At 45.3% G+C, this 56,722-nt stretch overlaps 1 protein-coding gene across 3 annotated transcripts; it reads left to right on the top strand.

Moving 5' to 3' along the window:
* The first annotated feature begins 9,286 nt into the window (after nt 1-9,286).
* SLC7A8 (solute carrier family 7 member 8) lies at nt 9,287-56,369 on the top strand. Of its 3 annotated transcripts, XM_063089000.1 has the most exons (11): nt 9,287-9,437; nt 22,856-23,060; nt 23,992-24,143; nt 42,546-42,671; nt 44,324-44,477; nt 45,052-45,175; nt 46,594-46,697; nt 50,151-50,247; nt 52,024-52,173; nt 53,827-54,004; nt 54,516-56,369. In XM_063089000.1, exons 1-11 carry the CDS (start codon nt 9,287-9,289, stop codon nt 54,680-54,682), a joined length of 1,608 nt encoding a protein of 535 aa, XP_062945070.1. In that variant the 3' UTR covers nt 54,683-56,369. The 3 variants fall into 3 exon arrangements, with proteins under 3 accessions (XP_062945070.1, XP_062945069.1, XP_062945068.1); XM_063088999.1 differs by lacking the exons at nt 9,287-9,437; nt 22,856-23,060; nt 23,992-24,143 and adding an exon at nt 33,229-33,378; XM_063088998.1 differs by lacking the exons at nt 9,287-9,437; nt 22,856-23,060; nt 23,992-24,143; nt 44,324-44,477 and adding an exon at nt 33,300-33,378.
* Nucleotides 56,370-56,722: the final 353 nt, after the last annotated feature.

The following is a 56,722-nucleotide window of genomic DNA, read 5'->3' as shown; positions in this document are numbered from 1 at the left end:
AACGCCAGGCACTATGAGCGTATATAACTTGGGAAGCCTTCCCCGAGGAAGTGCAGAATGCTGTTAGAACACAGAGAAGAGAGATCGGGTTCACTTGGGCAGGTTTCCTAGAGGAACAGGTGTTTGAATGAGCCTTATACAATGTGAAAGTTTCATCCAGCAGAGGTGGAGAGGAGGGGCATTCAAGGCAGTGGAAGAGCATAAGTCATTAATATGGGAAACTATAGGATGGTCGAATGTGACTGCAGGGAGGCATGAATGGGACATCAAGAGGGATGGTAGAGAAAAGAAGATAAATGGAGGAAAAGCTGGAGAGATGGATTGAAGCCTCTATACAGGAGTTTAGATTTTATTTTCTAAGCTAGTGATTCCCCCAAACGAGAGGCAGATCCATTGAATTAGAATCTCAGAGGGAATTTTGTGGGTAAGATGATTTGCCACTGCACAAAGTTGCCATCAGAGGGTACCATAGGAGAAAGGCTACCTGAGAAATTATTGAGCACTTTCTCTGTGCCAAGTATATATTTTTAAAGTTCCTCAGGTGTTTGTGATGCTCACTCAGCCAGCCTTAGGGACCACTGCTTTATTCAGTGGGAGCCATCAAAGGCTTCTGAGCAGGATAGAAACATGATTAGCCCTGTGTTTTATAAAACATAACTCTGGGGACAGAATAAAGAGATAGAAGGTCACAGATAGGGAGATTAGTTAGTAGGCTACTGCAGTGGGAAAGGAGAGAGATGAGTAGTTCTGGGATAGGGCAGCAGCTTCGGGATGGGAAGAAGAAAACAGCTGTGAGACAATTTTCAGAGGTAGAAGCAACAGGATTTGGTAACCAATTGGATATGGGGCTAAAACGGGAAGAGGGAGGGAAAAAGACGAAGGTATCTGGCAATATCTGTCTGGCATGGGTGATTGAGTGCATGATGCCGTGGCCATGGCTGGAATAGGGAGCACAGGAGGAAGAACAACTTTGTCCAGAGAACTGAGAGGAGTTTGGTTTAGAACCGAATGACTGGAATGTCCAGGTCTCTGTGCTGAGTCCTGTATTCTTTTTATTCTAAACAGCCTTTTTGGGTGATAACATTTCCGGGTGAACATAACTTGTGTGCTAATAACTCAAATCAGAATTTTTCGCCCGATCTTTCTTTTGGGCTACAGATTCATATATACAACTATCCACCAATTGTCACCACTTATGTGCCCCATATTTATTCATTAAGCAATTTTCAATTGAGTGCCCATTTTGTCATAGGCTCTGTACTGGACTCTGGAGACAATGATGACCAAAAAGAGCCATTGTGTCTTCACTCGTGGAGTTTGCAGTCTAGTTGGGAATATAGACATTAATCATAAAATCACTCTAGTTAATGGAGACACTATATAATTAATGTATAATTACAAGTGAGTACTATAAAGCAAAGAACACATCTAGGACCAGTGACAGGGTGGGTAGAGCCTTTTCTGAGGAAGTAATATTTATGCTAGATCAGAAGGACAAATAGCAGTGAACTAGGCTGAGAGGGAAGGGAAGCTTCTAGGCAGAAAGAACATAGATAGAAGCACTTTGGGGGGTACATTTGAGGACTGGAAGGAGGCTTGAGATACAGAGTGAGCTTAGAAGCCAGCCAGAGGTTGGGCCATGTATTTTGGCATGATCACTCAGGACTTAGAGTGAAGGATGAGAGGACAAGGCTGAAGAGGGGGCAGACAGAATAGTGACAAAGAGCGGGTTTATTACAAATGAGACAATAGGAGAGTCAATGATTGGCAGTTGTAGTCAAAAAGAAATCCTTCAGCACGTGGTAAAAGGCAAACTTTACATAATGGTTAAGTGTCTAGGCTCTGGTTTGGAGAGCAAATGCTAAGCCACGTGCTCAGGTCCATAAGGAATTTTTCAGAGGTCACTAGACGACAGCAATCGAGAAAGTGACCAAGTGGTACAAAGTCTCCAGGGAAGAATTGAGATACAGTAATGGGATGGATGTCTGAAAGTGACAGGGATGGAAAGGAATGCTGTCCCTGCTGTCTGCATGGCACAGTGAAAAGAACAAATCCCCTGAGGTCCATGAAGAGTAAGAGCCAATTTATGGCTCTGCCACTGTGCATCCTGGCAAGTCACCTAAGTCTTTTCAAACCCCAGCTTCCTCATTTGCAAAATGGGAAAAACAGTGCTTACCTTGTAGGGTGTTTGGGAGGTTAAATGAGGTTAAAACAAGATTAAGTGCCTTGCTCCTTAAAGAGTCTGGCACATGGTGGTTGCTCAATAAATATTAGTCCCTTCCACCATCCAGGCCCCATTAAAACAGGACAGGGAAGCACTCCTACTGAAGAGTACTGGGAGGGTGCCGTGCTGTCAGCCGGGAGAGGACAGCTTTCATTTGAGGTGTGAGGTCCAGAGAGTGTTGGAAGAAGATACTGAGCACATGAAATTAATGTATGAAATACGGGAGAATTCATGCTAAATTGGATTACTGAACAGAAACGAGACCATAATGAAGAAAGATAATTATAAAACAATTGGGTCTAGAGCAATGACGCTAAATGATAGCAACAAAGGAGATTGGAGGCTTAGGGGTAGACAAGAGAAACACGGTTATGTGCTATGAGCAAAGCGATCACAATTCCAGGTGGCTCCTCTAATGGCCTAATTCATTTATTTTGCCTTTCATGTTGCCTAAAATCAATGCACTTAAAACTTTACATTTACCTCAAAATACTACCTTAGCTGCATCTTACAGTTTTTTTAAAGCAGTACTTTCTTTATCAATTAACTTCTAGTTATTTAATCATTTCCATTGTTATTATTTAACCAAGTTAGTTAGTTGCTTTTAAAAATTTCCAACACATGTTTTTTAACCTTATTTTTTAGTTGTTGATTTCTAATTTAATCACCTTGTGACCCAAGAATCTGTGTGATAGCTGTGTGCTTTCAAGTCTGAAATTTCGAGAGTTTCTCTGTGACTCAATAAATGGAAATGTTTGTGAATATTCCATGCATACTTGGAAATAATGCATATTTTCTAGTTTTTTAATGCAGGGTTCTTTGGAGATCTATTAGATCAAGATTGCTGACTTTGTTGTTCCGATATTTTATATCATTACTAATTTTCCAGGAGTAAAGTCCCTGAGCAAGGAGATAGGGCAGAACTCGGGGAGATATGTAGAAGCACAGACAGCACATCCATTTCCATAGGAAGGAAGGCAGAGTGTGCAGGTAAAGCTACAGGCAGATTGACAGATTTAATGGACGGAGGATTTGGAAGTTCTCTTCTGCCTATTTCTATTTTCTCCATGAAACAACAGTCAAGGATGCCAACTGGAAGTGAAGATTTGGGGGTGGTGTTGGTTTGAAGAGAGAGAAGGTAAATGGAAAATTCAATTGACTATAGCACTGTGGTAGGATTGCTGGGCAGTGTTGAGGGCCTGCTTGAGATCTGTGCTTTAGATGACATAATCCAAAGCCAAAACCTTGACTGTGGTCTTCTCCTCTTACTGCAGCCTAGCCCCTGTCCAGGAATTATTCCTCTCTTTCCCGCATTATCAGTTTTTCACTTGTTATTGGATTATTCCTATGAGCATACAAATGTGCTGTGATAGCTCCTACTAAAAAACAAAGCAAAACAAAACAAACAGAGCTTTCCTTGACTTCACATTCCTTTCCAGCTACCACCCAACTTCTCTACTCCCCTGTCTCCACTTCCTCACCTCCATTGGTGCTTGACTCTACTACACTACAGTTTTTGTTCCCATCATCCCACAGAATCCATTCTTGTCAAGGTCACCAATAGCCACCATATGGTCCAATTCAGTGATCATTTCTCAGTTTTCATCTTATTTATTTATCTATTTATTTATTTTGGCAGCTGGCCGGTACCAGTCTTCACCTTATTGATCAGACAGCAGCATCTGGCCAGATACTGAGGGCTACATCTTACTACAATTAGTTGGCACATCAACCAATCAGGAATTATTTTATTTATTATGCATTAATACATCATTCATTTGTACATTCACAAGGTATTCATTCATTCATTCAATTGTATTTATTGAGTGCCAGGCACCTTTTTATGTACTGGGGTAACAGCAGCAAACAAAGCAGGTCTCTGCCCTCAGAAAATTTATCTTCCACATCTTAAAAAATATGAGCACTTGTCTTGGGTAAATGTAATGAAAACCAGTTAGGAAGTGGAAGTTTCCATATTAAAGTACTCAGTACTGGAGTCTCCTAAACCCTTAGAAAGAAAACTAGCAACCCATTGTGGAATATACTGTAAAGCATATGTACTTCACAGGGCCTGGTTTTCCAAAACCTTGCAGTTTCAAATATTGACCTTGCAGAGGACTGGAAATTTCCCCCAGGCTATTAAGTCTCTGTTGTAAGATAAGAATTGTGGCACAGCAAGGTTGCTGGCTCAAGGACAGACTGGTTACTGATTGAAATGTAAAGATACTGGAAAATTCCTGGAGGGAGAAGGAATGTTTGCTAAGATCAAGCTTTTGTTAATTGCCTTACTGGAATGTCATCTGACTTGTTTCACTGAAAGTTACCAGCCTATATTGTTAAACTATAACCCCACCTATGTCTCTTCCTGTAACTTCCCGGTCTGGAAAATAAATGCAGGAAGAGAACCCGAATTTGGGGTTAATTTCCCGAGGAAGGGTTGCCTCTTGCTGGAGGGTCCCAGGGAAGTTAACCACTTTGGGACTTCTCACTGCTCAGAAGAGATGGGCTTTGAGTAATCCTTTGTGTCTCCATCACCCAGGGGAAGTGGGGTGATAAATCCATGGGGGGTGAAGCAACACAAAGCAACACCCCATGACAGATTGGGCCCAGCAAAGGATTCAAAGAGGTGTGGCCCACCACAGGGAGGGCATCTTTCTTCTTTCCTACTAGTGCTGGGCTGGCTCAATGGAATCTGGCCAAGTGCAGCAGACAGAGGAATAATCTGCTGGAATTTTTGTCTGTAGTGTCAGAGCAAGGATTCATTATTATCTCCAGAAGAGCATGAATTAATTAACCATCATAACAAAACAGGGTCTGCTCTATCCAGATTCTCAGGACTGCATAAACCCTAGGAGGTACAACTTCCTTTGAATTTAGAATATGTCCAAAAGGCAAACAGAGCATACACTAGAAAGGGTTTATTAACTGACTCTCCTCACTTTATCTTCCTTTCTTTCTTTCTGACCTATTTCGGCCTTTTTTATTTCCTTCCTCTTTTCTCACTAATTTTCATCTGCTTTCCATTTTTAAAGTAAATAAAGGCTCCTAGGACCACTGGCTCAGAAAGCCACCACCAATTTGACCATAGGCAGTGGTCCCTGGGACTCTGGGAAGAAAGCTGGCTTTAATTTAAAGCAGGGTTTCCTTCTGACTTTGGGCAGAAGTTTTCTTCTGACTTTCTTCTTCAAGAAGAAGGTGGGTGGGAGCCTGGGGAGAGATTTGGGTCCTATGTTAGTGACCTCAGACTTCGCGGCTCTGTTACAAAGAACAAGAATGAAGTACTGTCTATTGGACCCAGAAAAGAATCAGGAATAGAGTGGATGAGAGTTGTGCTCTATTCTTTGGTATTAACAGACACTTCTTACCTGTTTTTTCAAAAAGGGAAAATCGGAATCTGGCAGTGTTTTTGTGTGACTATCGGTAGCGTATTCCCCTGCCATATTCCTCTTCAGGCAGTAGGTGTCAGCCTCGCACAGCCTTTTTCCTTCCTAAATCCATATTCGTAAGAAAACCACGCTTTCCCCCACCCTTTCCCTAGTTAAAGGGATTAATTTCTTCCCATCTTAAGCCTGCAAAGCAACTGAAATAGTTGCTCAGCTATTGGAAAGAGAGCTGAACTAAGTACTTGAAATACTAAGTACGTCCAAGCTGAGGACGTGTGAAAGGAATGACAAATTTTGGGGTGGTGGCAGATTAAGTCTTATGGATCTCACTATTAAGTGCTGGCATTAAGGTGGGTCTCCAGAAGGCACCATTATGACATCAACTCAAGAACACATAGGTATGTCCCTGATCAAAAGTCTTATATGTTTTCCTCAGGTGAAAGAAGTTGAGGCATTGACAAGTAGCCATGGAGTCCTGGAAAAAGCACTCCACATGAGCACTGATATCCCGCTTTCCCTGGAATAGATTGTGTCTTTTCTTTGACCTCAGGTACAACACTTCTTCAAGCCTCAGCCTCCTAATCTTTAAAGTCTTTAAAATAACTGCCTTGTCTACCCAAGATATTTAATAAGGAGGGAACAAATTGGGATTGTTCATAAAATGGTTTGTAGGCTATAAAGCACTATTTAAATGTAGGGAGTAGAACAAAAATATAAAGGCAAATATAGAATAGAGAATGCACTGCTCAGAATCTAATAAACTTCCCTCAATAGTTTTTTACAGACTTTTCTCAACGTACTACGCCAAAACTTTTCTTTCTTTCCTATGTCCAGTGTTAGTCACATGGAATTTTGACACACCTAAGGGTTTATGTCACAAAAAGATCCCAACCTAAAGAGAGGCACATAATATGAATTGTTATGTCCCTTTTGAAGGAGGGGAGATTCCTTTCCTAACTTTCACATTGCACCATTAATAGACAGTATAAGCCACTTGCAAATTCCAAGTGCTAAAGAAGTAGAAATATTAATCTTCAACAACCCTTCCTTTCCACTTTGGTGTACTTAGTACCACTGTATCACAAGAATGTATTTGATCCTGTGAACCCTCCCCCACCCCCCAGCTTCGTGGTTCACATATTGAGAGGGCTAAAGCTTGCCATATTGTTATAGGTTTGCACTGGTTTTGGCATGAGACCTCGAATTCATCACATTCATGTTTTATCCCATATTAAGTCTGTATCATTTAAATTAGAATTACAAAACATTACTGAAAGAACTCACATTTGAGGAGGAGACAGATTATTTGTTTTATACCTTGATACTAAAATCTGAGCAGAAATCTTCAAATCGGATTATTTAAAAATGAACCCATCAAATTTTTCTCAATGCTTTTTAAGGTTGTCAGGAAAGACCAGAGGCAATTCAAAATTTTTTCATTTCCCTTGACTCATCCCCTCCCACAGGGTTTTGTGCTTTATATTCCCTGCTTTGTCTGTTCTTTTTGTTGAAAATCTTTTTTTTTTTTTAAAGATGACTGGTGAGGGGATCTTAACCCTTGACTTGGTGTTGTCAGCACCACGCTCTCCCAAGTGAGCCACAGGCCGGCCCTTGAAAATCTTTTATACACTATCCCCCACCTTTTTCTTTCTTTCTTTTTCTTTTTATTTATTTTTTCTTTCTTTTTTTTTTTTTTTTTTTTTTTTTGCTGAGGCTTTCAATTTGCTGTATCTTGAACTAGCAGAAGGAGTAGGAGAACTCTCAACCTTTGAAACCTCTTGATATTTGCTGAGTGATCAAGGGCAGACTAAAAAAAATACTGCTGATCAGACTTTACCCCACCTGGAAGTCTTTTGCTATAATACATCACCCAACCTCATTTTAAGGAATTGAGTATTTATTTTCTTTAAAACCTAAAATCTTTCAGAACATTTTCTAAAAAGTGAGGTCAAATTTCTGTGATGAGTGGGCAGTTTGGGCAACTTTATTTTTTAGACCCACTTTGAAATAAAATAATTTCCCATAATATATGTGATAAAATTCAAATTAACGTTATTTTAGATATATGGTGTTGTCTGCTATATTGCTTCATGCTGTTTTTTCAAAGTGCTTTGCAATTGTAAAGAGACATGACTGCACTCACAGTAAAGCAGCAGTTTCTGAGTGAAATTCTTCAGAGAAGCAGAGGCACAATATCAATATGGTAATAAGTTAGTCATCTCTTAACATCAACAAGTCTGCTTCATGATCAGCGAGGTGCTAGTAATTCCCCCCCTGTCTGCTTTTCAAATAACTTAAAGATGCAAAAAATATTAGAACTCGTGGGACCATGGTCTGAGTCATTCTTTTCATATTTCCGCCAGTCCTATGTAAGACCTGTGAACAGTGAGGCTACCCCCTCTTCCTGGTGATTTTTCCCCCTCTGTTCTCGTCGTAGCTCACAGTTACACTAAATGAATCTCTTTCTATTATCCTTAATTTCTTCCATTCCCCTCTCCCACCCTTGGATTCGCCCTACTTTCAAGAAACTTGAAGATTGTGTCCCTACAAGCTTCTATTTTATATCCTCAAATGGTCCAGACCTAAATATTTTAATACATTGGCCAGTTTATTTCTGATGGCATTAAAAGTGTCTGCACAACTGTTCCCTTATTTATAAAGCTCACAGATGCTGCATGACCTGTAACGCTATACTAGCTAATGAGCTCTCCCGGAACAGTTGACGTGGAAGGATTCTACTTCCCCTTGGTTGCACGAACGAAGATGGAGAAAGAGAGACGATTACAAACAGAAATGATTTAATCCACTTTCTCAGTGACCTTTAGGGGCTATGTGCTAATATTTAAATTGAAGAGGAGGGGAGGGCGCGACTGAGGATGGAGATCGCAGGGGCGGAGCCTCGTTCAGCAAATAAAACCCCTTGCTAAAAGGGAAGCACGTTCTTGTGTGGAGGTAACACTCTCCTGTAACCTGGAGATGGGGCAGTCTGTGCCATAGGACGGAGATCGGAAGAAGGAAAACAAGGACGAGACGACAAGCGAGACAGAAGACATCTGGGAAAAGCGGAAGCAGAAAACAGGGAAGGGAAAAGAAACCACAGCAGGTGGAAACCAGATCTAGAGCAAACCGGTCAGATCCATAGTTTGTTTTTCTGGAAAAGAAGAAAGTACTTAAGGATTGCCTTTTTTTTTTTTTTTCCCCTTCAGTTAATGAAAACTACTTTTATCCTCATTATAAAAGAAAAGACTAAGGGAAGGTGAAGGCAACCTCTGTTTTATTAAGAGAAGAGCTGAAGGGAAATCCAGACTATCTTTTTGAAGCGATTGAAATAAGCCACTGCCTGCTACACAGAACAGAACCATCCTGGTTTCTGAAGATACATCCCTTTCAGGAGAGTTCCAGCCGGAGTTGCTGGTACAGTTCTATTTTTATATTTACATATAGATGTCTCTCCCCTCCCCTTTTTAACAACACTTTCCTTGTTCGTAAGCACGAGTGACAAGAAAGTGTCAATACGGAGTAGGAGGAATATTTTCAGCTTTCTCTTTTACCTGCTTGTCTTTTTTAGTGGTCCCCATTTCGTTTTACTTTGAAAGACAATCTGTCTCAATATATTTATTTATACGCACACGCGTTTAGAAAGAGATAGCTTTTGGAGGTTGAAATCCTACTGAGAAAGATGGAAAAAGGAGCCAGGCACCGAAACACCACTGAGAAGAATCACCCAGGTGGGAGAGAGTCAGAGGCCAGCCCCGAGACTGGTTCCGGAGGGGGCGGAGTAGCCCTGAAGAAAGAGATCGGATTGGTCAGTGCTTGTGGTATCATTGTAGGTAAGTCCAATTCCTTTTCCTATCGACCCCTTCTCCCTCTCTCTGGTGGTCCTCTCCGGGACCTTAATCCCTCTAAAGCTTCCTACTCCTTAGGTAGGGGTCGTCAGTCATGTGTGCTGTAACCTACCTGCACTGGTGAAGTTTGAGAGGTATAGGAAGTGATATATGTCATACATCTCTTCCTCCAAACCAGGCTCAATACTTCTGTCCGGTGTTCACAGAATGGAGCGAATCGGGGTGACAAACCTGGCTAATGGTCAGCCCTGCCTGGGAGCTTGCTAAAAATATAGATCTCCGGGCTCTACACTTGGAGGTTCCGATTCAGTAGGTTTAAGGTGAGGCTGAAGGACCTGAATTTTTAACAAGCTTTTATGCAGCCACCCTCAGCAGGCTGTGGACTGCCTTATGAAGCATATTTAGTAGATATTTTGTTGTTTTATGTTATATGAAATTATGGGATGTGCAATAAAAATAGCAACGACAGCAATAATAATGCCTTGCCTTTTGATAGCTTTTTCCATCTTATGCAGCACTTCCACTGTGTGAAGTAGATGTGATGGGGCTGTTATTCTCATTTCACAGATGAGAAAATTATGGAAGAAAAGAGGGGACAGATTGTGCCTTTCTGTAAAAGGATAGTTTGCAGTTTCTCTAGTTGTCTTGTGGAGTCCACCTGTCTCTTAACATCCACGGAAAACGCTGTGAGGTTCTTGAAGGGAGTGGGGAGTAACTAGAATGTAGAGTTGAGGAGGAACTGATGGGTAAAATGTGTGTCCCAGTTGGGAGGCTCTGAAGTTGGGGAGCCTGGGTGGTCCCGAGCATGCCAATGCAGGCCACTCCGACCCCCTGACTACACCCTACAGGGCAGAGGGTCCCAAATACACTTCATCTCTGGACAACACATCCTCCTCTTTCCAGAGAAGCCCTGGAGATGGAAGGTGCAATGGTTCATTCCTGCCCTCACTTCAGAGGGTGAGTTTTTCTGCTGTTTTTGGTAGAGGACTTCACCTTCTTCCCAGAGAAAGGGGTGTGGAACAGTCAGGCCCAGATATGTTTCTGTGTCATCTCTCCAGAGTTCCTTTGCAAAGGCTTATTGTGTCCTGGTGCCCATGAACCAGTTTCTCTTGATGACATGTTTTATGCAGTAGCTCAGAGACATTTTGGCACCCAAGCAATAGTGACACTAGAGAACACCGTTAAAATCAAATAAAATCAGTACAATATTCAGATAATACTCTCCACCTCTGCACCTAGACTTTAGTGATCATGTTATCTCCAATCTCTTTTCAAAATGGAATCCCATTTTATCTAATTCTCTGACTCTGGGAGGTTTTCCACACATCTATAGTTATAAGAAAGATAATGTTATTAAAAAAATTGTAGTTATGATCTGAATCTCTCATTACCTATTCTCATTGCATTTTGTTTGCCTCTCCTTACTTTGTCTCAGTTACTCTAAAAAGATGAGATCAGCCAAGTACTCTGTATAGCATACGCCAATTTAAGGTCTATAAATGGCCCAGAGTCTGGTACCTCTTTCACCAGTTTGCCTGATGGAATTAATAATTTTTCTTCCTTTGTGAATGTCTGGCTCATACACAGATGTGCACACCCACATGCACACAAGCACAATCAAATCCCCTTCCTCCTGCCTCAGCCTTGCTCACCTATCCCAACATATGTGTAGGTATCCAAGGATAGAGGGTATTTTCCTATATGCTGAGGTTTTTCTCTCTCCTTTTTAATATTTTTTCTAAGACTGAGAAATGGGTGTGTTTGCATATAGTAAGTACAATTTCAGTGAGGTGAATGTTACTGTTGACTTGACCACAAACTCATGGGTGGTACTTCAATGTGAAAATAGTCCCAGAACTCCCCACAGTAGCATTACAGTAACAAGAATAACAACTCTGGGGTTCTGTGGTAAAAAGAGATTTTAAATATGTGATTTCAGAAAAATCAGGATATTTTTCCAAAGAGTAAGAATCTTTGTAGAGTTAATAGACACTACCTCCGTTCAAGCTAGAATGAGACAGAAATTTCCCCTTTAGGATGATAAGGAGGCAAAATCCTTTCTGCTTTCCCTTCTGTGTGGCTTTGAGTTGCAGATGTGCTGAGGAGCTGACCTGTTCTCTTCTAGAAAGGTTTCCAAGTGGATGATAATGACTCAAGTTTTTTCAAAACCAAATGCAAAAACGGAAATGGCGTTTTCCATGCAGAATTCAGTGATCTTGTGTTCAATGTCAACATTATGGCAGAAAGAGAATTAAAAGACAAAAAAAAAAAGACACAGAATTTCCTAAATGAATCAGGAGATGTGGTATGGGAAAGTAGCATTTGCCCCAAATCTGTCTCATACCCAACTGACTTAGAAAGGCAAGTTAAACTATACGTTTTATATAAACTTATAAAATTTCACAATCATCATGGGTGATCATAAGTAGAAATAAGAGAATGGCAGGTATTGTGGTAATATAAAGTGAACTAATAGAAAACTCATGCCCTAACATTACTTATAATCTGATTGGAAAGATGAGATTCAGATGCGTTAAACAGAGAACATGAAAATTAATGATATTGTGTAGTTGTGTAAGAACTGAAGGAGGGCAAATTTACGTGAATGGTGGGAGGCATAAGGACAGAGATTGTCACCAAGGACTAGATTAAGAAGCATCTTAAAGGATGTGGGGGAAAATGGAGTAGAGATGATTCTGGGAAATTTTATAGTTAAAAAGATAATGGCTAACCTGTTATTTCCTTGAGCAAAAATTGTGCCTTCTATATCTCTAAACCTTTATTTTGTTTTTGATTTTTTGGGTGGCTGGCTGGTATGGGGATCCGAACCCCTGACCTTGGTGTCATAAGGCTGCACTCTAACCAACTGAGCTAACCAGCCAGCTGGATACCCCTGATCTTAGTGCTTAGCAGAGTACTCAGTATGGAACAATTACTCAGTGACTGTTGAATTGAATTGGCTCTTGGACAAAAATCTGAAGACAGTAGTAATATGAAGTATTTATCTGAAGGGCTGTTGGGAATCTGGCTTGAAAATCTTTAAGCTAGAAATAATTTAATCAACCTGAACGATTAGGTTGGATTGTTATAATTTTTTCACATCACCCTTGCCCTAACCTACCCAGGCAGTTGCTCTCCAGGTACTTAGCTAAGGAAACCTATTGATGGCAGATGAACTTAGATTTCACCATGCATGTGGTGTCCCCCCCAAATCTAAAGAGGGCATGAAGGATAGCAAAATTCATATATTAATGATACCAAAACTACTGTTAATAGCTGGCATTATTAAACACAGTGTGTTTGCCAGGCACTCATCCAATTATCTGACATACGTTATCTTATTTGTCCCTCACAATAACCCCTGTGTGGTAGGCACTTATTATCTCTTCCTCCAGATAAGAAAATAGAGGCTTGGAGGGGTAAGCAACTTGCTGAAGGTAACACACCAGAAATTACTGGAGCCAGGATTCCAGCCCAGAGTTTGTCTGGATCCTGAATCAAGCTCTTAAGCATTATTCTCTGCTATTTCTGTTTTTATGTCCTATAGAGTTATTTTCCTTTAAAACCTGGGCAAAGGTCCTTATTCGTTTGTATAACAAAGCAATTAATGTTGTCTTCCCAGTGAGGAAGGTTTCCAGTGTAAGGGGGAGCTGGGCCATCAGCTGTGGTGGAAGAAGGTAATGCTCCTGGTGCAAGTGCAGGAAGACTTGGGGTGAGCACAGACCACGCTACCATTGACTCCCCACCACACACACCTTTCCTGTATGGGCCTGCATTCTTCCTAGCCACGTTAGAGGCCCCCACAGAGTTCGGGTAACTTCAGTCATGTGCTTAGGTACGTAACCAGAATCTACATCTGAAGGCAAACAAGCCAGCTGCAGAGCCTAAAAATAATGTTCATAATGGTTTGTCAGACCATTTTGGTTTTGACACAATGTATCTTCATGGGAGAACTTGGTGTATGTGCTACAGGACAATACTGGATCCAAGTCTAGCTACTATACCACTATCTCCTAAATAACATGATTTTTTAAAAATAGTATTTATAGGGACAGCCCGTGGCTCACTTGGGAGAGCATGGTGCTGACAATACCAAGTCAAGGGTTAAGATCCCCTTACCAGTCATCTTTTAAAAAATAAATAAATAAAATAAATAAAAATAAAAACAGTATTTACTTAGCTCTTACTAAATGCCAGTTCCTGTGCAATCTACTTTTTACATATATTATCTTGGTCTGCCAGTTAGCTCATTTGGTTAGAGCATGGTGCTGATAATACCAAGGTCCAGGGTTTGATCCCTGTTCCAGTCAGCTGCCAAAATAACAACAACGACAAAAACCCATATATTATCTTATTTAATCCTGACAACAATGCTATGAAAGTAGATATTATAACTACCTGCTTTGTTATTCAACTTCTCCATATTTAAAATAAAGATAGTTATAATATCTACTTTCATAACATTGTTATCAGAGTCACACAACTGATAACTGAGATGGCCTGACTCCACATCCCAAATGCTTAACCATTCGCCATTTCTAATTGGTAACCAAAAGAGGAGGGAGGAAGGTTGATTGATGTATTGTGTGGTGGGTGGGCCATGGAGGAAGACAACCCTGAGATTGGAGTCTATGTAGACCATGGGTGTCTGATACTGAAAAAGCTGCGGGAAACCTTTTTTAAAAGGATATTTGTAAACACAGAAGTGTGGCTACAGGTATAACTGTACTGAAATGGCACTAGGCTGACTTGGAAAAAATTTAAGTCCAAAAGATTTCCAAGATAGTCCATGTGGTTTATACCACTTTAGAAGATTTTATATTTTAGTATCTAATATGATGTATTAGTTTTGAATCCCCATAATGTCTGTTGGGTGTTGACCAGAGAGAGGCAATGTGAAAATTGCTTTCTGAGTTTGTACTTCAATTTAAAAAACAAAACGTGGGGGGATTAGGATTTGGTTCATTCAGGATGAAAACATGATCAAAACTCTCATTGGTCTCAAAGAAAACTCTGGGACAGAAGCCAGCTAAGAGATATTTTAAAACAAACACATCTTGGTGAGTAAGGAAAGGCTACACCCAACAGTGTAATCATTGTAACTACCATTTACTGAGCACTTAACCATGCACCAGGTACATAGTACCTGATCAGTACCTTACGAATATTCTCATTAATCCCATGCAATGAGTACTGTTATAGACATGAAAGGTTCGAATAGGTAAGTAATGGGGTGATGACAGAGCCCGATTCCCACCAAGGGCATTGAATTATGAAGCAACTGGGCTTCACCAAAATGTTCCACAGCATGGAGCACAGGGTGGCTGGGACCAGGGATGCTGTTGCATGCTTCCTACCTCCAGGAACCAGATGGTTCAAGGGGTGATTTTGTTGAAACTGCTACTGTCAGGGCTACGATATGTTCCTTCAAAGAGCAGAGTTATGCAGAATGAGTGACTAGCAGGAGACGCTTAAAGTCAGGGAAAGAAAATAGGAACCCAGCAGGTAAAAAACTGTGTCCAAAGGACCGAACCAAACAGTCCGTTTTATTTAGAGAAACAGCAATAATTAAAACACCTTGTACCCAAATCAAAATGACCTCTGAGAGAGGCCGGCACCGTATACACAACTTCTCTGAATTAAATCAGCTTATTGAAGTGGGGTAGAGGTGTAGGGCACACTGGTTGGGGCTTCTCGAGTTGCCAGGTTACCTAGGTTTTCTGATTTCCTCTGAGGGGTAATCCGGCAGCACTGCTACCTACAAAGAAATCCTCAGGAATTTCTGTTGTTGCCGCTGTTGTTTTGTTGTTGGTATTGGGGGTGGGGGATGGATTTAGAAAAGCAGGCACGAGCGAGTGATCTCAGGAGTATATTTTGAACCACAGAAAACAAGAACCATTCAGGAACCCAGGGGATGAGAAATGGTTTCCTTTGCACTTTTAACTGCCTGCTGAGCACACAGAGCAGGAAGGACCATGCCTTGTTCCGCTCCCAGAACATGCCTACATAGGAGGTCCTCGAGTCCCTTCTCCCTGGAGATCTGGAAATGGCAAACTGCAGGCTACTCCCTGGGACGGGGTGGGGGCTGCTGGTCATAGGACTCAGGATTATTCCATATTTTTAACAAACACTCATTGAGCACATTATACGCTGCACCCTATGCTGAGCACTGGTGAATTTTATCTCTAAGAAGCAAAATAATCCCTCAAGTCTATTTTAAGCTGTTTTATTTTTAGAATGAATGAAGTTTGAGCTGAAAAGCTTTATTGATCACATCTCGTCCCTCATCCTTTGTCACAGTCACAAGTCTTCCCATTGGTTGCTCCCTGCTTTAAATATCCTCTGCGCTAGCACTGACATCACCTCTGTGGAGAGGGTTTCACAATATGCCTGAAGATGTACCAGGCAACCTCACACTGAGCTGCATGTTGTAAAGGTAGATTGCTCAGCGAGAGTCCCGTTGCTGCAGAATTATTAGCATATACTTCTCATCTCTGTATATATATTTTAAAGGTGCCTGTTTGTGCACCTATGAGATGAATAAATATTTTAGCAGCTTCTTTAGAGTACAATTCTGCTTAGGGTGTTTAGTGAGCAACTGATATAGGCAGGTCAGGTTACTTTAGGGATAAGGAAATATTTGGGCCCTGCTGGTGGAAGTAGAACACTTAAAATGAATTTTTTCATGATTTATATCCATGTGTATAAAAAGGGAGGAACCATCAGTGATACAGCAGAGGGAGACTGGCTTTAGAGAAAGTCCCGGGTTTGCTAACTGCTTCCCTGTTTACAATCTTTGTAACCTTGAATAAATCAATGACAGTCTACTTGGCTGTAAAATGGAAGTTTCTTGTGGAGTATTAAAGCAAAACTCCTAGTCTATGATGTATGTTCAATAAATATTAGTTTCTTTCTCTCCTTGAGCTCATCCTCTACCATCCCCACTTCCCCTCCCACCCCCAACGTGCACACTCACTAATTCTGGTTCAGAAATTTAAATTGCACTGATGGGGTGATGGGACGAACTGACCAATTCAGCCCAAGTTTTCTCATCTTAGCACCCAGCCAATTGCTTCTCTTTTTCTCTCTGCTGATTTGAGTCTCCTTACTCACGAGCATCTGCCTCGTGCTTCCCCTCTTCCAGGAAGCTTTTTCTGAACAGCCTGCGCCAGTGGCCTTTTCCATGCCAGTATCTTGTCACGTACTGCAGTAGCACTCATGCGACTGCTGCTCTACCTGATGCTGTCAGCTCTGTGTCTGCATACATGTGCCTTCACTTCCCCACACAAGTCCTTGAGAGCAAGGATGGGATCTTACTCACTTGAATGTCCCCACAAATTTAGCCCTGCATGTGGAAAGTACTTAGGAAGAATTTGTTCAGTAGTAGCACTCAGTCAAAAATAAATCATCCATTAGAGATTACTTCACAACAACGTGAATATACTTAACACAACTGAACTCTAGACTTAAAAATGGTTAAGATTAAAAAGAAATGGTTAAGAGGATAACTTTTGTTATGTGTTTTTACCACAATAAAAATTTTTTTTAGTTTAGAAATGAATTATTCACATAAACAATACATTTTTGTGCCTGGCTTTAAAAAAAAATCGTCCAGGTTTAAATCTGAATGGGATTTTAGAGATTAACCAGATGATGATGTTGAAGCTTGAAGGTAGAACAGAGTTTCTCAACCTTGGTACCATTATACCAGATACTTCTTTGTTGGGGTGGGGCTGTCCTGTTCATTGTAGGATCTTTAGCAGCATCCCTGCCCTCTACAGACTAGGTGTCAGTAGCACTCCCACCCCAGTTGTGACAACCAAAAGCATCTCCAGATATTGCCAACTGTCCCCTGGAGGTGGGGGGTGGGGGGGTGGGGCAGGCAAATTGTCCTCCCTTGAAAACCACTGAGGAAGACAAAGACTCTCACTGTGGGTGCCTATTCTCCCAGCAGACAGGGCAATGTTGAAGGCAAGATGTGAGTCTTTAATGGGCATATTTGCAACTTCAGCCCCTCAGGCCTGCAATGCCTGTCTTTCAGCGGCTGGTGGGTGGTAGTCGGCTACATCTATTTCATTAAAATTCCATGTGTGAACAAGTGCGTCCCAATTACCTTCCAGAGCAAGCACATACAGAGTGGGCACTCAATAAATACTTTTTGAGATGCAATTACCTGCTGCCCGCCCACCTGCGGCATCTAAAAATTATACCTACACAAGCAAATGATTCAGACAACACTTCATGATCCTGGCTGTACAGTGCTGTTTTGGAGCCAAGCCTCCAAAGCCAGCCCATCGGATTTTTCTAGGGCTGGTCTCTGCCCCTGCTGCTATAAATCCTAATAAGTCCTTATATTTGTTAGCATTCCACAAATTAGAGAAGTGCCTCACATATACATGATCTCCCTTTATCCCCACAACAACCCTGTGAGGTAGGCAGGGCAGAAACAATTATTCCCATTCTGCAGATGAAGGAAGTGATTCTCAGAAAAATTCCGGTCACGCAGCTTGTGAGTGGCAAAGCAAGGACTCAGGGGCTCCTCCAACTCTGCGTCTAGTGCCTTTTCATGTTTTCAGTAAGGAATCCAGAACAGCTGGTCCTGCAGCACCTTCCGCATCTCTGTCCTGCAGTAGACAGCAACTCCAACTCCGCAGGGCATGTGTCAGAGTCTTGAGCTGTCCCCAACCCCAAGGTAGCTGCTAGTACAGTCCTGATGGGAAAGTGCATCCAGGGTAAGAGGCATGGTGTGAGGAGAAAGCCTGGCCACAGCATGCCATACCCTGCTCCCATGCTGTTCCCCAGTCCTGAAAGGCTCTGAGATCCTCCCAGCCACTTTATGAAAGAAGCACAAACCAGGTTCGCCTTAGCTTTCTCCGGACATCATGAAAATGGCCAGAACCTCCAAGCCCCAAGAGGAAGTTGAACAGACTTCAAGACTAGCATGAGTAAGTGAAGAAAGCCAAAAGCTTTTTGATCTGAGGGTCTATTGGGCATCATTACTCCACGCCCAAGGAAATTCTTTGATGGCTACAACATTCTAGTGTGGACAGGCCTGGATATGAGTTAATGCCTTAATGGGAGTCACATGGGTATTGGCCTACAGGTAGGGCAGTTAGTGATTATTCATGGCAAATGTAGATTTTCTCAGTTCCAGCCATTTTTCTAGTGAAGACTTGCCCACTGATACAGCTTGGCCCCTTTTTCATGGAATGGTTTTCTTGGCTTTTCTTTGACAGAACAAGCCAAGTTGGGCTTCATTGTCCAGGCATCCTAGAATCTATTTTTTGCTAAAGAAGATCTATATGATAAGGTGGTTATTTTATTAATTAGGGTAATTGGAAGCAAGATTAAAACCCTTATCTCGAGTACCTCAGCAATACCAGACAGGTGTGCCTGTCATTATTAAATGGCTTTATAGACAATAAGGCTAAGGGTTAAGCAATGGAGAAAAAAATCCCCAAAGTAATCAACTTTCTTCCTACATCTCAGCAAGAAAGGTTCATAGTCAAGGTAGAAAAGCACTTTCCCAATTCTCCTTTTTCAGAGCCACTTGAGGAAGGTCTCATTTGGGAAGTGTCCAAGTTTAAAAAGCCCTGCAGGTAAAATGCCTGTTGTGCGATTTCTAGAGGAGAAGCGGCATGGAGTCATGGAGGAAACCTGGGCTGAGAGCCCAAGGACTTGGCTCTCACTCAGGCCTTGCTACTTATGTAGTGTGTGACTTAGATCAAGTCTCTTCACCTCTCTGAGCCTCAGTTTCCATGAAGGTAAAATAGGAATGATAGTACCTAAGAAAGTAGTTATGAGAATTAAGTAAGGTAATGGATGTGAATGTTTTATAAATCACCATGGAAGGTGGTATTGCAGTAGAAGGAAGGAGCCAGATCTGTGTTGCAATTCTTCAATAAGTGCCTTCTGTGAACCATTCCCATTGCCTATGGAGTGGGGCATATAAGACTGACCTTGTTGTATGTGGGAAGGTCTATTATTTTCAGGGAAAAGCTTGAAGCTGTGACAGAAGATTTAGGTTCCAATCCAGTCACTACTAACTTACCCTGCGATTTAGGCAAATAACTACCTCTCTGGGTCTCAGTTTCTTCATCCATAAAACAGGGATAATAATGCCTCCCTCATTTTCCTCACTTGGAAAATGGGACTAATAGTTGACCTACTTTCTATCCCTATAAATTGGAGATGGTAATAATAGCCAATCTACTTTCCTCAGCTGTGAAATAAGTGGGTTGCTTTTTTCATTTGCCTAAAATATACACTTAAGATCCTTACAAGATTTGGAGGTTCCAAAAAAAATAAGTATAGTATATTAAATTGCTCTCAGCAAACATTATCGAGTGTCTCCTAGGTGACATTTCACGGAGGAGGGAAAGTGACACAGTTCCTGTTCTCATTGAGCTTACAGTCTAGTGGGGGAGATAAATATTAATCAAATAATCACACTAAAGGTTGTATATAGTAGACATTACTTTTGAGTAAACGTAACATAAATTTTCTTTCAGCTCCAGAACATTGCTCTGCTGTAAGTGACATTCCTCCCCCTGCAGAAGTCCCAGAGCTGCTAAGGTGGAGGAAATGTTCTCAGATTCTGGTTTTCCAGGTAGTGGCTTCCTAGAATCAGAGAAAGGCACTCCTGTCCTTCCCATTCCCTAGTGCTCACTTTAGGCAAGGATCTTTGTAATTTTAATTTGGTCAAAATTAAGATTTTTGGGGGGAGGAGAACCCAATTTTTATAAAGTGAGAACTCTTGTCCCAGTGCCAATCTCCTATGACCCTCACAATCACGCTGGCAGCTCCCTGGAAGGTCACAAAGCCTCCAAGAATAAGTGGATGTAGGAAGTGGTCAGACCCTTCAAAGGGCAGTTGGTGTTACACAGCCAATCTTCAGGTGGCTCCTGCAACCTAGAAAAGGGAGAGAGCGCACATGCTCTGGAAATGTCAGAGCAAAAGCAGAAGAGAAGGGCTTACTAATCCTGATTTACTGATTCCTGTTGCGGTGTTTGTTTTCCAAGAACCCTTAGTGGAACATTAACATTTTTCATTCCTGAGAATATCAGATCTTTTAAATAACACCCACCCACCCAGCCATTCCTTCTTGCAACAGCCATTCCTGGCTCTGAGAAATGCCTAGCTGTTCTCTGTCCTTTTTCACTACCTTAAAGACCAAAGTCAAACCTTGTTTTTCTCCATGTATTGACTGTTTTTCTAAACCCTTGAGCTGGTTTTATAACCCTAGTTCTATTGCTCTTCTCTTGGCTGGCTTTGAAATGCCCTATAGATCACTCTTTTGATAACTTCTTGCTAGGCAAGGAATTTACTATCATTTTTCAGCAACATTAGTAACCCCGTCTCTAGTGCTCTCATTCCCCAGCTCTTGGTGCCTTCCACAGAACAACAGCACATTTAGTTATGTCAGGTAAGAGTCATTTGACAGGAAAAATGTGTCCTGAGTCCCGGGATACTAATAACTGGTCTTTTAGTCTTCACCACCCCAACATTTCATGCAATGCACACATGGGAACTGGATGAGGAGAGATGAGGGCTGAAAGATGTCCTCTTGTTCCTATCATAGGAATTTACATTAACATACAAGAAAAGGAAAAGTCTTTAAGAACTGATGGCACTCAAATCTCCTTTTTCGATCTTCTCTTTGCCTGACTTTAAATTTGATGATGAGGGATTGTTTCTTCTTTTATTTTCATTTCTATGTGCAACCCTGTCCTGTTGGGATAGACTGTTAGCACCAAAAGAAAGAAGACGTGTTTGAGACAGAAATGTGCTTCCTTTTTATCTGTATCTAGCTTTGGCCCCATGCCCTCTGGCTCTGTTATTTCAGTCTCACTGGTTGTTGCTTTTATGCCCTCCTTGATCCTTTCTCCCTCTCATACTTATCTCACAATTTTTTTTCCTTTGGAAAGGGGCAGCATATTCTGTATCCCAGAGGAATAAAACATTATTGTTTTTAGGATGTGAATGTTCCCTTCTCCTCCCCTCTAACTGCAAGAGCTGTATGCATGGCCCTGGATTAAAAATTGAATTTTGGTTTAGAAGTGAAAGTTTCAGAACTGGGTTATGGCTAAGATCTGAAAGTCAGTTTTTGAAAGTTGAACATAGAACCTTACACTATCCATCTCACTGGTTCCGAACCACCAAGGAGAGATGGTAGGAATTTGGGATGTCTTCAGAAAACTGTCAAGTCTAACTGGCCTCATAATACTCCAGCTCTGCATTTTCACCTGGATCCATTTTAGTCTCTGCTTTTGTCCTCAGGCATTTAGTGGTGCAGCTGGGCGGGGTGTGAAGAAAGAGCTTTCAAAGTACCTGTCCAATGGGCCCTGATTACTATCATTAATCACAAGACATGGATAAAGGAAAACTCGGGAAGAAGCATATCAGGGACTGCCCCCACACTCCTCCTCCTCCCCAGCCCAAAACACACAACCCAGTAGCTAGCCATTCAGTACTTGTTACTGGCCTCTCAAGAGAAAGCCAGCCCTTTGCATACCGAAGCAGATGTGGATTAGCAGAAAGAGCACTGGATTAAGCATCAGGAGTCTGACTTCTAGATCCAATTTTACCCATGAGTAGCTGTGGAATTTGGAGAAAGCCACTTAACCCCTCTGTGTCTTAATCTCTTGGTTTGTAAAATAGGGAGAGAAATACCTGCCCTTCCTCCTCTTCCTGAATTCCATAAGGTTGTTCTGAGGGCCACATGCAACACTGGTGGGGAATGATCTTTGGAAGAATGTAGTGCTGAGGCTTTGCACATATTGCACTCCTACAGACCACTTTCAGACTACCAGGACTATTTTCATAGGGCTATTTCATGTTCTTCACCAAGGGTGGGGCTGTCGTGTGTGGGGTAGAAGCCAGCCTCCACAAGTGCTGTCCATTCTCACAGATCTTGAAAACCCCCAGTCATGGAGTATGACCACAGTCTGTCCAAAAGATATTGCCTTTCGGCTCATTTCTGAAGCTTTCTAAGTGGTAGATGGTCTCTGACACCTTGGGTGGACCATGTGTAGCCCAGTTAGAAGATCGTGAGACTTAGTACCGTGTGGACTTAGGCAACTCTCTTGATATCTCCGAGAATCAGTTTCCTCGTTTGTAAAGCGTGAGAAATAATATCTGAATCCGTAGGGTCATCCTGATGACTAAGTGAGACATGTGAAGTACCTGACTGAGTTCCTGGTCAACACGTGTCAGTTCTCTCTTCCTCTTCACCCTACTCCAGGGAGAATTATTGCTAGAAACACCTGCCTGAAGATCATTTACGCATCTCGAAGGCATTTTCAAATCAGATCAGAGATGAGACCACCCTGCAAATGCCAGTCCTGCCAATTGTCCCAACATTCCTATCTCCCCTCCTTACTTACTCTTGGTGCCTCGTGCAGGGAATATCATTGGCTCCGGAATCTTTGTCTCACCGAAGGGGGTGCTGGAGAACGCCGGCTCTGTGGGCCTTGCTCTCATCGTCTGGATCGTGACGGGTATCATCACAGCTGTGGGAGCCCTCTGCTATGCTGAGCTTGGGGTCACCATCCCCAAATCTGGAGGTGACTACTCCTACGTCAAGGATGTCTTCGGAGGATTGGCTGGGTAAGAGGATCTGTGGAGACATAAGTGGCCAGAGAAAGAGGAGAAAAATGGCACAGAAAGAGATCAGATCAGAGGAAGCTGAGGGTTTCTAATCTCCAGAGTGCTGAGGAGAGCTAGAGAGATGGATTTCTCTTTTGCCTGTGTGTCATGGTTGCTAGAATAGCCTGTGTCCCCTTGATGCTCCTGAGAGTGGTGGAGGAACCAGGTTTGTAGTTTTAATCTTCTGTTGATCTTAGTGGGCAAGATTCTGTGAGTGAGAGCAAACACAACTACATGACAACACTGACCCGGAGAAAGCACATCACAGAAACAAGGCCCTTTTGTCTCTTGACAAATGAGAGTGACCACCTAAGATACAGTGCACCCTCTTCTCACATTACAAGAATAATGGCCTTCCTCTAGAGTCAGGCCCCGTCTTGAATTTCCTCAGCTTCTGCAACCCTGCTATGGAAGAGCTCAACCCTCACTGATGGGCCAAAGGGCGTGGACGGCCCCGCCCCAGCAAACCCCCGCTTGATGCCTCCCCTGGCAGTGGCTTGAGTAGCCACACCCTTTGCATGTCCTGGCTATCAAAATTCTAGGGTTGCAAGTTTTATTTTTCCACCCTTAGATGCTGGGGGCCAGATTGTAGAGAAGAGATGATAAAAGGAGAGGGGTGAGAGAAGAACGTCAAGACTTGTGTTAGTGCTAGTTGAAACTTAGCTCTTCATCATTAAAGCATTTTATTGTCATTGCAGAGGCTGGGAGGCTCGTTTGGGGGTGCGGTGGGTGCTGGGTTCTTCAGCATCCCTGAAAACAAAAAATGAGACACACCCCTTTAACCCATCTCCTCTGCTGACGGCTGCCCACCATCTTGCCTGGGCTTTCCCCTGGTGACTCTGAATCCCTGCCATGCCATGCCTGGCGGCGGGGTTGTCCTCTTCCTCCTCAGGTTCCTGAGGCTGTGGATTGCTTTGCTGGTGATCTACCCCACCAACCAGGCTGTCATCGCCCTCACCTTCTCCAACTACGTGCTGCAGCCACTCTTTCCTACCTGCTTCCCCCCAGAGTCTGGCCTCCGGCTCCTGGCTGCCATCTGCTTATGTAAGTGTCATCCGGGCTTTGCTCTCAGGACAACCTCATTTGGCCTCCCTGGTGTCTCCATGTCTCTGGTTCTCCTTCCTTCACTCATTTTTTTCTTCATAACTTTTCTTTCAATTTCCTACAAATGTGTTTTGGATGAATGGATTCTGCATACAATTATCTGGCATTAAAAAAAGAAGAAATTTAAATAGCTCCTCAGAACACAGTAGGTTTCACTGGCAGGGTTCTTTACATTACACGAAGCACTTTCACCTACATTATCTGATTTGAGCTTCATGGCAAATCTATGAGGTAAGCTGGGCCAGTTGTACCATTTTCCTGGAACAGATAAGGTAACAGAGAGCCAGGCAAGTGACTTACCCAAGGAGGCAGGCCCCATGCTGGCTTTTCCAGCTGCTAGGAAGATTATTCTGGCCTCACGGCAGCAGGTCCATGTCTGCTTGTACCTCAGCTTGCCAACTCACACTTTTTAAACTCTCTTGGAGGAGAGTTTGTCCATGGTCCCTGCCCTTGATGAATTTTCTAACTGGGGGAAAAGCCAAATAGATCCTGTGGTTAGGATTCAATTGCAGTGAAAATTCAGAAAAGGGGAAAAGAACTCTGTGAACTGGAACAGCTTAGAGAGACTTTCTAGAGATGTTCTGCAGTACCATGTGTCTAGGAAATCTCAACTCTTGATTTCTGATATCAGGGATCCCAATGGATTGGGGCACTTTACATCTTTAATGAAAAACTAAATTCTAAAGTAAATACTTTTATACGTTTCAGAGGCTCCACTTCTAGCGTTAGCTCAGTTCCTGCCTTCCCACACCTTCCAACACACATGAACTTAGCTGAGGGTAGTGATCATCCTGGCCATAACCTTTCCCAAGTCCTGACACTTTCCTTCTGTCATACTTCTGGGGTGGGGGAGGGAGGGATCACTCACCCACCCCATTGCCTCTCACAGGGCAGACAGCCAGGACCAAGACTTGGTTTCCTTGGCAACTGCGCCCTCTCTGGCAGTGGTGGTCCACCCTGGGATAGACACCCACCACCCAGGCAAGCTGTAATGTGGGACTAAGACACTCATTTGGGGGCATATTCCTCGGGCTCAGTCAGTCCTGTTCAGAGATCTAGAGGTAGAGGAACATGGGCTCCAGACCAGGCTGCCTGAGCCTGCGTCCCCACTCTAGCACTTTCTTAGTACAGTAGCCAGTGCTTGGCAAAGCTACCCACCCCACCCCACTCTGAGATGGGGATTGTTATCCTGCCTGCCTCAGGGGGTCATGGTCACAAGGACTGCCTGAGAGAAGGAGCAGGTTGCCCTCTGCATCACGCTGGATGCCTAGTGCTCCAGTCAACTCAGTTAGTGAGGGTGGGCTGGGGTGTGAAGCTGCTGGGGCCACTTCATCTTTGCTTCCTAGCTGGACCCAGAGCTGGGGGGAGGGGAGAGGAAGGAGGGCCTGAGAATACAGGAAGAGTTGCTGTTTCTGCCATCAGTAGAAGGGGGGCCACATGAGTGCTGCCACTGCTGTTTCAGCATTTTGCATACACAGCTTCCTTTTTCCTGCCAGTACTACTGAAGTGTCCCAGACAAGAGCCACCCTTACCCTCCTACTAGAAATCGAGAACCCTGAGGCTATTCAGTCCTTCTCCTAGGAGAGGAGCCAGGCCACAGAGTGGAGTTCCCTGGGCAGCTGGACCCCACAGCTTCCTTTGTATTCCCCAAACCTGCCAAGGGCTTGACCCCTTGCACAGAGACCCCCAGGAGTAGTGTAACCCCATGGGCCTCCCCCCAGGCTAGAAAGGTCCAAACCCTCCCAAGAGATAAGAATGGCTCCTGCGGGGCCCAGCTCCAAAAAAACAGGCTTCACACAGTCCCCTCCACAGCCTACCCCCACTTACATGCTGCTAGCACCAAGCCAAGAGAAATTTAGAGACTCTGACTAGTGACAAAAATGACAAGATTATCCCCACTCCCCATTCCTGCCTTCAAAGATTCAATAAAACTTATCTGGCCTATCCTCTGCCTCCTAAGTAGAGCTGCAAGAAAATTATCTCCAACTTAACAGTAGTCAATCTTGTTTTCCAAAGATAGGAATTTTTCAATGTCCTGCTACTTTCACAAGCAGAAAAATCTCCTCAAACCCTTCTTATTCCCAAACTTATTCCTCCTTATTTCCTTGAGGGGAATGGGAACCAGCTCCACACCTCACCCTCTGCAGTGTTCCTCTCTTCCTGGCTGTGAAGGTCATGTGGAACCTCGATTCCTGTCCCAGCAGGATGCACACATACATGCATTAACCACACACACAGCAGCCTCTCTCCTCTGCTGTAGTTCAGACACTCCCAGCTGCTTTGAGTCTGTGTACAGAGATTCTGTTTTCTGGTTTTTGAATACTCTTTTTAAAAAAAACCCACTTCTACACGCCCCTCTAATAGTCTCTTAAGGTATCCAGTAAAACAGGAACCAGGCTGTCGGGAATGCATGGTGGATGCTCTGTTTCATTAAATGCTGATATCTTTTATTCCAGTATGCCATCCGCCCACCGCATCCTCTTAGCAGGTGTCAAGCAAGCCAGCTTCATAAAGTAGGCCCAGCATTCCTTGGAGGTAGAGCTGGGAGGAGCCCAGCCTAGCCATACTCTTGAGAGAAGCAGTAGAGAGCTTGAGTGTAGGGCATGAATGTATTTACATGGAAATTCTGCTGTCTGCTGTCTCATTTTGGCATGCTTATGAAGGCCCAATCCATTGTGCAATGAGAGGTTTTGAGGAAAGGCCACCCTCTGTGGAGAGGTCACTGCGTATATTGGAGGGTGCTGGAGGACAGGGCGCAGAGCCCCACGGAGACAGCGGTGTGGCAAAGCCCCGGCTAGAGTTTGCTGTGGGAGGGAGGAGATGAGGTCAAGTCTGGGTTCGTGGTGGGGCCGTTTTGGAAGAGATCTGATGAGAAATGAAGTTGGGACAAGCCAGATGGTGGGGGTGGAGAGGCAGAAAGAACCTGCTATAACTGGCTTGCCTGCCCAGAGCCTGGAGGGGGTGGGAGAAGAGGGAAGGAGAGAGGGAACTGCAGACTTGGATCATGCTTATGCAACTGCCACTGCCACTTTGAGTTATTCTATTATTTAGGTCAAAGCTGATTATTCACTGCTGAGTCAGCAGAATATCTCTAGAAACCAGGCGGTATAAAAAAGCAAGTATTTTACATTTTAATTAAATGAAAGCCTTTCTCCCTTCTGCAGAGCAAGCGTATTAGTGGAAGGAGGGAGTTAGGAAAGAGGGGACTGGGAGGTGTTAGAACTTGGTTTTGGTGTCTTCTTTTGTCTTTAGCTTAGGTGTTTCTCTTTTCTTTTTCTTTTTAATTATTTCATAATTAAATGATTATATTCTCCATGTAAAAAGATTCAAATAAGATATAAAGAGAGTCAACAATGAAAGCCGCCTTTATCTCCACCCCCACCCTTCCCCTGTCCAGTAACCACAGTAATAATGGATAAGCATCTTTACAGTTCTAAATAAAATGCATCTATTGATGTATATGTCTGGATAATAGACATATATATTCACAGGATATTTCTGCAGCTTGCCCTTTTATCATATAGTTACCTCTTGTGGGTATTACCTGAGTTTTTAGTTATAAACAGAGTGACCACAGTGACACAGAGAGAGCTCCAGGTGTTTGGGGACAGGGGGCATTCCTAGACTCCCATCTGTGCATCTTGCTTCTTTACTCTGGGCTTTCCTTTAGGATCTGTTTGTCCCCCTTCTCTTGGGGACTGGGTCACCTTTCATTCAGACAGCTCCTGTCCTTCCTCTTTTTGGAGGTTGGGGTCATGTCCAGCATCTGAAGTAGAATTTTTTCTTTTTATTCGAGTCCCCCTCTTCTCCCTGAATGTCTTAAAGAAGCTTCTTCTCTTTCTTTGCCCTGAGGAGAAAGAAGTACCCTGCCTGCATTTTACAAGGGAAAAAATGCCTTGTCTTGTTTTCTATCTTTCTACTGAGATTCCTAAGAGGCTAGTTTTCCAAGACTTCAGATTTCTCCTTCTCCCTTGAGCTATTTGGAAGGGAAAGGATTTTATGTATTACTTCACCTGAGTTCCTTGGTGATTTCTCTACAGAACACCTCCAACTGCCTGGTGCAGGATGCTGTGAAAGAGAAATTTGTGTGTGTTGTTTTTCAAGTCTCTTGTAAATTAGTCCCTTCACATCAGAGGGTTCAACAGTCTGTCCTAGCATTGAAATCCCTTAATATCAGTTTATTTTCCCATGAGCCTCTATATTCTCTAGCCCCAGGCTTCTGGTTCCCATACACTAAGCACATGGCCTCAGGTTCCTGGGCGGCACTGCCTTCATGCCCCTCCCTAGTTCACAAATTCCTTGGGTGTCTAATCAGCCTGTGGATATGAATTCAGACAAATAACAGACTGGCCAAGATTTGATTCCCATACATCCAGGACCCGTATTTTCTCTGTATTTCATCCTCTAACTAGCCAGCACTTAAAATCTAAATTTATTGAAACTCACATGAATTTTTACTCAATGGTCAATTTGACTAAAAATCTCATTTTTCATTTTTATGATTCATTAAGTAAGACTAAAATTATTCTGTAGGTGGATTTTCTTTGGGAAAAAAAAAGAAACCAGAAAATTCATCAGTTAATCACCATATTGAACTCCTGCACTGAGTGGAAATAAGTCATGATTTATAGAGTCTTGGAGAAGATTAAAGTCTAGTGAAGAGACTGATGTACAAATAATGACAATACAATGTGATGAAAAGAATCTGTGCAACACAGAGAAAGGTGCTTTGAAGTTGGGAGAGGAGTGCTAGGTAAGGCTCTCAGATTAAGCTAAATCTTGAAAGTAAGCAGGAAGGCAGCCAAGTAGAGACTTGCAAGACTCATCTCAGGCAACATTTGGGATCAACAGAGAAATAGCCTGTTTGAGAAAAGCAAGTACCTTTGTGTGGGTGGAACCTGGGAGAGTGACAGAAAAATGAGGCTAAACGGGTGGGCAGGAGCCAGATCTTGAAGGATCCCATGTTATCATGCAGAAAAGAACAAGTTTTATCCAAGGAACAGGGTATCACTGAAGGATTTTGAGCAGAGGAATAAGTAACATGATTAGGTTCACATTTGGGTGAAGAAAAAACTGTGAAATTTGAAGCAGGCAGACAAGCAGGCTAAGCATTTGTCCAAGCCAGAGAGGTGGTGGCCTGAACTAAAACTGAAGTAACAAGGATGGAGAGGTGATAAAAACAAGATTTAGGAGTAGAATCAGCTGGATATGTTGATCAATTGACTACCAAGGAGGAGGAATCTCTTTTGTCTACAAATAAAAATGACAGATGTTTCACAGTGTCTCCAATGTTCATGATGAGCAGAGTGTGTTCTCTCTATTTCTGCCTTCCATGTCTTCCCCAGAGCCCTGGAGGGTGCTGAGCAGGTCTCTGCTTAGAAGTCTTCTTCAGGGTGATTCACCCAGGATCCTGCTTGAAAGCCTGCTCTAGAGCAGTATGACTTAGGAAGAGACTGGGACTCTTGGGAAGCATTATATAAGTGAGAATTGCAACACTTTGTTCATTCAACAAACATTTATCAATGCCCATGACGAGCTAGATACTGTGCTTGGCACACGGGAGACAGCAGTGAACCAAAAACACCCTCGTTCTCGTTTGAAGCAGCAGCAGCAGAAAATTAAGCCTTCTCTGTTAACAAGTATTTATTAAGTATACTTGTGTGTCCTTCATTGCTACCATGGGGATACATAATCATTCGATCATTATCAAATATTTGAGTGTCTGTTCTGCTCCAGGCACTGTGCAATGTGTGGGGATACTTAGTTCCTGAACCAAGAAACTCAGTCAAAGTTGTAAGTTCCCCAAGAGGACAACACCTAGGGAGCTAGCTGTCAGAGAAATGTGCACAGGGACTGGGGTTGAAGAAAATCTTGGAGAAAGAGACATGTAAGTTGAGGCTGGAAAACCAGTTGGAAATAGGCAGGCAGTATCCAGCATGGAGAGGAGGGTGGAGTGGGACAGGGTAAGGAGGATGTTCCAGCAAGAGGGATTAACATGTGTCGAGGTCTGGGGACAGGAAAGAGCATCGCCCTTTGGAGGGACTACAAGTAATTCAGTGTAACCCCAGCATAGACTAGGAAGTAGGAGGTGTAGATAGAAACAGGCACCCCCATCATGAAGAGTCTTATGCTAAAGAGATTGGGTTTTACCCTAGGAGCAATGGGAAGGCATTGAAGGGTTTCAAACAGAGGAGTGACATTATCATATTCGTATTTTAGGAGAACCATGCTGTAAAGGATGGATTGGCTAGGGGAGTAAGATCAAAGCGAGGAAGACTGATTACAAAGCAGTTACAGGAATAAAGGTTAGAGATGACAATGATGTGAATCAGGGATGGGACAGTGGGAGTGGAGAGAAGTAGATGTATTTGGCATTTAGGAGGTAGAATTGGCAGGATTTGGTGATTAAGGGTGAAGGAGTCAAGAATGGCACATTCCTGTTGGGGAAATGGGTAAAATCAAGAACAACACTGGACCGTATTTTAATGTCTTCTCATTAAAATATGGTGTGGTTCACACTGGTTGAGTTGGCCCCTCTGTCTTTGCCACCCTTCCCATTTACTCTCTAATACTTAAGATTTGTCGCTGGGACTGAGGAAGATGTCCCCTGTGCTTTTGGACTCCTTATCTGTAATGGCAGAGTAAATGTCCATTCTTTAGTGCCATTTCACCTCCATCTCTATAAGGCCCCTGGAGTATTCCTTGTGCCTGTAGTCCTGGGAATGAAAGTAGCTCCATTATCTTCATTTTACATTTCTGTAACACTGACTCAGTCTTGAGCTCCAATAAGAACAACTATTGGTACAGTGCTTTAGAGTTTATATAACACAGTAAACAATTATATATATCACAGAGAATTCAAGAGTTTTACAGAGGTCTTCTTCCCTAGAGATCCACTGGTATTGGACACTTCTGTTTATTGGTTTAATTCTTGTCTGTTCTCAGACCAGGTTCTTTCCCCGCACTGGTTACCTGAGAAGTCAGAGTCTTCTTTTTAGTTTCAATATGTTTCAATTCCTGGTCCAGATCACCTGCTCTTTCCTGAGTTCCTATAGTGTCTCTTCTGGTCTCCAGCTTTTACTCTCGGACTGAAGTTCTGCTCTTCAAAGGGTATGCCTACATAGCCCACACCCTGGAAATTGGGGAATGAGGGGCCTGTTTCTGGAAATGTGCCCACCCCTGCTTGGGAGAATAATGAATGAGATTGAGGTTCCCTGAAACAGGAAGTTTTTTGGAGTTCAGTTTCCACAAAGTATGGAAACAACTTGATTACTTTCTCAAACTGGCATAGAAGCTTCAGTTCCCCTCTGGCTTTTTGTGGCCAACTCTCAAGGATCCCTTCGTTTTTCCCACAGTAGCCAGCATCTGTGGCTTATAAAGTCACCCATTAATCATGTCTGGTGAACTTTTAAGGGTTAACATAACTCCCCAAATGTACATCACATACCCAAGATAAAATCAGAAGACTTATGGGAATAAGGCCTAGTGGTATTGGGAGCTTTGGGGGAGAGAAGAAAGGGCAAGATTTGTTTTGAGAGTTTACCAAGTTTGCGTATTAGCTGCCCATCAAATTGGGTGCACAGCCTTCCAGTCCAAGAACTAACCAGTCCTTCTAGGACCCACGGCTCTCAACCAAGACCGAATATGATGGAGAGTTAGGCTAGCCCTCCTGAGTGCGGAGAAGACCCAGCAGAACCTACCTCATCAACCTCACTGTGTCTGGGGGGCATCAGCCCTTAGAATTGGGGCATGAGATAGGAATTTTTCAGGCCCAGGCTGGAAAAGTAATGATTAGGAGTAAAATGGGGCACCCCCCCCCCCAAGGTGGCATGGCATGACACCGCTGGCTCTCTGGGTGTCTTCCTTTTTTCTCTTCTCCCCCACCACACCCAGCTCAGGAGTCATGTTTAGCTAATGCTGAAGAAAGAACTACTCAGCTCTTAGAAAATGCTGAGCTGGGTGTTTGGGCTTCTTGGCTGAACTAAGTACTGGATGGTGATTCAGCAGAAACTCCAGGTCCAGCAGCTGGCACGGGAGGGAACAGGATAAGAAGGAAGAGGAAGAGGGGAGGGGGTAGGACAGCGTGGGCAGGAGCTTAGCTGAAAATGTCCAGGAAAAGCTGTGGGACTTGGGACCTCTAGGAGCATTCCTAGTTTCTCTGCACCACTTGTCCTCTGCTTGTTTGTTCTGGGAGGAGAGAAGCCCTTCCAAAAGGCTCAGAGCACCTCCTCTCCTTTAGAGGGGGTTCTGAGATTCTAAAACGCTGTCAGTGCTTGTTAGTGCTTCGAGATGAAAGGGGCTGGAGAAGGGAAACTGTTGCTAAAGAGTGGTAGGCAAGATCGGTTTCAAAACCAAATTCCCCATCAGGTACTCTGTAGAACCTGGGATCTAAATATAGTTTATGAGGAAGGGCTGCTTTGTTTTGGTTTTTTTTTTTTTTTTTTTGGTTGCTGTTTTGTTCAGATGTTTCTATTTATTTTTAACCAAAGTTATGTACCCATATAACTTCATCAGTCAAATTATATTACACATACAATCATACAAACCTTTGTTTTAGGTAGGCAGGGTACCTAAAGACTTTATAACGGGGTTCCTTACCCTGTGCAAAACTGGCCCTGGGAGTAGCAAGGAAGGATTTAGGAGGGGTCTAGGGAGCTGACTCTGTCTCCCTACTCCTACTCTCCTACTCATTTCTCCCCGGGCCTCTCTGAGGTCTTTGGGGAGGAGGACAGCTCAGTCTGGCCTGTGTGGGCAGAACTGGGACCTTATCAGAGGCTCAGGCTGTGTGTGTTAGAACTCAAACAGGGCTGGTGTTTTCTTTGCATATCAGTGTCTTTTGGCAGCCGGCACTGATTACCGCCTAGATCCGGAAAGGGCTGAGGTTAGATAGGCCAAGCTGAAGCAGCTTTTCCACAATCAGAAAAACGTGCCCAGTTCCTTCCACGAGCAGGGGGAGGCGGCCAAGGAGCCCTGCCCAGCCTATCACAGAGCCGAGCGTTGCCACACACCCCCTGAGGCTGGGCCTGGAGGCTCCTCTGTGGACACCCGAGGGCTGCCCTGAGGGGCATCTCCTGGCCCCTCTTGCTCCAGCTCCAGAGGGGAGGGAGTCAGGGGGGGCCAGCCAGCGGAGCGAGCGCGGTGACCGAAGGCAGAGAAGTGCACTCGCCAGCAGAAGGTGAGAGGAAGAAACCAGCCTTCTGGCAGGTCCCGTGACCCAGGTGAAATTTATGGCTGCTTCAGAGGGCTGGGAGCTCCGTCTAGGAAAGGTGCTTATTTTGAAGTTCTGGAGAGGAACAGGGCGTTCTGATTCTACAAAGTGGCGTCACTGCTTCCTTTTTCAGCAGCTGTCTGCTGAGTACATTCCATCGTTTTTTCTGTCCTGGCCTTCTCTCTCTATTCTGCTGCAAGCTCTTTTCTCTCTCCTTTGTTTTGCCCCTCCCCTTACCTCCTCCCTCTCCCCCCACCCCCGCCCACACACACCCACCCCTGTTGTTTCTTATGTTCACTCTCTTCTTCACCATCTGTCTTTATGAACTTTGGCAAGTCTGGACATTTTTTCCCCCTTTCTGCTGCCTGTTTTCACTTATCTGAAAAGATGAGGAGAGGCTGGTTCTGGAAATGTTAAAGGAAAATAAGCTTTCGCAAGCCTGCAGCCCACTCCTGAGAAAGGTGCGAGCCAGGGAGACTGAGAAGTGGAGTTTCCAGAATTAGGAGGGAATATGTGACGGGCGGGCGACACTGATAAGGGCACTGGTGGAAGGGGACACAAGGCAGAGAAACAAGTTGCCCTGTGGGAAATGATTTTCCAAGCCCTGGGGGCGACGGACACAACTCTCTTGGGTTCTGAGCAGTAGCTCTCTGGTCTTCCCCTTTTCCCATATCAGCCTCTTACTTCCTGTCGCCCAGAAAGCAACCTGGGTTGGGGCCAGGCCAGTATCTTCAGGTGACAGACTTGGAGTCCCAAATGGCACTGGCAGCAGTGACTATGGGTACCACTGATAACAGCAGGGGAGAGAGAGGATGTGGGAGTGGGCAAAGGGAAAGAGGAGTGATGTGTATATGATGAAGGAAGGCTGCTAGTGGCAGAACAAACGAGTGGGAATGAGGGGGACATCCCAGCCTTGTTTGCCACTGATTAGTTGGGGTCTTACTTCACTCACCTATAAAATAAGGCTCTGGGTCTCTGAGGTCCTTCCTGGCTCTGGCTCTGATTGCCCATGAGGCTAGAAATGTGCCTCTGGGGAGGAGGGCGCAGGCCTGTAATATCTACCTCTAGGGCCAAGAGTTGACTACAAGGAGAGCCCCAACTGGTTTACTCTTCTTAGCACTGTTCTTATAGCAACCAATCCAGCTCCTTGTCCAGATGGCCCCATCCCAGTGTTCACCCCGTCAGGCTAGAACAGTGTGGTTCATGGAGGGGCAGCTGACTTGGCAGAAGGAGTGAGATTGGTTGGGGGATCCATGCAGGGAAGTGTTCCTTGGCTCTCTCAGGAAGGCACAAAATGACCCTTTGCCAGCTCAGAAGCAAAGAAGCAAGAAGCCAGACTCCTGTATCCACAAGCAAGGGAGCACTTGACAACAGGCATCCATAGGTCTCTGGGGATAACCTGTACCTTGTGAGCTTTCTTAGGACAAGGAGAAGTGGCCACAATATGCATCCTCCCCCGCAATTTTGTCTGGCGTCACAGGCACTTGCCTCCCCTGTTTCATGGGGCTGTCCCGTGATGTAGAAAACCCTGGTATTTACTCCCTAGAGCAGCACAATGTCTCTTATGGGCACCCTCCCTAATATTTTCTGCATAGATTTATCCATCTGTCTGTCCTCCATTCAGTAAGCTTTAGCACCTACTGTGTGCCGGGCAGTGTTACAGTATCTCAGTGCCACACTGGCCGGCAGGGCATTGTTTATGGCGGTGTGTGCACTGCTGGCTACGGGAAGCACAGGGCAGTGTCATTCTCTACTGGGCCTGGGGCTCAGAGGCAGCGGTTGCGGCGCTCCTTGGCTTTCTGCAGGGCATTCCTTCCTTGCAACCAGAGGCACTTGATTCACAAAGTATAGTTTTCTCCACTTGTGGAAACTGGGACACAGGGACATGCTTGACCATCTGGGCTCCTGGTCCAGTGCCTTAGCCTTATGGTCCCTCCTCTCACTCCATCCTCATGCCTGTGACCCCATGTTTCCAGACAGCTTGGTTTTAAGGACCCTAGAGTAGGTCATGTGCAGAGGTGCATCCTCCTGAGAAAAAGATGAAACAGACTAGAAATTGAGAAGGGTCCAGGGGTACAGGAGGAAGAAACAAAGGAGAAGCAATGCAGCAGTGCATGATATAGCCTGATATATGATAAGGCCTCTCTGAATCCTCCAAGCCATCCCTTTTCCCAGCCACTCTGCTTTGCCTCTGATTGTCAGCATGATCCTGAGCAAATCACATCTTTTTGAGTTCCAGTTTCTATGAATAATAAAAACCACTTAATGTTTTACACAGGAATACACAGGTTACAGAATATCCTCAGAGGAATAAAATGAACCATACATTTTACAGAGAGGAAAGGGAATCTCAAAGAGATTAGTTGACTTGTCCAGGTTCCTTGAGAGTAAGTGACAAAGCTGGGAAGGGGTCATGACCATTGGGTCCTTCGGGTTCTAAAGTTCTGTGATTCTTAGAGTCAGAGGTGCCAGGTCCCTCTGAGGGAATCATCTCTGCCTCCTTCCCTCCAGGATATTAACCAGCCCACTCCGCATTCTTACCACTTCACTCCTTACACAGGCTAATCCAAGCTCTGCTTGCTCGTTTTGCCCTTGAAAAAGACACTGGAAACCCACAAGGTCCTTCATTCACCAGCTGTCACTAGGTGGAGCTGAGGGGAAGAGTGATAAGGTCACAGCCCTGGCTCTGTGATGGTTACAGGGACTTAAAACCAGCCCCACAACTCCTTAATCAATCCTTAAAACTTGCTAAATGAAGATTTGTTTATTTGTTTATGCTAATGATTCACTGACATTCTATTTCAAAATGCACTAGAGAGGGCCGGCCCCATGGCTCACTCGGGAGAGTGCGGTGCTGATAACGCCAAGGCCCCCGGGTTCGGATCCCATATACGGATGGCCGGTTTGCTCACTGGGTGAGCGTGGTGCTGACCACACCAAGTCAAGGGTTAAGATCCCCTTACCGGTCATCTTTTTAAAAAAAAAAAAAAAAAATGCACTAGAGAGATTAATTTTTAAATTGCCTCCTTTACCTATAGTCTATAATATATAAATTTAAGGTAAAAATTCCCCCAAAATATTGTTCCCATTTCTTCCCTTCCAAAATTTGTAATCCCTTAACATCATGTGCCTCACCACCTTCTGAGTTGGGTTAGGTTGACTCAGCCTAGAAAAATCACAGAGCAAGCTCTGTGTTTGTCCCCTACAAGATGGTACACAGTGTGGCCACTCTGTACCCTCCAACTTGAGGAATGAACCCAAACTCAGGACTCTTGAGATCATCTCTTGGCTTTCCATCTTGACTTCTATTTTGGCCTTTGATTGTAACCTCTGGTCAGTAAAATAAGATGACTAGCAAAACTATGGAGACAAAGAACAAGGGAATCATGACTGTGAACATCCTGGCACTCCACTTGCCTAGCGAAAAGTTTGTAATTCTTGGGCCTGTGTTTGTATGTATATCTGGTTTGTGTATGTGGGCCTGAAATTGTATGGACTATGGAGGAGACTGGAGGAAAACCTGGGATTAGATGGAGGAATATTGTGTCTTTGGCCCAGAATTTCTCTCAAAGAGGGAGAGAGAATAAACCCTGCTAGAGTAATTATAGGGCAAGCCTGTTTGCTACTGTACTGAATTACCAAAGAGAGGAAGAGGAGGTAGTTACACTCCAGCTGAATGATCCCAGGTAGAGTTGGGAAGCTGGAAGAGTTGGGATGTTGTCGTGTGGTGTGGAAATTTGCCAGCTAGGTTAGCACAATGGTGACCTTGTCTCACTACCAACTTCTGAAGACCCCCACCGTTTCCTGCACTGGGTGTCCTGCAAGGCTTATGGACGGACACTCCTCTAGGGTCCTGGTGTGTATTGCCTGCTTGCTCTTTAACACCTTTTCTCTTTAAGGATCTGCCCTGTTTTCTGGTCTTCCCTCATGATGTCTGTCCTGTATTAGTTTCCTATTGTTACTGTGACAAATTACCACAAAGCTAGTGGCTTAAAACTACACAAACTTCTTATCTTACAGTTCTGGAGGACAAAAGTCCTAAACTCAGGTGTTAGCAAGGCTGCATTCCTTCTGGAGGCTCTGGGAGAATTATTTCTTTGTCTTTTCTAGCTTTTACAGACCTCCTGCGTTCTTTGGCTCATGGCCCCTTTTTCCATCTTCAAAGCCAGCAGCATAGCAGCATCTTCAAATCTTTCTCTCTTTCTGACTTCTGGTTTCACCGTCATGTCTCCTTTTGTAACTCTGACCCTCTTGTTTCCCTCTTGTCAGCATCATGCTGTAACCAACTGAGCTAACCAGCCAGCCCTCTTGTAAGGACTCCTGTGATTACACTGGGCCTGCTAGGATAATCCAGGATAATCTCCCATCTCAAGATCCTTAACTTAATCACATCTGCAAAGTTCCTTTTGCCATATAAGATAACACATTCACAAGTCTCAGAGATTAGAATGTTGACTTCTTTGGGATGGCCATTACACTGCCTTTCACATGCCCCATGAGATCTGCTGTCATTGTCATGGGGAGGAGGTTAAGAAGAGGCTTCTGTGATTCCTAAGGATCAAAGTCTGAGGCTCAGGCTGAAGAAGGGCTGAGGGTGCCTTCTCTGCAGGGAGCAGGAGCTTGACCCCCACCCCACCCCCACCAGGGGACCACCAAGTTCCAAGTCGGTGACAGGGACCTGCATCTCTCTGCCAGTCCCACAGCTTTCCCACAGGCAAGAAATGTTGCAGCCATCTCTTCTACTTGGTAGTTGAGAGGCCCTGGGCTCTGGACAGGGTACTAGATTGCTTCTGCCTCATTCTGTGCATCTCTCCTGTCATTTTGATGTCAAGTTTTTTGAACTGGACAGATTAAGTAACCAACCCCTGACTTCAGCATCTTCTTGAAGTCTCATCTTCGTAATAATCTTTTCATCTGATTTTTTTACCCAGGAAATGAGAGAGAAAGAGAGGAGAAAATGCCAAGAAATACAGACAAGCCTGGGATTCTATAGGACCTTTAGGAAAGTGGCATCCTCTCCCACAGCTAGATTACAATTGTCCAGAACCAGAGTCTTATTCCTTTTTATTTTGTTCAGCTGGACAAAATTATAAAATTCTCCATGTTGCTAGAGTTTCCTCCTCCTATAGGACACATCTCTGATTCCCCTGGGCTGAGTTAGGGCTCCTCGTGTACACCCAGTAACTTCCATGGATAGCTCTGCCATCACCATGCTATTTTACCATCATCTCTCAGCTCACCTATCCCCTCTATACCCCATCAACTTCCTGAGGGCAGGGATTTGTGTCTTATTTATAACTTCTCCCCATACCGAAGTGCGTAGCACATGTAGACCCTGTGTGGATGGATGGATGAATGGATGGATGGGTGGGGGGATGAAAACCCTCAGGCTTCAAGCTGTGGTGCCTCTGGCCCCCATCTACATGTGGCTTCCCTGAGGACACTGTATCTCAGACGTGCAGAATCCAGGGTCTAGCTTAGAAGAGAGAGGACATAGTCAGCAGCTGCAGAAAAGGGTGCTGGGGAGCAGATGGGCAGTGGCAGGACTCCCGAGCAGGGCAGAGGCTTGGCAAGCGCCCATCATGTTGCCTTCACTTGTTGACCTTTCCTCTCTGGATGGAGGCTCAGATGTCAGCCTGCTGTGAGAGAAGCTGTCCTGTGGTACCAGGAGACTGAAAGTGCCCTCTTTCCCTCAGTCACATGTTGCAATCACCCAACTACAGGAGTGAAGGGTCAGACCTGGGCCCTGCAGCCACTGTTCCAAGGAGAGCAGATGCCACCGGCAGCCACCTATCCCCACCTTGTTCTCAGAATTTCTCCTCTTATTTCTCAGAGATTACCGTGAAGGCAAGAGGTTAAATATTAATAGAGGGCTGGGTCCTTGAGAAGTTGTGGAGATAAGGTCAGGCAGGATAGAAGATACCTACAGTGAGGTTATTTGACAAAGTCTCTCTTTCCTTCAAACATCCCTAATCCCCGCCCCCCAGGAATACCATGGAGCTGACAGTTTGAAGGACTCTTTCTGTCTTAACAAGGTCTGTCCTGTAAAGAGATGATTTAACGTTTTCTATCCCAGCACACAGGAAGATGGCCACCTTCCCCCTCCTGGTTGGGGGAGGAGGAATTTCTCTGAGTTGTCCTACTCTGCCCTTGTTTTCCTCAAGCAGTTTCCTGTCACATCCCACACTGCCCTCTCCTCCCCTTGGTGGAGGATGATTATCTCTTCGGAGATCAAGATCCAGTTCCTAACTCTATAATCTTTACCTTTCCCAGGGCCACATGTGTTTTGTTTTCTAATCTTCCTTCTGTTCATGTCAGTCTGCTTTATCCTTTAGTCTTTATTGCTTATGTCTGACTGAATTGCTGGGTACAGGGGCCCAGCCTTGTACCAGCAAGTCTCAGGGATCTGGGGAGAAGCTGAGATTTCAGACCAGGTTGTTTAGAGTGATTGGAGTTGGATTGTCACCAGGCACATGATCCTGAAATCTTTATTGAGTTGAGTAAGATAAACCAAAAGTGTATTTATCAGGATGTCTCCATCCATCTGGAACATTAGAGTATTTACAAAATGTTCTCCCTGCTCTGGCACTTAAAATCCTTCCTCTGACAACATGTTTTGATTCTCCTTATATGACACCATCTTGGATAATAGCTCCTACATGAAGAGTCAAGAGTTTCTACTCTTGCAGTCAATCTTCCTGTTGCTCTTTTGGCTCTGTGAAAGCAATTGGGGAATTCTGTCTTCTTTTGATGAGATTCCTGGGGAGCAGGGAGATTGGTGTGCATTGTGGAATGTGTAGACTCAGATGAGAGTGGAGGACTAATGAATTGTGGCATTTCCTATATTCATTTATTAAATATTTGTTGAGCACCTACTATTCACAGGCACCAATGATATGCCCTGGGATTAAAAATATAAAAAAGTCACAGTCCCTGCCCTCCTAGTTTACAAAAAGAGAGGGAAAAAAGAAACATCATTTTAATACAAAGAAATAAATGCCAAAATTAGATTTAACAAAGTGGTTAGGGATTGTTTTAAAGACAAGGAACAAGTTTTGTTCCTTGTCTATAAAACATGGGTGATATATCTTACCTTGCAGGTATGTTGTTAGGAATAAATAAGATTATAAATTATAAAGACTCACAGAACAGATGACATTTGAGCTGGATCTTGAAAGATGAGAAGGAGGTTGCCAGGTGGAGACAGTGTAGGGAGGGAGGTTACAGATAGATAATAATGTCAGGACCTTCCTACCCTGCCGAGATGTTCTCAGAATCAAGTGAGGTTGGGAAATATTTGGAAAGTAAAAGCACAGTTTAAGGATATGGTATTGATATAACTGATCAGCCATTCAAGTGAAGTCACATCCCTGGTTAGAGGCTGGGGAAGGCAGAAATAGTCTCATGCTTTTAGATGTGTGATGTGTACATTTTAACGACTAGGGGGTATCCAGATTACTGTTTCAGGAAAAAGGAAAGCAGAAGGACTTCTTCCCTCACCCCTTTATTCTTAAGCACTTCACAACCATCAAGAAATTGAGAGTCCCGTTTCTGCAGCACAGGGCTCCAGTGCATTGCTAGGACAGTGTAGCAGCAAGGCAAAGAGAGTCCTCAACCTCTGAGCTCCCACCCAGTCCTTAGAGGTGTCACATTGTTGGGATCTCTATTGGAGCCCTGCAACTCCTGGGTAAAGAGGCAGAGTTAAAACCCTCCATGCCATCAAAGAAAACATACAGATGGATGGCCAATAAGCACATGAAAACTTGCTCAATATCATTAGTCATTAGGGAAATGCAAATCAAAACCACAATGAAATATCACTGCACAGCTATGAGAGCAGCCAAATTTCTTTTTTAAACTGACAACACCAAATGCTGACAAGGATACAGAACAACAGGAACTCTCAGACATGGCTGGTGGGGATGCAACATAATATAACCACTTAGGAAAACCGTTTGGCAGTTCCTTACAAAGTTAAACATACACTTACCATATGACTCAGAATCCCATTCCTGGGTATTTATTCAAGAGAAATGAAAACCCCACTCAAAGACCTCTACAATCCACAAAAGGATTTCTATGCAAGTGTTTATAGCAGCTTTATTCATAATAGCCCCAAACTGGACACTACCCAAATGTTCATTAGATGGTAAATGGAAAAACAAACTGATACATTCATATAATGGAATACTATTTGACAATAAAAAGGAACAAATTACTAATATATGCAGCAACATGAATAGACCTCAAAAGTATTACGTTAGGGCCGAGCCCGTGGCGCACTCAGGAGAGTGTGGCGCTGGGAGCGCGGTGACGCTCCCGCCACGGGTTCAGATCCTATATAGGTATGGCCGGTGCACTCGTTGGCTGAGTGCCGGTCACGAAAAGGACACACACACACACAAAAAAAAGTATTACGTTAAATGAAAGAAGCCAGACATAAGGGGCCACATATTGTATGATTCCATTTATGTGACATCCTGGAAAAAGCATACATTAGGGACAGAAATCATATTAGTGGTTGACAGAGGTAGGGGAAGAGGATTGACTGACTACAAAGGAGCATAACGTATAAGGGAACTTTTTGGCGTGCTGGAAATGTTCTACATATTGAGTGTAGTAGTGATTAAATGATTAAATATATTTGTCAAGTCTCATCAAACCATACACTTAAAAAGGTGAATTTTACTAGATGTACATTATACCTCAATAAACCTAAGCAAAAAGATTATTTTGCTAAACCTCTATTGCCCCAAAGTCAGGCTCAGGAAGGTGACATCCAGGATCACACTAGCTGTTCAGGACCCCTATTGAACAGATAAGGACATGAAGACAAAGCCCATACTTGTGCCCTGATCAGATGCTGGTTTTTCCCTAAAGCCAGTGCCTACATTCCCATGCCTACTTCTGGCTTCCAGCCCACGGCAGGGCATGCTCTGACCAAGCTTTAATTTGGGGCACATAATCCCCATCTGTAACCCGTTAACCTAGCCAGTTTCTGGTCACTGGGGCTGAGCTTGCAGGACATTTAGCATCCCGTCATCTAGGGCAAGGAGCACTTCTGCTTCTGTGCAGAGGGCAGGTGTAGCCTCATATGGCCCCTGAGGGTATATTTGGGGGGTCTGTCATTTCAGTGCTCCTCACATGGGTCAACTGCTCCAGTGTGCGGTGGGCCACTCGGGTTCAAGACATCTTCACAGCTGGGAAGCTCCTGGCCCTGGCCCTGATCATAATCATGGGGGTTGTGCAGATATGCAAAGGTGAGTGTTATCGGAACAGCAGGGCCCCTTGCATACACCCACCCGCTCACCCCCTCTTTGGAAGTGTGCACATCCTGAGATTTCCCAATTCCAACCTTGAGTGACTTCTCTTCTTCCACTTGCTTGAGAAGGGGGAACAGAAACCATTTTCCCAGGGTGGTTGGAAGTAGGGGATGTTCCCCCTCATCTGCAAAGGTCAGGCTTCCCATATTCACCTCATGGCTCTAGCACAGCTAGGTAAAGACCCCAGATCTCTGGACTCCTATTGCCAGTTTGCCCCCAGCCCCAGGGAAGCTCCCTGCATCTTGTTTTCTATCTTGTCCATATCTTAAAATGGAGGACAGAGGAAAATTTTGTTTCAAAATTACTCATAATCTCTGCAAGAGAGAGCTCTACATTCCTGGGGCCCCTGCCAACATTCCCCACTGGATTTGGTCCTTTCCAAGCCCGAGTCTGTATTTGGTTTCCATGGGACTCGTGGCACCACTAGGCTCTGCCCAGCATCACTGCCTCACAGAGAAGGTCAGATGACAAACGGAGAGCTCCCATCCACCCACAAGCCTTGAGGTCAGTGTGGAGAGCCCAGATTTTTACTCCAGGAAACATAATTAAGTTTCTGCTATATAATGTGTCTGATTATTCTAATCAGTTGGATTACATTCTTTAGCAGGTTATATTGTTTTCAGGAACTTAGACTTAAGGAAATCACTGTGCTATCTTTTCAAAGATAGTGAGTGCCTTCTAAATCTGGCCTCAATTCCTTCTCCTGGTCACTCTAATCTTCTTATTTCCTGTCCAAGTTCTGGACTGCAGATGAATAAGTAACATTGGTCAGTATCTAGTTACAACCTCAGTCAGTCAGTCAGCAACCTGTTTTGAGGGCCCACTCTGTGCAGGACATGGTGCTAAGGGCTGGGAAGGCAATTTAAAAGCTCTTTGCTAAAGGACCCCTGTCCTCAGGGAATCTATACCCTGAAAAGGGAGCTCAAACACATACCTTAGAAAGAGACAGGAGGGGCCGACCCCGTGGCGCACTCGGGCGAGTGCGGCACAGGGAGCACAACAGCGCTCCCGCCGCGGGTTCGGAACCTATATAGGGATGGCCGGTGCGCTCACTGGCTGAGCGCGGCCGGTCACAAAAAAGAAAAAAAAAAAAAAAGAAAGAGACAGGAGGATATTGACAAAGCAAGCAAAACAAGCTGAAACTAAGATAGCATTATGGGAGCTTATGTTTGAATGTTGTTCTCGATGCTTTCTTCATGAAAATGTACAAATATAGCTCTCAGGGAAGGTGGTCAGGAGACTGTCGATGACCCCAACACTGTGTTTCCAAAGTCCAGCAAGCCAGCCTCCCAATTTGCTCCAGCCTTTCCTTCCAAGTGACTTTGCCTTTTAAAAAAGGAACATTCAGAACTGGGTTTGAACCTAGACTCCCATTTAGACTCATGGTTACCAGGTTCCAGGAGGTCCCGGACCTGTATTTCCCTGCTCCTTTTAGCCCCACTTCTCCAATATGTAGGCTTGACAGGAAGCGAGACAAAGAGCTGGCATCATCACCACAGGGAGGGGCAAGAGACTGGATGGGGCAGGCCAGGGGCTGCTGGACCCCTGATTTATCTCTCTGAACAGCCTCCTGCCTGCTATGTCCACAGGAGAATACTTCTGGCTGGAGCCAAAGAATGCATTTGAGAATTTCCAGGAACCTGACATCGGCCTCATTGCACTGGCTTTCCTTCAGGGATCCTTTGCCTACGGAGGCTGGAACTTTCTTAATTACGTGACTGAGGAACTTGTTGATCCCTACAAGTGAGTTGAAACAGCCCAGCTCTTCTCCTCTCTCTCGAAAGGCCATAACACCTGCTACTGGAAAGAGAGAGCAAGTGTCCCCTGCCCACTTCTCCCCTCAGCTCCATTCTGACCTTGATCTGGTCTATCCTAAAGTAATAGTTAATTTCCCAGGAACTTAAGCCATTGTCATCCACTCTGACCAGAGAAGAAAAGGATCCCATGACTGTCCCAGAGCAGGTTAAAAGCTGAAAACTGCTAAGGTAACACCACTGACTTAGAGAGTGAAATGTGCCCTGAGAGGCTTCTGGGCACCTGTTTCAGGACAAGCTGATCTTTGTGTCTTGAGGCAGGAGGAAAGGTGCATTGTGGAGATTCAAGTCAAGAAGAGATCAACAGGTATGGAACATATTTCCAGCCTAAGGTTTTCATTTCCTTTAAATTGAGACAAAACTCACCCCCCAGGGAGGGGAAGCATCACAGAAGGCTGACAGGTTAGCCTCATGCAGAAAGACAGAAGGCACTCCCTGGACCCCAAAATGAGGCAGGTGGGCATCCTGGACATGGCCTCCCCTCACCTCCTCTCCCTCTACAGGAACCTTCCCAGAGCCATCTTCATCTCCATCCCACTGGTCACATTTGTGTATGTCTTTGCCAATGTCGCCTATGTCACTGCAATGTCCCCCCAGGAGCTGCTGGCATCAAACGCCGTCGCTGTGGTAAGAAATCGGCCTCCCAGTCTCTCACACCAGGAATGCTGACGTAGACTTGCCTGCTTAGCCCCACTCGCCTTTCCCTGACCCATGGCCTCATGGAATGGGAACCAGTCCAAGCCTTCAGGGCAGAAACCACGTACATCCTCACTGGGACATCTCCAAGTGCCCAGGAGCACAATGATGACTGGGTTGTCCCTAAAACAGCTACAATGACAGAACTAAGTAGTTGTCATAAAGACTGTATGGCCCATGAAGCCAAAATATTTACTATCTGACCCTTTACTGAAAGTTTGCTGACTCCTGATCTAGGGGAATTTAAACTCTAACTGTGAGAGTCGTGACATGATATTGCACAAGACCTGCCATTCCTCTCTGCCTCCATTTCCTCCTCTTCATCAGGAAGAAGTGGGTGCTTGTAAATGAGGCAGAAGGAGGAGCGGTTTGTGCTTTTTGAAGAAAGAGATTATCTTTCTCAGCCCAAGGGTTGGGATCCTTGATATCCGAGAAAGACCTGGGAGCCGTGTTACTGCCTTGCCTGGCTGCAGCCTGTGTCATGACCCACCCTGCCAGACTGCTGTCACTTGTCTTATCTCTGAAGACTGTAAAGAAAGAGTCCCTCCAGAGTCCCATGGCAGCTTGTTCCTATGACCTACAGCTTTGCCCCGCAAGACAGCTATTCTAAACAACCCCTCCCCAGAAATGTGCTGTAAACCTGGCTCAGAGAACACAGAAAAGGATGGTCCCCTACATGATATAGTCCTTCAGTTCACAAAGACTAGTCTAGAGCTTAACACTTTTCTTTCTCAGCCCAAGTAGGAACTTCTGATCATTTTTCCCCCAATTCATCTGTATGGAATTTAGAAATTTTCACCACAGGTATTAGGATTCATCCCTATTTTACAGATGGGAAACTAAGGCTCAAAAAATACAAAACTTGCTCAAGGTTTCACAGCTCCTAGATGGAAGGCTAGGACTTGGACCCAGATCTGCCTGGCTCACAAGCCTGTGCCCCTCCCTGTGCTAGAGAAATCATATAATGTACCTGACTCACACCACCTGGCTTCCAGTCCTGGCCCCTCCACTTCCTGGGTGTGTGATCTTAGGCAAACTTCTCAATCACAATGTGCCTCAGTTTCCTCATCCATAAAACAAGGGTAATAAATGTTAGTTCATTACTATTGCTGTTATTACTACCATGCGCTGTCTTGTTCAGTTAATTAGCCCCAAATGTGTATGGACTCCATGTGTGCAGTTCTCACTGTGGGGAGTGGTGATTTGCACAGGGACTCTCGAGGAGCTTAGGCAGAGGGAATCAGCCAGAGTGGAGAGGGAGAGAAGCTTTTCCATCAGTGGAGTGCAGGCTGAGGGGTGGAGGAGTTGTACCTCTCATTTTCTGCTTATCTCCTTCTTTTCTCTCCCAGACTTTTGGAGAGAAGCTCCTCGGGATCATGGCCTGGATCATACCCATTTCCGTTGCTCTGTCCACATTTGGAGGAGTCAATGGGTCTCTCTTCACCTCCTCCCGGTGAGTGCTGCCTGGGCCCTTCCCAGGCCAGGGGTCCACTCTGCTGTGCACACTGCTTTGTTTATACCAGGTGGGCTTGTCTCTGTCAGCAGGGAGTCTGTGTGGGGACCTGGTGGCCTTGCTCACGTGAGGGTGTGCATATCTGTGTGGATGCTGAGAGGTGCGTGCTGCTCATGTGGTTATCTATGATGTGTGAGACATACAGGTCTTGTGGGCCACTACATGTGAAGCACCTCTCATTTCAAAAGGAGCAGAGAACCGAGGGACCCTCCAGCCAACCTGACGTAGTCCCAGGTCAGGGGGCTATGGTTAGCAACAGGACAGTGTCTTGGTTGTATCCTAGAGCCCCCATTTCCAAATGCGTGGAAACAGGCTGATGCTGGCTAGAAAGGAACTCCACTCTGCAAGGGACTGGAGGGAGACTTATGCTCGGGGCCTCTGGGCCCATCTCCCTTGAGCATTCTGGAACCAGACTGCAGGTGGGATGGAATCACTCCTCCCTGCTCAACAGACAGGCAGCTATGGGAGCCCCCACCCATGAGAGTCAGGTGGAGAATGTGAAGTGAGAGGTGAGGAAGAGCAGAAAGAAAGCATTTGTTCAAAGGAAGAGGCTTTCAGCCACAACCCCCACCCCAAAACTCTCTGAGAAGCCAGAAGCACAAATGGGCCCAGGAGTCCCCAGCTCCCACCTTTACACATCCAGGGATCTGAACCCTTCTTTGTGTCACTTCTTGCTGTCTCCAGAATGACTGCTAGCAGATGTTGGGTAATTTCCATGTGTGTAATTTAAGGGGTTCTCCCAGTCTTCTTAGAAAGCTGCTCCTTCCCCCAGGGCACAGTACTACTCAAAAGATGCGTCCCTGAGTTCAGCTCCTTCCAAAGCCCCATCACATCAGGGAGGAGTTCTCGGGAATGGCAAGGGAATGCCATGTTTTCAGGACCCAGGACAGGAAAGAGGTAGTGTGGGTGTCCCCAGCACACCAGGACTCCATGTCACTCACCTGCAGCAACCTCATGTGCATGTTACACAGGAGCAGTGACCACATGGAGGCCCCCGCAGAGGGCAAGCGGTGGAAGAGCAGTGACCCATGAGGCTCCCTGTGATCAATTGGAGGAGAGTGACTGGCTACAGTTGCTTTAGAGTGGGGTTTGTCCCTTGGGCAGGCCAAGCAGCGGTCTGCGTGCATGTGGTATAGTTGTGTGTGCATGCAGGAGATGGTGGCGCATGGTGTGTGCGTGCGCGGCCTCTGATTCAGAGGCATGACCTCACCCACCCAGGCCTTCTCTGCCCATCTTTCTGGTTCCTTCTTTCCTTCCTCCTTCTTCCCTTTTCTCTCTTTCACTCTTTGTGTACTGGGGTATGGAAAGGATAATCCTTCCTGAGGTGTCAGAGTGCGTGTGGGTGTGTGTTATGCTTAATGTCATTGTCTCCTCCATTGTCACCTAGCCAGGCAAGGGCTCTCTCTTGTGAACTTGACACTTGCGAATGCTCTTGGGCCTGGAGAATTATACCTGGTCCTGGCTGCATGTGGAAGAGGGATGTGAATGCAGGACCCTGGCTATGTGCACAATGAGGCCCACAGAGCACCTGGGACTGAGTCTGGTGCATGAGGCTGCACTGTGGAGGGGCAGAAGCATGGCCGGAGGGGCAGGGATGTGTGTGGCTGCATGAAATAGTGACACTGGCCTAGGTCATTCACTGATGGCAACTGCTTGTGGACACCTGAGGCCATAGTCAACTCCCACACTGCTGTTACCTCCACTCTCCCCCATACACCAATTACAAAGTAAGTGACAGTTCTCTTCAGAACTCCCAGTGTGCTGAATCTGTGCCTTTGTGTCCCCATCACACCATCCTCTTCCTCTCATCCCTTAGGTGCCCCTTTCCCTAGAGAAAAGAAAAAGTGATCTAATTCATACTGACCTGTAAATGACTACTAACGGCTTGTATTCTCTTTTCTCTTGGGAGAGGGAAAGGGAAGAAGAGCTGCTTTTTATATTACAACTTCTCTTTTTAAAAACAACTTTTGGAGCTGGCCAGGTAGCTCAGTTGGTTAGAACATGGTGCTGATCACAGTAAGGTCCAGGTTTCAATCCCTGTACCGGCCAGCCACAAAAAAAAAAAAAAAAAAAAATTTTAAACATCAATATCATAGTCATGATATTGTACTATAGTTTTGCAATATGTTAACAATGGGGGAAACTGGCTAAAGGATACATAGGATCTCTCTATATTATTTCTTATAACTGCATGTGAATCTACAATTATTTCAAAATAAAAAGCTTAATTTTTTAAAAAGTCAAAAAAATTTTATTCTGATTATAAATATCCTATTTTAGGATTTTAAAATTTTTTCTGAAAAGTATAAGGAAGAAAATTTAAATTCCCCATAATCGCACTACCCAGAGATGAGCAGGTATTTTCATGTATTTTTTACATACCCATACATGATTTTAAAATTAATTAGAAGTATATAATTTTCTATTCTGCTTTTTCCATTCAACATTATATTGTGAGCATGTTCTCATGTAATCCTTTTTTTCCAAAAAAAATATGACTATATGATGTTCCATCTTACAGATATGCCATAATTTATCAATCTCCTACTTTTAGGCATTTAGGATTATTTCCAATTTTTTCTTATCACCGGGCTGTCTTTGTATATATACCTTTCACCAACTCTTTTTATTTTTTGGTGGCTGGCCAAGATCTGAACCTTCGACTTCTGTTCAACACCATGCTCTAACCAATTGAGCTAACTGGCCAGCCCTCACCAACTCTTTATTCATTTCTTTAGGGTGGCTTCTTGGGAATAGAATATGTAGCCTATAGGGATATAAATTTTAAGTACAATTTACATACAATAAAGTACACAGATCATAAGTGTTCAGTTTGATGAGTTTTGGCAATTGCAGACAGCCATGTAACCCCCACCCAAAACAAGATATAGAACATTTCCCCTGTCCCCTGAGTTCCCAAATTCCCCTTTCTAGTCCCCCCACCCAGGCCTCACCCCTGAAGAGACAACTGCCCTCTGACTAGGATAAGGATATCTTTAAAGCTTTCCATGTACATTTCAGTCTCATTTTATCAGGAGGGAGAGGCACACTTTTAAAGGAATGAAGACCTCAGGCGAAAACAAGAGGCTGTTCCTGTAGCCTCCAGTCATTGCAAGTGACCCACAGAGTAACCTTGAGCCACCCAGACCACATTCAGGGTCTCCACACACCCTGCATCCATCCATTTATCCACTGGCCTGCTTCTGGTTTGCCTGCACCCACATTTTTGAACACGGGTCCTGGGATTAGTGGGCTGGAAGGTATGCACTTGCAGGCGGGTACCTGGTTGGAGAGGGGATGCTCCTGTGGGGGCAAGAGGTGGGCATGGATGCGGGAACCCAGGCCTGGTGGTCTGTGGGCCATCCCAGGCTGACCTGCTTTTCTCCCTGCCAGGCTGTTCTTTGCTGGAGCCAGAGAGGGCCACCTTCCCAGCGTGCTGGCCATGATCCATGTGAAGCGCTGCACCCCAATCCCAGCCCTGCTCTTCACAGTAAGGGCCCCTCCTACTCCAGCCCTACACATGTGCTCCCTCTATGTGTAGCCACCCTGAGCTAGCAGTTCACACTTTGCACACATGCCCCTGTCACCCTGCTGGTCTGCTCCTAGGTTTCACTGGGTCTTAAATAATCTGGCAAATGATATTCATTGGCTTTATTAATATCAAGAGATCTAGCAAGTAAAGACCCAGAGTCCTGAAACACCTTAAGGCTCTCCGGCTGGCTCACTTATATTCTCCCATCCTTTGGAGTCAGATACAAGTGACTGCCTTAGGATTCTCCATCCTCACAAAGAAGCTTCTCCTCCCCTTACTCTCCTCACACCTGTCACTGCAGAGTTGCAGCACCGGGCCTCTGCTCCTGGCTGGTCCCTGCACACACCCACTTCTCCCCATCCAGCTTCCTGTGTCAGGGCACCCTGCCAGTCTCTCAGGAAACATCATTGAAACAAATTCGGTGTTAAGAGTACACCAAATAAAAAAAATCATAAATAGAGAAAGACTAATAAACTGAAGATGGGGAAAAGGAAACTTGGGATGGGGAAGAAATGGAGGTAAAACGTTTCCAGAGTAGAATCATTTAGAGAGAGCTAAAGGAAGGAGCAAAGTCTTGTCCCCATCAAGTCTTTTGAGTTATTTTTATTTTCCTTCTGGATCCTGAGTAAAACATTAAAAATAACTTTGGTCCACAAAAGAAGCAGTTAGAAATAAGGAAAAAGGGCTCTTGGGAGTCAAGGGCACTGTACAACATGAAATTTCAGAATGTCGAGGGCTGCCAGTTAGCTCAGTTAGTTGGAACGCAGTGTTATAACACCAAGGTCATGGGTTCGGATCCCTATACCAGCCAGCTGCCACTAAAAAACAAAAGGAATTTTTGAAGGTTCAGATATAGGGTGAAGGTCACCTTGATTGGTTAGCTGTGAAAGGTGGCTGGAGAAGACAGTACACCCAGTGGGCCCCACGATTTTTTTCAGTTTGAGCCATTGGTGCAGTACTATGACAGCCAGGCAAGTACAGCAAGAAGCAGGCATCTTCACCCACTAAAATCTTCTCAATTATTCACACCATCAGACTCACAGGAGAACTGAACTTTTATTGGCCTTCACAAATTATTGGAGAAGAGCATACTTCCAAGAGAGCCACAGAGATGATTTGGAAGGTGGAAAGTGGACTCTATCAAGAAAACCTCACAGGGGTATTATGAGGGTTAAATGAGTTAATATTTGCAGAATGCTAAAAATAGGCATGACACATAGTAAGCACTGCATAACTGTTTATGAAATTAAAAAGAAAGAAAAGGAAGAAAAATAAATTAGATGACTCAGCCAGGAGAAAAGGATGAGGAGAAGAATAAAGCCTTAATCTGCAGTTAACAATCTTCTCTAGGGAATAAAAAAAGAAATGAGCCCAAGCTATAATCGAAAGAAAAATATAAATGAGAGCAGGGCTGACATAGAGCCAGGTGACATCAGTGTGGGCAGTCCAGTTGCTTCTGGCCAGTGTTCATTCTGATTGGTTAGTGCCTATGCCCATACCAGTGATTAAATACTTTATCACCGTGTAATAAGAAAGGACTTCCTAGCAGTGAAGGTGTTGGTAACAGCTTAGGTTACTAGAGGAGTTTGTCAAGTCTCCATCCTGAGGCATCTCAAGATAGCATAAAAAATGGCATAGTCTGCCTGGAGGCCGAGGAAGAGCCCTGACCTCGCAGCATCTCCTCTAGTCTCTGAATTGCTTTCTGATCACTGACGTGCTCCTCCACATCCCCAGTGCATCTCGACCCTGCTGATGCTGGTCACCAGTGACATGTACACACTCATCAACTACGTGGGCTTCATCAACTACCTCTTCTACGGGGTCACCATTGCTGGGCAGATGGTCCTTCGCTGGAAGAAGCCTGACATCCCCCGCCCCATCAAGGCAAGAGAGCCCTCCTTTGGGGTCCCTCTCCCCCTTCTATTGTTTCTGGCTGCAGCTCAGATTTTTAAATTACCTATGATCTTGGCTGCCAACCACAGATCCTCATCTCTATGGTGGTAGCCGACACTCTGGGAAGCAAGGGACATGTGTGAATGGGACAGCCATTTCCATTCTTCACTCCACTGGGGACAAGACCAGAGCAATTGCAGCCGGGGAATAAGTTAAATATTACTTTCGTCATGTCATTCCTTTGTTTCCTACTGCTCTAAGTCTTAAACTCTGGCTGAATTTCAAGGTTCTCTTATCTCTCCAACACTTTTTACTTATCCCTGCAGATATCTGGGTTCACTCTGTGCTTTGTCTCCATTCCAGACTGAGTTTCCTTCTCCTATCTGCCTGTCTAAATACTAACCATTTTCCAAATGCACCCCAAGTAGCTCCTCTTTCCTGAAGCTTTCCAGTCCACTTCGGCCATGATCCTCCATTTTAAGTTCCTGTGGCCCTACATATAGTACGCAGGGTGCTCAGTGAACTCAGGAACAGTTGGGATTGCTCAAAACAAGATATACTAGAGAGTTACACGTTCTACAAATTAGAATAGAGTATAGCCTGGAGCTATTTGAATAATCCTATGCTAGAAACAGAGACTAAGTGCTTCCGGAAGATTCCAGCTGAGTGATCGAGGACTCTCCAAATTTCTCAGTTCCCCACTGGTATTTTTACTGCCACTTTTCTCACACTCTTAGAAAACCTGCTAGAGAGAAGAGGAGGTAGAATGGCCCCATCTTCCCACCACTTGCATCCCCTCTGCCACGGGGACAGGGAGGAGGAAGGCAGCGGAGTCAGGACTGCCTCTGGAGCCCCGAGGGGGACTCTCCTGGGAACTCTTCATGTTCAGTCAACAAGGAAGGGAAAGCCTGTGGACTTGGTGCTTCTTTCTGAACTAAAGTCTAGGCCCCAGTCTACCTTACACTATGCTAAGTTTTCTGATTTCTTGGATCTTGGCAGGTTTATTTTCTCAAATTGCTTGAGAGAAACAACTTGGGACTGATCCTGGTGAGAGGGGTGGACATTTGCCTTGCCTAGAAGTGGGTGAGGAGCAGGGAGCCTACCTGACCTAGGGCACTTCCTTCCTGCCCCTTGTTCATGGCTCCACCTGTCCTCCACCTTGGGACCTCAGCAAGTACATACAATGTGCTAGCAAGCTGCTCCATCCCCACAGGCTCCTCTGACTGCCACGGGTACAGGGCATGGATGATAACACCTTGTCTGACCCTACTTGGGAGAGAGGATGTGGGCAATTAGGGTCCTTCCCTCCCTGGTTCCCCCGTCCTCTTCCTGTTCCACTGCCCAAGTTCACCAACATCCGCTGACATAGCACCTGCCCTATCGGGGATTAGGGGTGGGAGCCACAGAGGTGAGTGAAGCCCAGCCTGTGCCCTCAACGATGTTCCCTGTGCACTGAAGAGAAAGGCTGGCTGGTTGGCTCAGTTGGTTAGAGCACAGGGTTGATAACAGCAGAGTCAAGGGTTCAGATCCCAGTACTGGCCAGCTAACTGAATGAATGAATGAACACACACATGCATGTGAGCTAGCTAGCCAGCCAGCCTCAGCCAGCCACAAGAGGAAGCTCACAGTGCCTCTGTTCCACAGATCAGCCTGCTGTTCCCCATCATCTACTTGCTGTTCTGGGCCTTCCTGCTGGTCTTCAGCCTGTGGTCAGAGCCTGTGGTATGCGGCACTGGCCTGGCCATCATGCTGACAGGAGTGCCCGTCTATTTCCTGGGGGTTTACTGGCAACACAAGCCCAAGTGTTTCAATGACTTCATTGGTGAGTTGTAGAAGGCTCAGGGTGGCTGGAGGGCCTCTGGGTCTGGGATGGTCAGTTATCTGGAGGGGGCCCCACCAGGATCAGGAGGCCTAGGCTCACCTAACCTGAGTCCACAGAGCTCTGGAGAAGGAGTGGGGGGCCGGAAAGGCAGATGCCCTCCCAGAGACCTCTGTGGAGAGGGGAGCAGCTGATGTCTTAACACAGACCCCAGACCTGCAGGAATAGGAAACCCATCAGCATCCTGCAGGAGCTGCCCCCTGCTGGGTAGAGACCAGCATAGCTGCTGGAATTGGGGTCAGGGGGCATAGGTACGTGGAAGGCTGAGACCTTGAGGAGCAAGGGGCTGCCAACAGAGGAGCCAGGAGGCAGACGGGGTGGCCGTCTCCTGAAGGCACTGGCTGCTGTGCTGAAGCAAAACCAGGAACAGGACAGCTGGAAAGGCCATGGCCTGGTTGGCAAGGTCTGTGGGATGCCCAGCACTGACTGATTTCTTTGTGATCTCTGTTCTCAGAGTTGCTGACCCTGGTGAGCCAGAAGATGTGTGTGGTCGTGTACCCCGAGGGGGAGGGGAACTCGGGGACGGAGGAGACAAATGAGGACACAGAGGAGCAGCGGCAGCCCATCTACCAACCCACTCCTGACAAGGACAAGGGCTTGGTGGAGCAGCCCCAGCCTTGAGGGCCACCTTCCCCTCAGCTGGCTATGCCCTCCTTCATTCCCCTTCCTGCCCTACTTCCCTGCCTGGTCCCCCCCCCGGCACACACACGCCCCTCTCTGCTTCTGTCAGGCAGGGGCAGGATCTGGGTGCAGGCAGTGAGCAAAGGCACTGACTGCCACGTGTACCCAGAGAACCAGCCTCTCACCCCAGAGCCTGTGTCCCAGGCCCCCACGCCAGGGCTGCCCTCAGGGCCCTTGATCCCAGGCCACAGCCTCAGCGGCCTCCTGAGGAAACTGAATTCACGGCTGCCTTCCCTCCCCATTCCTGAGCCCAAGGGGGGCCTCAGTTCAGAGAGAAGTGGCAGCCACAGTGAGTTGGTTGGGAAAGGACAGACTCAGGCTAATCTGTCACCATTAACTGTCAGCTGGAGAGACCCAAAACCTCTCCATTCACCAGGGACCCAAAAGTCAGAAGGGATGCATCCCTCTGCCCTCTTTCCCACCTACCCCAACCTGAGCTCCCTGTCCAGAGTAAGGTTCCTTTCAGAACACCACCTGCCCACCGACCACCAAGAAGGACAACTGCCCACTCCCCCACCCCATGCCAGGCCTGGGGGCCGTACTGTTAAAGGCTGATTGCAGAGACCCAGCCCTGCACTGCACCCTGCTCCCGACATGGTGCCAACACTTCCTGAAGCCAGAAGGCTTCTTATTTTCAATGTAGTGGACATGTCTCCTAACACAAAGCAGCTCAGCAACTCCTCTCTCCCCACCCCCAGGGGAAGGAGCAGTCACTCCACTGTCCCTGCAGTGATGCCCCCAACACATCCACATGGAGCCACCCCATCGTGTCCTCCTCCAATCAGGACCTTGGCTCAGGAATGGGTGTGAAGGATCCCCAAGCCCTTCAGGCCTGACATCGGAGCCAAATCAGCCTTAAGTCACCTCCCATCCAAGAGCTAGGCCTAAAAATACTCCCTTATTTGTAACCCTCAGAACAGACCTGACATTAAATGCCTTCCCTGGGAGGAAGGGCACTTTCCCACCTCCCCGGAGGTACCCATCGCACAACCTCGGGACTGTTCAGAGGGGAGAGAGTGTTTTCTGAAGGCCAGCTCCTCCCTCTCTCCTTCCTGGTCTCACCGCCATCCTGTCTCGGGGCAGGATGAGGGCAGTGGCAGAAAGGCACAGCTTTACAGATCCTCATGAGCTCTCACTGTGCTTCACAGGCAGGAGGTGGTGTTTGCCCTGGGCCTTGCAGCCTCCCCAGCCACACCTATTGTGCTAAGGATATAGGATTCTTTTATTCCAAAGCAGGATTGTCTCCCCGCTCCCCGCATTCCATCTGCTTAACTGAAATTCCCAAGGAGCCCCTCCTGGTCCCCAGCTTCTCACCCAGCTCGCCTGACCCACAGTTGGTGAGATGCTGGGTTTGGTCTGAGTTATGGCCCCTTCCAGGAGACACCAGGCAGGCTGGGTTGGCCCCTGGAGGGTCAGGGGACCATCTCCTTGTTCTCTTTCTTCTCATTCCTCCAACCCCCTCTCCTCCAATTATTTTTTTGTAAAGTGAATGCCTTACTTTTTTTGGATAAATATTTTTGAAGCTGGTATTTCTATTTCTTTCGGATTTTTTAACGTAAGGTTGTTTTGGGGGTACAGTTAGAACCTTCATAATCTTTGAGTTAGTTTAGGTTTTACAGTTTGGTTTGTGGAGGTTTTTTTTTTTTTTTTTTTTTCTTTTGATGTAATAAAATTTAAAATGGAAATGAAGTTGGTGGTGTTGATAATTCAATGACCTGAGACAGTCACCAGGCATTTCCTGTCTTGGTCTTTGGTTGCCGGTTTCCTTCCAGGATGGCCTTTCTAAAAGCCCTCACTCTCCTTAACTTCCAGCTATCCCACGGACTCAGTGCCATTACATTCAAACAACTCTCATTTTAGACCAAAAAACACTCTCCTTCTTTCTGTGGAGTTGTAAAGTATCATTAAGTAAGTTCCTGTTCTGTGCGCTACAGAACCTGCAAAGGAGCTGGGAAGGAGAATTCATCGCCACCCAAGGTG

The sequence above is a fragment of the Cynocephalus volans genome, chromosome 3, assembly GCF_027409185.1.
Source record: "Cynocephalus volans isolate mCynVol1 chromosome 3, mCynVol1.pri, whole genome shotgun sequence".
Classification (NCBI taxonomy): Eukaryota; Metazoa; Chordata; class Mammalia; order Dermoptera; family Cynocephalidae; genus Cynocephalus; species Cynocephalus volans.
This window is presented reverse-complemented; position numbering and strand designations above follow the sequence as displayed.

Coding starts and splice junctions, on each gene's coding strand:
- SLC7A8 (XM_063089000.1), top strand. CDS start 9,287: ATGGAAAAAGGAGCCAGGCACCGAAACACCACTGAGAAGAATCACCCA. Junction 23,061..23,991: donor GTCTTCGGAGGATTGGCTGG/GTAAGAGGATCT, acceptor CTTCCTCCTCAG/GTTCCTGAGGCTGTGGATTG. Junction 50,248..52,023: donor TCCCAGCCCTGCTCTTCACA/GTAAGGGCCCCT, acceptor CCACATCCCCAG/TGCATCTCGACCCTGCTGAT.